This window comes from Delphinapterus leucas, chromosome 6, assembly GCF_059928025.1.
Source record: "Delphinapterus leucas isolate spDelLeu-1000000601 "Yukka" chromosome 6, BTC_Dleu_Yukka2, whole genome shotgun sequence".
Lineage (NCBI taxonomy): Eukaryota > Metazoa > Chordata > Mammalia > Artiodactyla > Monodontidae > Delphinapterus > Delphinapterus leucas.
Window position 1 is genome coordinate 28,302,815 of NC_143134.1, and position 72,089 is coordinate 28,374,903.

Below are 72,089 nucleotides of genomic sequence, written 5' to 3' on the forward strand. Positions count from 1 at the left end.
TTCTTTTGCACCAAGCCCATGTGCCTCCTGATAGGCACGGATAACTGAATTGACTGCACTTGAAGAGAGAGGGTGCGGCTGCCTGTGCTGGGGTCCTCTGAGCTCAAAGGAAGTATCTGTGGCAGGTGAATGGGCTGGACTGAGAACCCCAAACTCATCCCAGAAAAACTGGGTGACTGTCTGGTACAAACTACATTTCTTTCAGCAGCAAGCTTTTTGGATGCTTTTAAGGGATGTAGCTTGAATTAAGAGTACTTCCAACTTTCTAGAAGGTGATGTAGAACTTCTGCTAGGAGTCAGTTTAGTTCAACAAACATCAAGAAGGGGAAGGAGAGAGGGAGGGAAGGAGAAAAGAAAAAGGTCAGGAAAGAGCATGGTCAGTGAAAGGGGCTATTCTCCCACTTACTGTCCTTGGAAACATCAGCAGATACAGAGCTGAGACATCTAGTGGCCACCTGAGGAGTGGCTACAGCTCATGATACCTGGACCTGGAGCAATTAATTAGGTTAGAACACGTGGGCAGGAGGGTGAGCTACAAGTTTTCCTGTTGCGCTTTTTGCCTGAGAGGCAAGTCTGGTCTTGAACGATATGTGCTTTTTTTACCCTAATGGTCTTATTGAGAGAGAAGCTCATTTACAAAAGAAAGATTTGCAAAAGTTAGCATAATCCCATCCAAACACCACCCAGGGATAAGTGAAGCCCAGTTAAATAAGGTAAGCCCAATATCATTCTGTCTTCATCTCTAATCCCTGCCATTGTCCTCCGCTCCCAACATTGACGATGTATCTGCTGGATTGAGCTTCAATGTGTGGGCATTGCTCAAAATGTTTTACATGAATTAATTTCATCTCATCCTCAATTTATAGATGAGGAAACAAATTAATAATTTGTCCAGCAAGTGGTGGAGGTAGGATTCAAACTCTGGCAGTTTGGTTCTAGAGTCTGTGTTTTCTTGATAACCTCATCTGGTCCTGAGCACAGAGCCATCCTGGTGGTGTCCTTCTTGGAGGCAGGAAGTCCATCCTCATTGCTGGCAGTCCTGGCCCATGATGTAGAGGAATCAGGGTCATGCCCCAGATCCATGCCTCCCTTAGAAGAGTTTTCCACTTGGGGTGCCCCTCACCTGTCTCACTCTGCTTCCAAGTTGAGCTTAACATGGCTGCCATAGACAAATCACCCCAAGTCTCAGAGACCTACAGATTTTTTAGAGTTTGCAATCACAATGGTTACACGGTAGGATTTCTTAAAAAAACTTCAGCTAAACAGATTTCTGATTCATAAAGAGCATCTTATTCCTCAACTACTCTAGTTCTGGCTGATTACAGGAAACACCTCTGTTAGGCCTGTTTCTACCAGCTTTAGCATCAGTCCCAGCAGAGACAAAGCTCCAAGTGGTGCCAACTCAAGTAATTCCAAATTTTGTGTGTGTTGTGAGCACTTAAACACAACAAAAACACAGGTTTTCATAGTTATCAGTCATATATAAATAGGAAAAGAAATCAAACATGAAAGCTGTGTTAAATACATTGCAGTTCTTTCACTGAACAAACTAAAAAGCTGTGATCCTATCATGATCAGGTGAGTGGTGAATTCTATTGCACGTGATCTGTATGGAAATACCAGTAGGCCTCATTCAGTTGAGGGAAGAAGGACTCTTAATTCAGAGACAAGATGGGAGTGACTGTGGTGACAAGCAGCAGGATCAAGCTGCGGTCAGTGTCTGGGCCCACAGGTCTCCAGGGAAAGACTCACTGGTCACACTGGTCATGGTGTCCAGGAAGTAGATGGGCACCCTGCTTGATCTCTAAAACTGAAAAGCGCTTGAGTCAATACTCTGGAACCTTGAGTGAGGAAACCTGAGGCAGGGCCTTGAGTGAGGAGCTTGTTGGTTCCCTTGAGGTCAGACCCTGAGAAGCTGCCACAAGAACATACTCTGAGTCTTCCCCTACCTTCCTGAACATGAGCTGAAGCTGTTAACCAGGGTGGCTGTGCATGAGGGAAATGGAAACCCAGATCTGCAGGGAGTAATAGACACAAGCTCTGAGCTGATGTGAATCTACCCCAGAACTGGGTCTTTGTGGAGGGTGGGCAGGTCAGGTGATAAATGGAGTTTTGGCTCATGTCTATTTCCTGGTAGGCCCAGTGGCTCTGGAAACCCATCTTGTGTTTATTTTTCTAGTTCCCTGAATGTACAGTTACGATAGAAACATTCACAATGATAAATGAAGTATAACCTTTAAAACTTGTCAATCTCTATGCTGTACACCTGAAACTTATATAATACTATAAATCAACTATACCTCAATAATTTTTAAAAAAGATAGACATACTCAACAATTGGCTGCGGCCCCACATGGGTTCCCTTATTGACAGAGGGAGGGCCTCTCTGCCAGAAATGATCAAATGGAACCCTTGGGAACTATCCTTCAGGTAAAACCAAAACCAATACAGCAGCTCTGGGAGGATTGCAAAGATAAGGATTGCCACCATCAAATACTTGTGAGATGCAGAGGTGGTGACCCCATCTCCTGTCCCTTTTACTGACCCATGCAGAGGACAGGGAGTTCTTGGAGAATAACAGTAAATTATCATGAACTAATCACATATGATGCTAACTGCAGGTATTCTTCATGATGTGGTCTCTTTACTAGGGAAAATCACCATGGCCCTTGATGCCTGGTATGTACATTTCATTCTGGCTAATGCTCTTTCTTTATTCAAATAAATAAAAGCAGCAGAAGTAACATGCTTTCAGCAGGCAGGAAAGCAGCACTCTTTCAATGTTCCAAGGCCTTTTAATTGGAAAACTGAAAACTACATTTTCCAAACTCCCTTGCAGGCAGGATTCTGGAGGTAAATCAAGTTCTATTTAGATTCATTAAAACAAAGCTTGGCCTAGTACAGACCAAATCTGTTGGGCCATTTATTTTTGTGAACAGAAGGACAGAATACTCATTCATTTACATATTATCTATGCTGCTTTGATGCTATAACATCCCAGCTGAGTAGGTGTGACAGAGACTCTATGGCCCAGAGGACCAAAAGTATGTACTATCTAGCTCTTTCCAGGAAAAGTTTGTTGATCCTTCTTCTAGAGAAGGATTGGCAAGTCAGGGTTGAGGCTGGATGCTCTTCTTGTGGCTTCTGTCTTGGTTTTTTTTTTCTCCTCCAAGAGTTTTCCCAGTGTTTGTCTTCTGATCTCTGATTTCCTGAGCATAAGGAGAATCACTCCTTGATGTGCTGGGGCACAGCCCCAATGGTGCTGAACTTAGCCTGGCGTGGCTCCAGCAATTAACTCAGAGGCAGTAATTCCCTAACTGGGCTGGTTCTTATTGTTCCAAAAGTCATTCCAAGAACCCTAGCCTAAAACCTGTTGCTTCAGTAATTTTAAAACACTTAAGCCCAAGTATTAAACCTTTTCTTGATAAAGTACCAAGAACTTTTTTGGTTTCCTAAGCTTAATCTTGACTGCTACGTATCTCAATTCTAAGCACCAGTTATAGGCATTTGAACAAACACACGGTTCTTCATACAAATCAATCATTTATAATTTACAGCATAAATGTGTATGTATAAATCAGACACAAAGACATCACAATATTTTTTATTTAATAAATTAAAAGACAAAGATTAACTGTATCACACAATCTTAACAGGTTTCGTGGAAATCCCCCTGGTGGTGGCTGGGTTAGAAACATCAAGAGACGCAGCTTTCTTTTCCTTCTGGGATCCCTATTATGCGTACATAGGCATGCTTTATATTATTCTATAAATCTCTTATATTGTTTTCATTTTTTTAAACTTAGCTTTCTGTCTGCTGTTCTGATTGGGGGAAAGGGGGATGGGGAAGGGAAGGACTGGGAGTTTGGGATTAGCAGACACAAACTGTTTATTATGTATAGGAAGGATAAACAACAAGGTCCTACTGTATGGCATAGGGAACTATATTCAATATCCTGTGATAAACCATAATGGAAAAGACTATGAAAAATAATATATATACTGTCTGTATAACTGAATCACTTTTCTGTACAGCAGAAATTAACACAACATTGTAAATCAACTTAAATTGAATAAAATTTTAAAAAGAGAGAGAGAGACCCAGCTTTGCCCGTCTCTGCAGGCCTGGCCTACGGCTGGCTCAGTCCTGCCATGGTCAGAGTTTCCAATTTCCCAGGTATGAATGATCCCTGAAGTGAACTTCCTGACTTTTTGATGTGCATTCCATCCAATCTCCAAGGCCTGTTGCACAAGAGTGGAGGTGGATGATTAGAGAGGATGTTTTGTTATGCAACTCAGCTTCCTCATTAGGTGGCCTCTGATGGTAAGGCTTGGTGTGCTTAATTAGGAGATTTCAGATCTAAAGGAACAATGGCTCCATAGAGAAAAGAGCTGAGAGTGACAAACTGGAAGTCAATTAGGACAAGATATCATGGTTTCCAACACAGGTAGGCCATCAGTCTACCTTTTATTAAGATGGTTTAAGTTTGTTTCCCTTGTTACCCTGGTGTATGGCTAAGATTGGACTGGATCCCAGAACAAAGGCATGGTCTCCTGGTGCTTTGCAGAATCTCTGGTGCAGCCAAGCTCTACTGGTCTCCTTGAGTCAGGGGACAGGTGCCCCCACCCCCAAAATCCCATGCTGCTCAGTCATTAGGTGAGGGACTGAGAGCCTTCAGAACCTTTGTGGCCCACTTATTCGACTATTGTGCAAAAATATATGAGTGAAAGTTCAAGAGTTTAGGTTTCTTTGTTTTTTCTTCCCTTTCTTTCTCTTTCATTCTATATTCCCATCCGACTTCCAACTTTCCTTCACTGTTTTAGGGGGAAAAGGAATAAATTCCTCAAAGGTTATTACTAGAGGAAAAAAAAAAAAAGACTAGCTCTTGGAAATAGGGACGGCAGGTTGACCCCTAATCTGTCAGCACAGAATCTACATTTAAGCCAATATCCAGTGCTTACAGTTTGAAACACATAACAATACATTCTGTGCTAACTTGGTTATGAAATCTGTATTTAGCATATTCCAGGAGAGAGATTCCAGAAGAGACTCTTTCCCAACTGGGAAACATTTGGGCCACTGGCAAGACATGGTTTTCAAGAGAGAGAGAGAAAAAAAGTAAGACTCCAAACGGCTATGGTGGTTGGAAGGTAATTTATACAAAATGGCGGCAAAATGGCAGTTTCCTTCTCTGTGATTTCCTTGGACGTCACACACAATTAGAGCTACAAGCCTTTCCCCGAGGAACAGAGATGGGACCCTGCAAACCCTGAAAGCGTAAGTGGCTGAAGCTGAAATCAGGTAGTAGAAAAGACTTCATCCATTCAGAACCACTGTGGCCACGAGACTGTTCCTAAACCATCCACGATCATTTCTCTCCTGGTGTCTGCAAGGGCTCTCTGGCTGTTTTAACGCTGCATTTTCATAAGATGCTTTCAAACGGAAGGCCAGAAAGACATTGGGGCAGAATAAACATTAAACATGTTAACGTTGTTTGGTGCGCTGTGGATGAAATGTCACATCTTGTACTTGGCTCCTAAAGTGTAATTACCAGGCTGGGTTTCTGGAGTTGCTGTCTCAATCCATGATGCTTCCAGGTAATGTTATGCAAACTCATGATTGCAAACAGGAGCCAAATGCTTTTGAGGATGAAGTTTTTGTTCAGTTCAAAGAATCTGAAAATACATTTGTTTGGTTGGTTCCTCTGTCATACTCTGGCACTCATGGTCACCACCCTGTGTAGAAGATGCAAATTGTTCTGAGCGGAACATGCCCAGTCTGGTTGGCTAGAAAGTTTCCAGCCTTGCATTCTGCTGCTCAGGGAAGAGACAAAGAAAAGGGTGTGTAGAGCTTCCTGGATTCACTCATTCACAAACTGAGTGCCTACTGTGTGCTGAGCAAACTCCAAAGGCTAATGTTTCCTTGGTTTATTTTGAAGGAAAACTGTTGCCGTCACTCTCCATGGTGACCTGCTGGCTGTTCCAGGGGCACAATGCGCAGAGTATATTGCATTCTAGTAGTTTTCTATGAAAATCCAGGCACTGAGCTCGGGTTCCCCAGGGGAGGTAGGGCGCCACAGTGGCACTGGCTGAGGTGGTCAGCGTTTCTACCCCCATTTTATGGAGGGAAGGGTCACTGGATAGGAAGCAATTGGCTTAGTTGTTCCTGGCCCGTTGGTCTGTCTTGTAAAGTAACAAGTCACACCACAAGCAACTGAACAACTGCAAACGTTCCTTCTTGTTTCATCTGTTCTGTTTTGTACACATACACACCACACACATAGCACACACACATCACACACATCCACATGTCATGCACACAGAGCAAGAATTACGACTAAACGAACTGGCTTTTTTTCATACTCCCTCCAAAAGATATGATGGTAAATGTGATTTTTGGAAACAATTTAGAACTAAATTGGCAAATGAACATTCAGTTCTGCACAAAATCCACATGTTAAACAATACATGTGATGTTCCTTTTTAAGGAATTCCTGAAACTGTTTTCTTTCAAGATGTGACCCAAATAAACATGGAATGTTTATCACAGATTCTGAGAGATTTCAATTCATTATGATATTCTAGGAGGATTCAGGTTTACCATTGCTTTAGTTTTATGCATGTCCTTATAGAATTCCTTTCTCCCTTCCCCCACCCCCTCCCCCATTCCTTACTTAGTTCACAGGTATCAGTTTGGCAGTGGATATACCCAAAGCCCTTGCTTGGGGGCTGGGCAGATTGTATCTTGTAAAGTTGGTCACACCACTACCTATTCCATCCCACAATCTCTTCTTGCAATGCAATATTGACCTCTTCCATCAGGAGCTGAGGTATTCCCACACCTTAAACCCAGGGGAACCCCTGTATCTGCCTCGACCAACAGATGCAGCCTAATGGACACTGTAGGACTTCCCAGGCTGGACCCTAAAAGCAGTATGGCTTCCACCTGGCTCTGTTGGGGTACTTGTCCTTGGATCACAGTCATCTTGCCGTGAGGAATCCCAAACCGCACAGAGGTGCCACGTGTGGGTCTTCCAGCCAGGAGCCAACGACCAGCATGAACTGCCAGACCTTCAGGTGGTTCTGCCCCACTGTCACATCCCCCTCAGGGGGCCCAGACACCACAGCGCAGAGACCAGCCGCTCAGCTGCAACTTGTCTAAATTCCTGACCCACAGGACTGGGAGAGGTAATAAAGGATTATTGTTGTAAACTACTAAATTTGGGGGTCTTTGTTAGGCAGCAATAGCTAACCGATATAAGGACCCCTTGGATCCCAGCCCAGGGAAAGTGTTGCATTGGTGGTATGCCTCAGAGATCGTGGGGTTTAGGTCCTCAGCCCTACTTCCAAATTCCTCTTCCACATACATATCTTTTTATACTCCTTCACTATCTTATGATGAAATTAACACATAATACAGTTTATCTAGATGTGCAATGTACATAAATATATGTATACCTCTTTATATATTTATATACTAGCCATAATGAAACCAAGTAGAACACTCTGGGGCCCTCCCAGGTACAAAAGCCTTCCTGTGTCCCCCATTTCTTGTTTGTAGGAGAAAGGTTGCAGCCTCCTAGACCTTCTGTGAGTTCCAAAGCGCAGATTCAGGGACTAATTAGGGGAGTAGGAATGCAGAAACAAAAGAAAGGCAGTCAAGAAACATTAATGCAGTGATGGGGCAGGGTCCTGGTTCCTCCTCAAGGGATATACAGAACGGTCTGATTCATATCTCTGAGTTCTTCTACAAGAACTAGGGTCCCCACCCAGATGGAAAATAGTAACTTCAGGCTGAGCGCAAGCACGTGGACACCAGACTGGTTGGAGCCAGAAGGCTGATGATTGAGATTCCTGGTACACCAGCTGTTACCTCCCCACCAACCAATCAGAGGAAGGTCACACACCCTGCAAACCTCCCCCCAAATTTTGTCTACAAAAACTCTCCCCTGCAAACCACTTGGGAGTTCAGGTCTTTAGAGTATGAGTCATTCCGTTCTCCTTGCTTGGGCCCTGCCATAAACCTTTCTCAGCTCCGAACTCTGACATTTTGGTTTGTTTGGCCTCAGTGTGCATCTGACACATGAACTTGGTGAACTTGGGTTTGACAGCAGTAATATGGAGAAGTAAAGAGAAAATAATTCTTAATAAAATAACATGAATTTCAATAAATGGTTGTTTCTTCTACAAAGCAGGATATGTATCCCTAAAATTCACTGTGTTGTGGAATTTTGTGTTAATAACAGTGCTTATGGGGAAATAAGGTTAGCAAGAGAATACTCAACACCCGTACAATCTTATAATTAATTTATTACACAATAAATGAGAAACCTTATTAAAATTCTGCTGCAGTTTGAAACATCTTAAGTCCTTAGTAAATAAAGAAGTACACATCAATATGCCATTTACCTTGACAAACTCGCAAAATTTGGTAGGTGGGCGTGGTTTTTGGAGAAGGAGTGGACAGAAGGGCCATGTCATTTATAGGATGAAGTGCCACCATACCAGAAAGGGTGGCTGTGGATCATCCTCTTTCTGTGTCTTCTCACTGGCTTGAAGTAGAAATCTTCTTGCACTGAGCATTAGAGTTGTCACCTTCCATCCACTGTAAGGGTTTTTTGGTCACACCTAAGGAAGCTGCTTACTTTAGTATTATTATTTTATTTTACTTTACCTTATTTTATGTTATTGTTGCTTTCAGTGCCATTTGTTGTTGTACAATCTGGATTCCTGTAGGTGTGATTCTCTTGCAGTATCACATGATCTCCAAGTCTTACTAAATATTTTATTATTTCAAGCTTCTCCTCCATATTCAAGGCTGTCCTTTGTCATTTATACTTGGATTCTTGGGGCCAAAATGCTTGCTCATGTTTGAGTGTCTGTAGTTGATACTTCTATTGAGCAATTCTGATTCTCAAGAGACCAGCAACACACACACTTGCCCGGCGTGGCCAGTGGGTGATGGGGCTATTAGCTAATAGAAGGCTATCGCTTTGAGCTGGGAGGAAGGGGGTTTGTCACCTACACCACTTAGTGTACAGCTGCACAAAACTAGTCCACCTCGTGCAAAATGGCTCATTTTTTTTGGTTTTGTTTTTATTAGGTGATTTTATTCTCCAATTTATCTGCTGGGCACTGTGATGGGTGGCTGTAAATTCTTTGCCAGCCCCTTTGAGAGATGGAACCCATTTCCCTTCCCCTGGAATCTGGACTGGGCCTGTGATTTCTCTGAGCCATCCAGTGTAGTGGACTTCATGTTCTGTGACATCAAATGCTGGGCCATTCCAGGCTTAGGACATTGTGCCTTTGAACCCACCCAGTGCTAGGAGATGACCAGGCACCAGGAGGTAGCTATGTGGAGCACAGCAAGGCACGCCAGCTTACACACAGCTGAGCTACCAGCTGACATAGTCAGTGCCTGGTGTATGTACTACTCTGGATGCCCCTGCCCGGTCAGGCCTCCAGGTGTCTGCAATCAACACTCTGCAGGTTGGAAAAGCCACCCTGTCCATTCCAGTCAACTTGCAGAAATGTGTGCCACGATAAAGAGTTTTTGTTGTTTTAAAGGCTACTATTTTTTTTAGGGTGGTTTGTTGCATAGAAATAGATAACTGAAGTAGCAAGTGAATAAATTCATTCCTCCACAACATACATTGTGACAGAAGAGACAGGGCAACCTCACTATGAGACAAGGAGGTAACTAGATTTTTGTACCTACTTACAGTAAACAAGGTTGGATTTGAGAGAAGAAAGCCAATATTCAGATGAAAAATTTTGTCTCTAAAGCTGGTGCTTTGAAATAATCACACACACACAGAACCACTTTGGATGCCCCACCCACAAACGCAGACTGGTGATGCAGATGTTGTTTTTGTGACTCAAATAAGTGGTTTTGTCATTAGAAATGTGATTTTCTAGAATGATGAAACACTCGGTAAAGTTCCAGACAAAATAGAGAAAAATCTCCTCTTAATGTACATGATAGCTACATTCTTGGAAATTTCAATATATTTTCATCCCTTGTCAAAATATCCCTTGTATTTACATGTAAAGAGTTATATGAAAGGTTCAGATCACCATAAAAAGATTTCTCCATCTATATGAAAATCGAAGTGGGCATTCAAAAGTTATATGGGAGAGGAGAAATTTGTTACTTTGTGGGATGGTTAGCATCCTTTTTTTTTCCACCAAATGCCAGAAGCACCCCTCAATTATCATGTCAACCAAGCAAGCCCAGAATCTTATTTTATAAGGGCTGAATTACAATGAAACTTGATTCTTTTTTTTTGTTTTTTTTGTGGTTAATTTTTTAAAATTTTATTTTATGTATTTATTTTTTTTATACAGCAGGTTCTTAATATGTATTCCATACATGTTAGTGTATATATGTCAATTCCAATCTCCCAGTTCATCCCACCAACACTCCCCCAACCCCACCCCGCTTTCCCCGCTTTGTGTTCGTATGTTTGTCCTCTACATCTGTGTCTATAGTTCTGCCTTGCAAACCGGTTCATCTGTACCATTTTTCTAGATTCCACATATATGTGTTAACATACGATATTTGTTTTTCTCTTCAATGAAACTTGATTCTTAATCTCACAGCATTGCACTGATTGGGCAGGAGTGGGATCCTAAAAATTGGAACAGGAACATAGGAACAGATGCAATGGAGCTGAGGACCTCGAGCCCCGAAATGCCACCATGTTTTCTCAGACAGTTGTGTAGGAAAGAGTTAACATAGAAAGGCCTGATTGCAAGGTTGACCCTCGGTTGACTCCTGGGAACTTGGACTTTGGAAGGGATTCCCTCATTCCTTACATGATGAAAGTGTCTCAGTGTGCAAACAATGGGATTTATGTGACACCTGTTTTCCTTCTGGGACTCTGAAATTTTTGTTATGTGCTAGGCAGAGGGTGTTTTTATGACCAGTCCCCAGTAAAAATCCCTGGGTGCTGAGCCTCTGACTCCCTGGTAGACAATATTCCCATGTGTTGTCACAGTTCATTGCTGGAGGAATTAAATGCATGCTGTGAGACTTCATTTGGAGGGGAATCTCGGAAGCCTGTGCCAGGTTTCCTCCAGGCTTTGTCCCATGTGCCTTTTTCCTTGTTTGATTTTGATTCATATCCCTCTGAGGTAATCACAGCAGTGACTACAGCTTTTACGCCTAGTCCTGTGTGTTGAACTGGGGGTGGTCTTGGGGAGCACCAGCACAATAGTAGAAGCAGCCCTTCCCCCACCTGAAGAGGTTAGCCTAGCCCTTCATCTGAAGACTTGCAATGGCCTCCCCGAGATAGTGACCCTGAAGGCACTGCTGATTCTCCTCAGGACCCACCCTCACCATCACTCTCTGCTTCTGGATTTATACCTAAACTAAAGTCCCAGCAGGCCCTACAGGATGAGGTACAAAGTTTGTCCACAGTGAGGTGTGGTATGCACCCAGAGAACGGGGCGACTTTCTAATTTATACTGGCAGAGTCTTCAGGAATATATGTAGGAATGGATCTTAACGATGTGGCATCAAGGTGGAAAGAATATGAACTTTCTTGAATTAGCCTGAATTACTGATATATATTCTCTAAGGAGAGGTTCTGGATTCAGTGCCTTTGCTTGATGGGTTAGAAAAGACTCTACCAGTTTGTTTGGTTGGCTGAAACATGGTTGTTAAAGACTCTGCTGGCAAAGACTGAGGAGCCTCATAGTGAAAGCCTGAGTCACTCTGAACAGATTGTTGCTAGAAATCTGGACTTTAAGGATATTCCTGCTGAGGACAAAGAAGGAAGTGAGGAATATTGGAAACTGGAGGAAGGCAGATGCTTGTTATATTGCTGCAGGAAGTTCAGTGACATTGGTCCCTGCAGTTAGTGAAAAGCAGAACTCATAGGCAATGAACTGGAATACCTAGCTAAGTAGATTTCCAAGCAAAAGATTGGAGGTGTTGCTTGGTTTCTTCTTGCTGCTTACAGTAAAATGTGAGAGAAGAGAGATGAACTGAAGGAAGAATTACTGAAGGAACACGGACCTGATGATTTTGAAAACTCTCAGCCTCTGCAGATGACGAAAGATCCTAAAAGACAGAAATGGATGCCAAAACCATGCCATAAAGAAAAGACTGAGTATGTGACTGTACAACTCTTTGCTGAAATTCCAAAAGCTTAAAATTATAGAAGTATTTATCCACATCAATAACTCTTCCAAGGGATTGTGTGTTCCTCTTGGATCTTCTTGATCAAACCAGAGGGCCTGGGGAGACTTAAGAACATTCTTCCTCAGCAAAAGCCAAAGGTAGAGAAGAAATTATTAGGAAAAGGTCTGTGGATATATCTTAGGTGAAACCCAGTGAAAATACACTCGAGGCTCACAAGTGTCTCAAAAAAATTGCATCAGCAGAAACACTGCCTACTTGGATTAAATGGAACATAGGTTGTACAAAATGGCAGAGAAACTGGGACTGGACAAAAACATCAGAGTTTTTTTCAGTTATTTATTGTTGTGTAGCAAGCAACCTCAAAACTTAATGGCTTAAACGTGTGATTTTGTGGGTCTGAAATTTGGAACAGGTTTGGCCGGGATGGTTCATCTCTACTCCATCTGGCTGGGGCTGGAAGATCCACTTCCAAGATGGCATCTTCCTTCCACATCTGGTGACTTAGTACTGATCTTTGCCACCCAGCAGTCCCTGTGCCCTCTCCATGTGACTTCTCATCCTTCAGGGCCTCTCAGTGGAGCTTGGACTACTTGTAGCATGGTGATCTCAGGATAGCCATATTTGTTTCATGATGGGTGGCTTCCAAGAAACAGGAAGCAGAATCTGTCAGACCAGTTAAGGACCCTTCTGCTATATTCTATTGGGCAAAGCGATCAGAAAATCTGACCATCACATTGAGGAGAACCTGAGGATTGGAGCATATTATTGGGGTCATATTTGGAAATATGTCTATTATATGACTCTTTGGAATATGTCTACAGTCTGCTATGGAGTCCCTTGAGAAAAATTCTTTTTTCTGTAGCAGGGATATAGTTAGGCAATATCTGAAATAACCTGAAGAGTAGCAGTTCAGACACATGAGATTTTATATTACGTGGACCCATGGAGGATCAGCGTCTTGATGGAGAATGTGGACATATCCACTAATGCTTTGTACAACAAGCCCAAAGAGACATTCTTCTTAACTGCAGCAACTAGTCAAGTAATCCCCTGCCAGCCACCTTAGTACCTGATCATCCATCAGTCTGGAGAGTTGCTGTAAATATTCCAAAAGAACTGTGGTGCTGTGTTTCTGCAGGCAGAGGTGGGAAGAAAGTAAGTAATGACAATTGATCCCTCATTTTATTTTACCAATGAGCATATTTATGGACTTATTATCATGCCGTGGTTATTCACATTACCTACAGCAAATCCACACACCTGTAAGTAGAGAAGATTCTGTGAAATCCCTGCACCTCTTATCACAGTAGATATTGTGTTATGTCCCATCCAGTATCTTCATCCTTTTGCACATAAAGACCGATGACTTGTAAAATGTCCTGATAAACCAAAGAGATATTCATTCACTCTGAGAAGACTATTATGTCTCCTTGTGCCAACATGCACATCAGATACCAGCAGCTGTGTGATATGGTTTTGGACTTGGCTCTAACTCAATCCAGGCATTTTACATTTACTCCCTGCCAGGAAATGTGGGCTAGTGTTATTTGCTACCAGAAGCCTCATAGGAAGTTTCCATGTTAAGTGTTATTATCTTATATATTAATTATTAATAGATACATAATATATTTATATATTATATACCATTTTAAATTCCAACTTGAAATTATTTCAAAATATGCAGTAAGTCATTACTCATCTGATGTTGTGATTACTTATACTTTTTATAGCAGGGATTTTGGGAGCCAAATTTTTGAGCCTCTGGGGTATATGAAACAGATCATCTTTTACTATGCTCTATGATCATCAACAGTCTGATGGCCCATGGAATGAACAGGACTGGACTGAGTAAAAGTAGCCTACTGAAACAGGAAGACAGGAAGCTGATAGGGATGTCCCAGACCTCACAGAAGGACCTGTTCCATTGGCTACAGCTGAATAACAAACACTGCAAACTTTGTGGCTTAAAACACCAACAATCATTTATTTTGATCATGAAACTACTTCTTGGGGACTACAACCTGTGAGAGTCATCATCCAGAAAAATGTGGATAACCAATTAAAGGTACTCTGGAGTGTTCAGTAAGCTCATAGCAGTAGGTTAAAAGCATTACCAGAGGCTGGGCCATGAGGAGAACACCAAGCCAGTGTTTATCATATACCTTGGATTTCTGTACTCACGCTCAGCTTAATGTAACTCATTCAATTCTCCTTGGAAGAGCACCTATGTTTATAAAGCTGTGGCTTCCGCTTTGAGGTCTCAGAAATTGATCACCATATTCTATCTGGGTTCTTGGATGGGCTTAGTGGAGATCCCCACCCCTGCCCCAAACAGCACGATGATGTAGTACGTAGGAAGCCAAGGGTCTGCTGAAGATATTTGGAGAAATGTATGTGTGTGTGTGTGCACGTGCATGTGTGTGTGTGCGTGCATGAACTCAGGCTTAGAAATGACTCTAATTTGGTGAGGTCAATAAATGCATGCAATACTAAGCCAGAGAATAATTGGATAAGTTGGGAGAAAGTTAATTCTGATATGAAGAAGCGTGTCAAAAGACAAAAAAAAACGCATGTATGTGGTACCTAGAAAAATGGTACAGATGAACCGGTTTGCAGGGCAGAAGTTGAGACACAGATGTAGAGAACAAATGTATGGACACCAAGGGGGGAAAACTGCGGTGGGGTGGGGATGGTGGTGTGATGAATTGGGCGATTGGGATTGACACATATACACTGATGTGTATAAAATGGATGACTAATAAGAAACTGCAGTATAAAAAAACAAACAAAAAAATCAACTAATACTAAACTTTCTTTGGGTTATTTGTATGGAAATAATGTTAATATAAATGTTTCAGACATTACATGAAATTTCTAAAAATCTTATATGTTCAGGTATAATGTTATAAGTCATAATTCTAGTTATTACATTAAAATGTATATCTCAGAAATAACTAAATTTCCTTGTCAATTGCATTATTATGAACTTTCATCAAATCTTTAACCGTGGTCATTTTTAAGTCTTCTGTCATTTACAGACAGTTCTGGGTGGACTCTGATGCTTTTGCAAATATGTTCCTGTTAAAGGTTTTCATCTTCAAGGAATTCATGCAAAAGACTCTGACAGGTACAGGTTTCTGGTAACTGACTATACTGCTGACTGACTGAATAAGCATTTTCAGAACTCTAATGGAAAACTGATGAATTCATAAAAGTGGTAACAAATGATCAAGATGAAAAAAAATTAATTACGTAGGACTGAGTGAACTGATGAGGATGATTATAATTTTTGTGACTTCTGTTTGAATAAAAAAAAAATCCCACGAGGACTCAGAGGCTAAAAATATACAAATCAATTTTCACTGCAATGTAAAGGAGCTGTTACAGTGGAGGATTACTGGACTGAATGTCAATATTATGACATGGTGTGAGTGTGTTTCATGTTTGGTAATTGCAATCATTGTTGCTTTTGTTGTGGTCACCCATTTACAATGCTTGGTGTCAGTTTATTTATCTCTTGTAAAAATAAAATACAGTGTGTGTGTGAAAAAAATAAATAAATTAAAAAAAACCCTCAAAGAAAGATGAATGTAAGGAAAAATATTTTTTCAAGTACAAGAAAATGAAAGAGGCAGGAAATTGATCAGGCTGATAATGGGGTACATGAAATAAGAAAGCATGTGTCCAGGGTCAAACCCACATTATAGCGGCTGACAGGGTCCCCCTTCTTAGCCTCTACTTCTATAGTCCCAATATGGTTTTATAAAAATAAATCCCTGTTAACAAAGTTAAACAAAAATTACATTGTTGATGATCATTGTCTTCTACCCTCAAGCAATCTAAAGTAGATTGTTCTCTAAATCATGTTGTAACTGAAGAAGAAACACAGCTGGACTTCAGACTTGTAAGAGCAAGTCCTGGCAGCCAGGCAATGAGTGGATGAGACAATAGTTTTCTACACATTCAGAGAGAAATCATGTATTTGGGAATCCAACTTGAAAAACAGGGAAGTCATTTGCTCACTCTGAGTGCGTGAATCACTGCCCAGGACAAGGCCAGACCAGACCAGGGCATCTGTGTAGATCTTTATAGAAAGCCACCCTTAAGGAAAAGTCAATGGTTTTATCCACTAAGGAGGGGAGCTGACAGCAGCAGGGGCTGGTGTGTGCACATACCAGCCAAACAAATCTGGGTTATGAGCTAGACCAAGTACATCTTAGTACAAGAAGATCTTTGCCCAGCATGTATTTAGAGGTAGGTTCAGCTCTGCAGGGGGGAAGGTAAAGGAAGGGGCCCTCTACTGGCACCCTCGGTTCCTCCTTCTGTGATGTTCAGAGCAATTCTGCTTGGCTTCAGATTTGCATCCACCTTCAATTTCCACATTTGCACTGTTCATTCCTTTATACACTCACACGCCCCACAGGAGCTACTTCCAAGCAAAGAACCTTTACCCTTCCTAAGGTAAATTGTGGCAATTATGTTCTCTCCATCTCTTCATCTTGGGTGATGCTTTGGCACCCATCCCATATTGCTTGGAACCCAATAAATTTCTCTGAGAGCCCAAGCTAATAGACAATAATATAAGATTTAAACTTAGTAAAGAATCTGTGGGTCCAGTTGGGGTGTATTCACTGCTGATAGAGGATAGCTATGAATAAAATAAATTCTAGAATCCCCATGAAAATGGGATGTATAAGAAAGATGACTAACAACAAGTTTGGGGGATGGGTGAATAAGTGTATATTTCTGCATTTAATGCCATGAGACTCAGGGAGCCACTGCATGGGATGTGATTGAAGACATTTTGTTTCGTGCACATTTATTTTAACTCTACAATGCTAGAGCAGCAATTGCAGACATAACAAGAGAGAATGGATGGAATTTGGGGACAAAGAGTCTCACTTATCCCCAAATATTTTCTTCTTCTGGATTTCATTGGTACCTACCGGTACCAGAATTCCCTGGGTTTGGCTCTTGAAGGTTTCAGGTATACTACAAGATATGGACCACTTGAAACCATCACCTGTCATCAGTGTGTAAGCATGAAAATAGTTTTTCCTTAGAAGCTGGTGGGGGTGGGGGGTGGTCCAGGGAGAAGCAGAAAGAGTAAGAGGCTGGGAGGAGGAAAGGAAGTGCAGGCAGCCTTGAGAACTTCAAGAAAGACTGAGCACAGTGGGTGGGGCATGGGTGCTCAACCTGTTCTGTGAACTACTACTGAAGGCAAAGCAGTGGGGGAGGAGAGAATTGCTAAACTGAAAGAAAGATGGGGAGGCATCTAGCCTAGAACACACTGCTAATTTTTTAAAACACCTGGTTTGATGCATTGGTGAGCCCATTGCACAGAAGGATGGGAGTGGGAAGGCTGGAAGAAGAGCTGGTCTAGTTCAACCAAGGGGTCATCACATGCTTGTGTTACCTGCCTGCATATTGAGTGTCAAATAGTATCATGGATTGAATGCGAAGTATAAGAAATTGTAAGGATGTATTCTTATTCTTCAAAATCTTGTCCAGGGCCAATACTATTCAATATGAATGCTTTGGTACCCAGAGTAGCCAAGATTCTAGTAATAAATGTATATACATATGTGTGTGTATGTACAAGCGTAAGTGTGTGAAGATGGTGGTATCCACGTGACATACCAGAGCCAACTTGACTTTAGAATACCAAGGGGCATCCTCGCCAGCTGAACACCCCTGTGATTTCAGCTCCAGCTGGACATGGAGCTATGCCAACCAGGCATGTAAGAGTGTCTTTAGTGTGTCCCGCTGGGAGGCCAGTGCCTCTGCAGGGGTCCTGCCTGGGCCACGTCTTCTAAAGGCTGTGAGAATGCTGAGGAAACCTGGAGAGGCTTTGGACCCAGCCTCTGCTCTGTGGCCAAGAGACCTCAGGCAGTGGTGGGACACCCCTGAGACCCAGATTTCTTTCTGTTGAGTGGAGGTAACAATATCCCCTTTGCAGGGTCCTGGTGGGCATCAGATACGACTTAACATGTTTTGCCTGCCGTGGTAGTGGTGGTGCTTCGTGACTGCAAGCCAGGACGATGAGGACGATGAAGATGATTCCACTGCTTTCTCATCCTTCATTTCTAGTTTTTAAGCAACTGAAGGAGCCAAGAATTTATTTGTAAATAAAATGAATAAATTTGTAAATGTTATGAGTAATTTGTAATTATTGGGATTCAAGAGTCATAGGAAAGATGGGCCTTCCTCAACTTGTTTTCCCCTTTTTAAAACACACACACGCATTTTTATCAGTCAGGTAATACAGTCTCAGTGTAAAGATCCAAGCAATAGAAAAGGAAATAAAGTAAAAATCCAGTTCTTAGAAATAGCCCTGTTCCAAAGCCTTCAAAATATTTTCCTCTGCATTGAGGATGAGCACATACACAGATCATTTTTTTTACCAGTATTGAATCATACAATACATAATATTTATGACTCTCTTTTTAAAAATATAACCTGATTATTTTCTATGTTAGTCTGCAACTTCTCCCTTATTGTTTTAAGGAGATGAATAATATTCTGTAGTATGGACCAACCATATTTTGTTTAGCCTTATTCCTCTTGGTGAGCATTTTAATTATTTTCAATTTTGTTATACCACAGTGTTTGTGTTCCAGTATTTTTGTAGATACTGGCTAGATACCAGAAGTGGAATTGCAGATCAATGGAGATGCCCTTTTATAATGCTGGAGTTATCGATTTATTGCCCAGCAAACAGAATGTATGAGAGTGTCTCAAACTCTTGCCAAGAGTATTTATTTTCAATTTGAAAAACTTTGTCAATTGGTGGCCCTTTATTTGCAGTGCTTTATTTATGAGTGAGATTGAATGTTTAAGACAATGCTTTATTTCTTTTGTATTCTTCCTTTCTGTGACAGTGTTCATTTCATTTGCTGAGTTTTCTAGGAGTTACTGTTATTGATTTGTAAGAGTTTTAAAAATACCTAAAGACATCATGCTTTTTTCCCCAATTTATCTCTTATATTCTTAATTTTTATGTTTTTTATTGTGCAAATGGTTTTAAATTTTCTGTGGTTAAATTAGTTCATTTTTCCATGTATGATTTCTGGCTTTTATACCTTTCTTGGGAAATTCTCTTCCATGTTGTATATATATTTCTTTTTCCTTTTTAAATATTGTGTCTTTATGCATTTTGAGGACTGTTAAAACACCCACTTTTATTTAAACACATTTCTCTTATTACATTCGTCTTCTTCTGGACTTTTAAATTCTACTCTGTTGATTTATTTGCTTTTTCTGTGTCAAAATCCACTCTTTTAATTATTATAGCTGTATAATATGCTTTCATATATAGTAGGGCAAGTCCCGCTTCTCAGAGATTTCTGCTTGGCCATCGTTATACTTTTTCCTCACATTACTATTTTAGAATTAGCGTGTCAAATTCCATTTAAAAACTGATTGTGAGCTACCCAGGTATTCATTAACCACTGAATGAATAACCACACTGTGTCATTCACACAGTGGGTTTGTTAGGCAGAAATAAAAAAGGATTGAACTACAGATATATACAATCCCTTGGCTGAACCTCAAAATAATTACACCAAGTGAAAGAAGTTAAACACAGAAGAGCACATACTGTAAGAATCACTTATACAAACTTCTAGAAGAGACAAAAAGGACTCATGGTGGAAAAAATCAGAAGGTGTTTGCCTCACAGTGGGAGTGGAGATTGGTTGGCAGTTATGTGGGAGAACCTTCTGGGGTGATGTTAGTATTTCACACTTGATATCACTTTGTGTTACATGGGTATATCCATCCCAAACCTTAGGAAATGCTCACTTAAGATTTGTACATTTAATTGTATGTAAGTTTAAAAAACTGTAAAAAAAACGTTGACCCTGACTGATGACATGTACATGAAATGTTTAGGGTGAAATGTAATGATGTCTGAAACTTTGATATGCATTTAAAAAAGACAGATTGGGAATTCCCTGGTGGTCCAGTGGCTAGGACTCAGCACTCTCACTGCCAGGGGCCCAGGTTAGATCCCTGGTTGGGGAACTAAGATCCCACAAGCTGTGGTGCGGCCAGAAAAAACAACAACAACAAAAAAAAAACGGATTGATGGGTGGATAGAGGAATGGATAGATGGACAGTTTGTGATAAAGCAAATACGGTAAAATGTTAAGATAAGTCTAGGTGGCAGGTATTTGTGTGTTCACTGTAAATTTTCCTCAACTTTTCTTTGTTTAAATTTTTTTATAGTAAAATACTGGGAGAAAATCCTGTTGAATTTTGATTAGTCTTCCACTGAATTTACAGATTTAGTTGGAGGAGAATTGGTATCTTTATAATATTGATTCTACATTAAGGTATATGTTGTATGTCTCCATATATTCAGGGATTCTTTTTGCCTTTAAGTAAAGTTCTTTGGTTTTTTTTTTTTTTTTGGTAGATTTTGCACAGGTTTTGTTGGTATTATATGATTTTGTTACTACTGTGATTCTTTTTTCCCCATTACACTTTTTAATTGGCTATTACTGTGTAGAAAAAAGCTTGATTTTTATTTGTGGATATTTCATCTGCTGAACTCATTGAACTCTCATGAGGTTTAATGATTTGTAAGGGATTATCTTGGCTTTTCTATATCTACGATCATTTTGTCTTCAAACAATGGACTGTATTTGACCTTATTAACTTCCTCTGTATTTTCCCTTTCATCTCCAATACTGATTTCTCATTTTTTTCTTACCTCATTGACAAAAACGGGTGCCAGCAACAGAGAGGAGACCCACATGGGAAGGGCAGGACAAGAGGTAGAGGGTTGGCAGGAGTGTTGGCGCCATGCTGGATCTGGAAGCCATGGTGAGGATGCCAGGATCTGAGGTGTAGGGAATCCCTGGAGGGTATACACCAGGGAGTGACTCAATCCAGTTTGACTGTTAAAAGCCTCCTTTGGGGCCTCCTGGGGGATGGGTGAGTGAAAGCATACGAATGAGTTTGCAGTCTACTGAAATAGCCCAGGCAAGAGGGGATGGTGGCCTGGACTGGTGATGTTGGAATTCAAAGGAGAGGAGAGGTCAAGGGTGACTCTAAGGTTTTAGCTTGAGCAACTGCGTACTGTTCAGTGTGGGGAGAAATGGGGAGAAGTAGGCATGAGTGGGTAGAATGGGGTTCATGTTTGGGCATGCTTGTGATGCCTGTTTGACGTTGAATTAGAGACATTGAGTTTGAGGTTTAGGAGACTGGGCTGTGTCGAACAATAATCAGTATCGAGACTGCAAAGAACAAAGAGGATCTTTATTTGCGTCTTAAGAACTGCAATGCAGGAGACACAGATTTGGTTAAAACATAAAGAATGTTCCAGGGAAGAGAAAGAGTCAGGGGCGTATAAAGGCTAAAGCCATGAGGCTGTACTCTGATACAAGAAAAAAAGTATTTGTCCTCAATGGGTAGGCATCATGAGTTGTTTTAGGGTAAGGGTCCTATAATTATCTTGAGTTTCTGGCAAATGTTCTGGATGTCTTCATTAGGACAATAAGTGGCTAAAAGTTCAGATTCCATCGAGGCTGAGATGTACATAAGTCACACTTCCTTGATGGCCTCCCAGTTCCTTTTAGAGAGCTCTCTTAGCAATAGTGACTCCATTTGGATTTTCCTTTTACAGTGGGAGGCACAGATTTGGAGGCCGTCAATGTGTAGGTGACATGCATGGGGCCAGTTGAGCCGGGCAGGTCAGCACTGTGGAGTTGAGACAGAGACAGGGTCTGGCCCTAGAGGCCGGAAGGAGCACTCAGTGATGGGGGGAGAGCCTGGAGAGTGTGGGTTCTGGAAGCCAAGCCCGGAGGGCGGTCAGAGGAAAGGAGTGATTCACCCCCCAACACTGGGTCTGACTGCGAGATCAACGTCATACTGACTATGGGAACCGGGTGAAAACCTGGTGGGGAGGGGTCAAAGAAAACAGAAATGGGTATCTGGGACACTGGATTCATCTTTAGATCTTTTTCCATAAGGGGATGCAGGGGAATGGGGCAATAGCTGGGGGTTGAGTAAATAAAGGATGAGCTTCCCTTTTATGATGCTAGGAGTGCTATCGTGTAGGCTGCTTGAGATGCCCCACTGAAGAGGGTAAACTTGACAGTGAAGGGCAGAGAGAGGACTCAGAGGATGGGTCTGTGCCCGGAGGGAGAGGGCACCACCAGGAGAAGCACAGGCGTAACACCCCTCCCAATTTTATGTATGGAATATCCTCTTGTACCATCTCTAAGGATACTGATGAGGCTAATTTTAATGTACTCTCCTTTTTCTCTGTTAATTCCATTCTTGGGTGTTTTCTTGATTGTTTCTTGTGTTGGCACATCTTCATAATCTTCACTTCTCTCAGACGTGTGGTGCTGAGCAACAGTTTTCAACTCCTTGATTTGATGAGTCGTGTTCTCTTCCCAATCAGGGTTCTGATGCTAGGAACTGAGCCAGGTGATTGTGGGAATGACATTGGGTGGAGTAAGGTGAACTGGTGGCTTATCTTCTCGGTTGGGGCCCATCTTCGCCTTCTGGTCTCTGACTCTGTCGCTTCTGGGGCCTGGGGTGGGAATCTTCCCCTCACTCACTGCTCAGCCTAGCCTGGGGAGGAGCAGGTGCTTGGACCAGCTACTCAGGCTGTAGCTCCCAGGTCCACCCCTGAATCGCAATTGGACTCTCCTCCTGCTCTGAGGGCCATTGCATTGCACAGACCCCTCTCACCTCCACACCTTTGGTTGTTATTATCTCTGCTCTTGTTTCTCCATCAATGTGGATCTCTTTTTCTTTCTCTCTGCTAGTAATTATGGTCACTTCTGGCTTCCTGATAGTACTGTTTCTTACTTTCTACTGCTTCCTGGATGTATTTTCGTGAATAATTCTTTCTCATTATCTCAAATGAGCATGTAAGTGTACTCTGCCATCTGGATCAAAGTTTGTCCACAGTTACTCCCTCGAAGACCTTGTCTCCTCGTGCAGTGTCAACTCACTCTCACACTCCACACCAACATCCCCACCATTGCCTCAATCTTGGTGGTCCCTGAAGCAAGTTTAACCTCTTCTTTACCAAGTGCGTCTGCTTTTGAACTTTTCTCTTTTAGAAACTGTCAATCCCATTCTGTGTGTTCCCTTCATCTGAGACTCACATTGTCGTTGCTTTATCCCCAGAGCTGTGGTCCCAGGACTCTGGTCTGGTGCCCTGAGTGTGGTTCCTCTTGCCCCGCACCACTGTCAGCCCCTCTCCCTCTTACCTGAGAGATCCTAGGCCACACCAATGGCCTCTTCCTCCCTCAGGTCACACTCCAGTTGAGCCCAATGCATCCTTGGGTCTGCCTGTGTCCTTTAGAATTCCCCTGTGGTCCCTTCTAGCTCTATGACACCTTCTGCTGCTCCCCACTGCCCAATGGCCATATACCAACACCCTGGTCTAGAAGATACAGCAGGAAGAGACTTAGGGAGTTCCTTGAGTGGAAAAGTCTGGAAGGAAATATTACTTTTCCAACACATTGTCAATAAATACTCACCCCTCCCAAAGATATTAGTGAATATTTCTTTTACCTGCAGTGAGAACTTAAAAAGGGAACTGTTCCTTTAGGTCATGCTGGCCTCATCCAAGTATGGGGGTGGGGTGCTAACAGACCCCAAATCTAAAATTGACCCTTAAGAGAACAGTAAAAATCACTCCTACAGATGTGGGAAAGCTTGTTGGGGCACAGGGTAGTCTATATTTTTGTCCTGATGCTGTGAGGAAGCTGGTGGCCAGGATGACAGTTGGAAGGCTGCGCAGACAGGCACATCTCTGCTCCCACATGACACATTGGGACCTGAGCCCCCCTATAATTAGGAATCCCAGATGCTGCGGTCCTGGCCTTCCCACCGCAGGCAGGGCTCCTGATGGCCTCCCTCGGAGGATATTTTGGACCGGGGTTTTGATTTTATTTTTGCACGAGATTCACATCGGATGGCAACACCAGGATTGATTGATGGCCCACACCAAGCTGCCTTTTTCACCCCTTCGCTGAGGGGCAGGCCCGGGCTGTGGCTTCAGTCAACGGCAGCAGGAGGCCAGCTGAGATGGCTGCGGAATCCCACAGACGGTGCCTGATTTCCGGCAGATGTCCCAGATACCAGGCAGGAGAGCCCACCACAAAAATGGTTGCGTAAAAAAAGGTCTGCTCAGTGTGACCTGCCAGCCACAGGATGGTTGCACCCAGCTTGGAGTGTGGACAGATCCAGGCAGGGCTGAGCCTGCAGCCCAGAGTGTCCCTTTTTCCAGGACAGATGCCCTAGGCTGTCAGCTCAAGCCTCTTCTTCCCCAACTCTTGTCACCTGGGGTCTCTGCAGAATCGGACCCTGAATGAAGGAAGCAAGCTGCACAGACAGCCCCCTTCTCACTTCCAGGGCCAACTTTGATGCTGAGGGTAGGACCTGGGAGACCACATCAGAGTTAATAGCCAACAAATGCACTCACGACCGCCCGGCGTGCGCCCAGCATTCACATCTGTCAGCTGGTTCATGAGGACCCTGGGCCAGCACAGGCCCAGGACTGGGACATGGGGAGGATCACAGAGCAAATGCTTTGTTTCTTTGGAGCTCATATTCTGGACCAGGTGTGGGAACCTGTACAGTGAACAGATAAGCAAGTTGACTACATAGTATGTCAAATGGTGCCAGATGCCCTGGAAAAAACACCCAGGAGAGTGAAGGCGAGAAGGAATGGACAAAGGCTGGTGAGGTGCGTTTGTGCAGATGGAGGGCTGGGGCAGCCAGGCCAGCTGCTGGGTTTCACTCCCCTTCCCCAATCCTCCCCCGCCCCCAACACAGCCCTCATTGTAGAAGGGGCTGGGGCCTTGCAGATGGGGAAACTGAGGCTGAGGGTGCCACTGCTTGGAAACCGCAGGATGGGACTTAAACCAGGTGTCCTTGGTCCCTGAACAGGGAAACACAGGAAGAGAATTGCTCTGGAAACAGAGAAAACCAGAGGACTTCAAAATGTCCAGATTGGGGCTTCCCTGGTGGCGCAGTGGTTGACAGTCCGCCTGCCGATACAGAGGACACGAGTTCGTTCCCCGGGAAGATCCCACATGCCGCGGAGCGGCTGGGCCCGTGAGCCATGGCCGCTGAGCCTGCGCGTGCGGAGCCTGTGCTCTGCAACGGGAGAGGCCACAACAGTGAGAGGCCCGCGTACTGCAAAAAAAAAAAATGTCCAGCTTAACGGGTTTCATTACTGTAAAGCACACAAATTACCCTGGATAAATAGCAAAGAGGACACGACAAGCTCTCGGTGGTCACTTCCGCTTCTCCGGCCCCACCTCCCTCAGGCCAGATCCGCTCTCAGGCTGTCCTGAGCATCCGCTCCTGCCCTCCCATGCAGTCCCGTCCCTGTTCCTCACCGTCTTGCCCGTGTCCTCCCTTTCTCTGACTTACCCGCCCTCCTCTCTACTTTACCACCTCATCTCCCTTCTCTCCTATTTGGCCACACTGTTTCAGAGCAGGTGATGAGTTCTCCCAGTGGGCAGGAACTCATCGGCACACTCGGCTTTCCAGCGGGACCCACTCAGCAGCCGCAACTGTGCACTGGGGTCTGGATCTCCCCAGAGAAGCCCTGCTCGCCCCAGAAAGGTGCAGGAGGGACCGAGTGGGGAATAGTTTGGAGGACAGAATACCTGATGGAGCCACCAATTCAAGGCTGGGAGAGCCACAGTGTAAGAGGATTGGGATCCCATTAAAGAATTAAACAGCAGACAGAAGGACAAAAGGTCCGGCCCCTCTCACCTCCACCTGGGAGAGATTGACTGTCTGGGGAGAGAACTGGGTGAGGAGACGAGTTCTCACTTGGCTGTTCCCCAGCTGTGTGACCTTGAGCATCACCAGGCCTCTCTGTGCTCAGGGCTCTGAGGGTGACAAAATGTGCCCGATATTTACTTTGCCTCCCAGGTAGGGTTGCAATGAGGAGAGAATGGAGTCTGAAGAGACATTGTAAAGCACCCTGTGAATTCCATCACAGCTAGTGTATTCTTGAGTTTCAAGGGGTTATGGATGTATTTAATGCCCAGTTGAGCTATGTTCCTGTCTTATTTATCATTGCTGAATGAATTTTTACCTTTTTGTACCACGGACTCCTCAGAATGACATTTCTAAACATGTACACAGTCCATAGGATGTCACGGGAACCCAATCCTCTATGTATCTGTCGGTAACAATGCCTTGTATCCTGAAAACACCTGAGATTTCTCAGCTGTTAGGACCACGAGAACTGCTATCCAATTGTGGTTTGTTGCCCACATTCACAACTGAGCTCAGCAGTACATTTCAGTTAGAGGTGAATGAAAATACAGGTTCATTTTCCCTATCTATGCCCCTGTACCCCTCTCTGAAATTCTATCCACAGACTCTTGCGGGATCCATGGCCCCAGGTTAAGGATGTTGGAATCAGAAGCAGCATCTCTGGACATTTTATTTGAACACTTGGATTAACTAAATCAAATATTAAGGGGCAAAATGGGAAGAAAATTCCATATTTTTACTGAGACATTTTTTGTTCTGTGTTTTAAATTATCCACAGAGGAAACTACTCTAGCTAAACGGGCCCTATACAATCTGACCACTAAACGTAAAAGGAGAACATCGGCTGCTACTTCCACGTTAGGGTTGACTTCCTAACAGGGATCCTTCAATTCCCATCTTGAGGTATAAAATGGTCCCTCTAAGGAGGTGGGCAAAGAGAATAAAGCATCTCCCTAGGGGCTGTGCTTTCTCTACGTGGGCTCTGGTGTTCTTAGAGGATCAGAACTGGGTCCAGGTAGATCACAGAGGTAGATCTGAGAGGAGAGAAGGGCATCCCTGGATGAAGTGTAAGATGATCTGTCCATATTTTGTGGCAAATTCTAGACACACAGCTTATTTGAGGAAGGATGTTTCCCCAAACAAGGCTAAAAGAACCCTCAAAATGCAGAGTTGCATAGTTCCTATGTTGACAATTCCTGTGTTGATGACGAATGTAAAGATATGTGTTGACTAAGTGATGGATGACATTATCTTAAAGAAGCAATATAGGGACTTCCCTGGTGGTGCAGTGGTTGAGAATCCGCCTGCCAATGAAGGGGACATGGGTTCGTGCCCTGATCCGGGAAGATCCCACATGCCGTGGAGCGACTAAGCCCGTGTGCCACAACTGCTGAGCCTGTGCTCTAGAGCCCGTGAGCCACAACTACTGAGGCCCACGTGCCTAGAGCCCGTGCTCCACGACAAGAGAAGCCACCCCCATGAGAAGCCTGTGCACTGCAGCGTGGTGTAGCCCCCGCTTGCCGCAACTAGAGAAAAGCCCGCACGCAGCAAGGAAGACACAACACAGCCAAAAATAAATAAATAAATAAATAAGTTAAAAAAACAAAGCAATATAGTGTGTGATATGGTGGGAATAACAATTTTAATCATTACTATTATTTTTTAATTTTAATTATTATTAATATGACTTGTGAAAGAAATGTAGAAACCTAAAGCATATTAATACTTCTCATTTTCGTTCAACAGCCCCAGATGGAATGCAATTTGTTTACTCCTTTCTTCATTAAATAATAAAATAATGTTCCTGGAGAAAAAAGGCTACACTGAATTGTTGGAGGTCATCCTAGGTCTTTCATCCCACATCATTTACCCCTGAAGCTTCTTTTGTATCAAGATGTTGGTCTGAGGCATAAATTCATGGCAGGGCTGAGTTGTCACTTACGTTGAGCAGCTCTGGGAAGTGGGGGTTGGAAGACTTTCCAAGGTTGCTGTAAACTGGAGTCCAGGCTGGGACCTTGGGATACACATGACCTGGTTGGAGCATCTGTTGGTATCCACAGTCTCCAGGACAGACGTGGTACTCACACCTTTTTACAAAACAAAGGCTGGGCTCCTGGTTCTGAGAAGACAGGGCACTTCCATCCTTAGGGATCAAGTCTGTACTGTTAGAGTGAACAGTAGATTTCTAGCCTGACTCACTACTCGCCTCTGGCTGAGTTCACCTCCAGGGCTGGCCCTGGAATGTGAGGAAGTTCTCCACAGGTGGGGGACCAAAGGGGAAGGTGCCTTGGACACCTCCTGCCCTCCAGCTTGTCCTCACTTTTTTTTTTTTTTTTTTGCTTTACGTGGGCCTCTCACTGTTGTGGCCTCTCCCGTTGCAGAGCACAGGCTCTGGACACGCAGGCTCAGCGGCCATGGCTCACAGGCCCAGCCGCTCCGCAGCATGTGGGATCTTCCCGGACCGGGGCACGAACCCGTGTCCCCTGCATCGGCAGGCGGACTCTCAACCACTGCGCCACCAGGGAAGCCCTGTCCTCACTTTTATTTTTCCTTTAAAAAGAGACAGTTCTTGATCCTTACGCAGCTCATAAGAACACTGTGAAGACTCATCTGGTGATGTCTCCTAGAGAAAGTGCTCTGTCAGGATAATGTACTATCCATTTGTTGAAAACTGTGCAGCATGGTTAGGAAGCCGGGGTTTTTTTTTTGGCATTTCTGTTCTCCTCACATGGTGTGTTATTCTTCTCTTCTCATCTCTCACCCCCATAAAACCGTGCTTTTGGGACTTTTTGGGTTCCATCTGCCCTGGTGCTCATGCAGGTGGTGGCGGTGTGAGCTGCAGAGGGAGGTGCTCAGTGGCCCTGAGACAAGACCTCCAGCCTCCAGCCATTCAGCCTGCACCCTGCTGTGCCCCTTGGTAGCTCGAAGATGCTGCGCTGCCCTAATCCTTTCAGCTCCCTGTCTCCTCCCTGCCTCCAAGTTTTCTTCTTCTGTGACAAAACCCAGGGGCACAGTGTTCTGATTGATCATGAAAACAGAAGAGGTAAAAGCTTTCTGGGCATCTGTTTGTCCCTCCTTCTGGTGAGACAGTTTCACAGTTGCCATGGGGGGAAAACAAGCATTCTTGGTGATGCCACTTCTGCTTTTTTTTTAAAGCTACAAAATAACTTGATTTCTAATTTCTGGTAGAAGGGTCTTTCCCCCTGAGTGAAGAGCTCAGCCAGGACTCACGGCCCTGCCTGCATCTCCAGGACAAGATGCTCCCTCGTCATCTCTGAGGGCAGTGGTCCCAGCTTTGCCTGGACAGTGCGATCCCCTGGAGATTAAGATCATATGCGTGACTGGTGCTGCCCATCCCATATCTTTTGACAGAACAGGTCTGCATGGGGTCTGGCAGCAGGAATTTCACAGCTCCCAGTGGCTCCGTAGTACAACCACGTTTCCAAACCACCACAAAGCCCATCATTTCTTCAGCGACACCCATGGGACCAGTTGTTCTATTCCCACTCTGTTCTCCTTACTTCACAACATCAAACTTCAATGCCTTGTGTTTTCTGAATGCTTCACATTCTGAGTCTGCCTATGTAAATCTGGATATGGGGAAAAACCACAAACATGAATTACTTTGAAACGATAGTTAGTAACCACTTATAAAAACTTAGCTGCGTTTTCAAACTGAGTTTGATGGACTAAATTAGAGGACATGTATTTCCAAACTTTGGGGACAGTCGTTGTGAAATTCCTTTTTTGGCCTATCTCCGTGGCCAGCTCTTCCCCCTCAGCTGAGGAAACTGGTAGAAGGTGCTGGGCGGGTGCTGGGCCCGTGCCTGGTCAGCAGCTTTGGGCTCTGAGGCAGGCCCAGGAGTGACTTAGATTTACAACAGGCCCAGGTCCTTTCCAGGGCCCAGGCTGTTTATTTTCTTCCTCCTCTGTGTTTGCTGAAGAGAAAGTAAGGATGAAAGGGAGGACCAACTGCCAACTCTTTTTGCCACTCTTGTTTTTTCACTCCAAAAGCCACATGCTCCAGAATCAACCACTTATTCCTGACTCCTGAATCCACCACTGGACTTTTAAAAGACAACTTTACAGAGTAGTTTTACATTCACAGAAAAATTGAGGGGAAGGTACAGAGATTTCCCATACACCTCCTGCCCCCGCCCCATGCTCAGCCTCCCCCATTATCAACATCCCCCAGCAGAGTGGTACATCTGTTACAATTGACGAACCTACATTGATGCATCATTACCATCCCAAGTCCATAGTTTACATCAGGGTTCACTCTTGGTGATGAACAGGGTTCACTCTTAGTGTTGAATATTCTGTGGGTTTGGACAAATGTATAGTGACATGTATCCAACATTATAGTTTTTTTTGTTTGTTTGTTTGTTTGTTTTGCGGTACGCGGGCCTCTCACTCTTGTGGCCTCTCCCGTTGCGGGTCACAGGCTCTGGATGTGCAGGCTCAGCGGCCATGGCTCACGGGCCGAGCCGCTCCGCAGCATGTGGGATCCTCCCGGACTCACACACATCTTCCCTGAGGAACCATCACAGGATGGAGTCTCGTGGACCTGGGCAGGTCTCCTTACCTGTTCCAGAGCAGTGTTCCTATTGCAAAGGGAATTAGATCAATTCAGGCCTGGATAAGGGGGTAGAGGAGTCCTAGTACAGAAGATGCATGGTCAGCGAGCCCGGCTCTGAGTTGAATAATACTGACCACCCCAGCTGGCAGGACTGGCACCTGGAGGTCCCCCACCTGCACCCAGTGCTGAGAATCCTGGGCCGGGGAGTTAGAGGGCTCCTTGAAGCTTTTCTCTATCACTTTTTCAGACACAGAAACTGTTGGCCTCCTGAAAGTCCTTAGCCTTGACCCTCAGGTATCTTCTTCCTTACAGGTGTGCCACTTTCTCCACCTTTCCTTTTCCATTGGGCAGCAAGGCAAATTAAGGTCATGGTGGCACAGACTGTGCTTTCTGATGACTATTCTGCGGTGGTATTTGTCAACTCAGGAGACACCAGGTTTCTATGAAACAATGTTTCTATGAAAGCATTACTGTATGTGAATAAGCAGATAACATATAGCAGTTAGGATAAGCTGCTTAAGAGAAAGCCGCTGTCTAGATACATTCATGTACATACAAATGAAATACTAATGACAGACATTCTTTTAAATTCATCACTCCTAATTTAGTTCGGTCTTTGAAGTAATTTTACTTAGCTGGATATTTGTTTGCAGTAAATACTTTCACAAATGGATGTGATCATTTCTTCAAAGTCCTCTTGCAATACTTTTTCTGCACTTACAGAGGGAACATTTTGACGATTCTCGGTATGATAAGTTCTTAACCTCTCTCGGTTTTGTCCTTGGTTTGAACAAAGTAGAGCATTACGGCTGAACACTCCTTACAGGAGGCAAGAATTTGAACAGAGGTTGCCTGGCCGAGAGGTTGTGGCGTGTGGGCTGCTCTTGGCGTTGGCCTACAGAGAGCAGGTGGAGTGCCTAGAAGGATGTCTGAGGGTCAGAAAGGCTGGTACTTGAATTTCATTCATTAGCTGGGAGATGTTGGTAATTATTCAGCTTCCTTGGGCTTCTGTGTCCTCATGTGTAAAACACATGGAACACTCTACTCCATTCTTTGTGGATTAAAGTAGCCATAGTATTGAATGGGAAATGTATATAAGCCACCTGTCACATAGCAAATGCTCAATAAATGGGAGCAATTAGTATTCTGTCTGCATCTAAGGGAACATAGGACCATCCCTCTGGGAAACATATGGGACAATAAAGCAAATAACAAAATCCCCTTTGGGATTACATCCCAGTATAATTCAGTTTTCTAGTGTTTACCATTATCATTATTTAAATCCTGTAATGCAACAGTAGGACTTACTTAGCTACGAGAGAAAAATGGCTTCACATTGGCAGGGGAAGACAGGCCACTTTGAAACCCAGTTGAGACTTGCCAGTTTTTTGTGTGCACAGAGCAATGAGCTCAGAGGCTGGGGGCAGAGCAGGTGGCAGCAAGCCCATCTGCTGGCCTCAGGCGCATCCCCACCTGCTCCGAGGCCATCACGAGGACATCTACGAGTGAGTCAGGGCGTGGAAGGGCCGGTGTGTCGTGTCATGATGAGGTAGGAGGGAGACCCCGCCCACCTTGGATAAAGTGCCGTTTTGTTCCTTAACTCGAAGCTTGGCCTTTCAGGTCCCTTCTCACGTATTTGCTTCTAGAATTTTGCCAGGCACGTACCAGAGCTGGCGTGTAACAGCACAGCAAATAGCTCCACATCATCTCCATCACATTAACACCCTCAGCCTTTTAAGAATGTCTGAGTCAGCTGTAACATTTTGCCAAAAATAGTTTTGCCCAAGAGTGATTTGTTTCCTTTGTGCCCATAAACCATCAGGCATCACTTTCTATTTTTCTATTTTTAGAATGAACCGAACAAAAACATTTAACTTGCACTCAGGGCAAATGCTTAGCTTTTTAAAAAAAATATTGTCTTTTCTATACTATATATATATATATATGTGTGTGTGTGTGTGTGTGTGTGTATATATATATATATATATATTTTTTATGGTTTGTTACTTGTTAATACTTTACCCATATTTGATAGCTCAAAAGGCCCCCACAATGGATAATTTGCTTTCAAGAGCCTTAGGCATCATCTGAGGCCTGTGAGGGAGGGAGGAAAGGAGGCTGGTGGGGGAGAGGCACATGGTCATACAACCTTGTCCTCCTGTGGTTTTCATGCATGGGACATGCTCAAGCTGTCACCCGTCTAACTGGAAGCTAGAAAACTAGGGGTCCTGAGGGGATGACAATCAAAGTTGCTCCCTGTCCTTTAGGACATTTTGAGCAAATAATTTCTTGTCTCAGATTCTGAACATGTGATGGGAATAGGTAATAGTAGCAGGCATTTTTTTTTTAACATCTGTGAACTAATACAAACTGACAACTATGTCCTTCTTCCATTCCTTTTTTGTTGTTGTTCAGGTCAACTTCCGTCTCTCACTAATTTACAAAATAGAAATGACAAAACTCCTCTGGGGGATGTTATGGGCATTAGACAGACATCAGTCATGATTGTTAATTACCAGGAGGACTGCTCCTGTGCCAGGAATAAACACTTGTATCTACTTAAAAGGCTGGCATGATTCATATGTGCTGAGTTCACCCTTGGATTTGAGTGCCAGGTAGGATTGTTTCCTCCACAGGTATCATCCATTTAGTGGAATGGGTCTCCCTTCTGGAAAGTCTGTTGGTTGCTCACTCCAGGCTGCCCGAGGTTGTCATGGAGGCCATCAGAACAGCTTCCCTTAAACAGGCTAAGGGATCTCTTAAATATGGGAAGTTCAACCGGGGCCCCCAGACTCTAAACCAGGGCTGCAGGGAGCTGAAGAGGATAATCCCCAAGTTCCAGACCCCTACCAAGGCAGCATGTCTCACCTATGCCTAGATAACCAGGCACGCCTCCATCTGACTCATGAGGAGGGGGAAGCCCTGGACACTCCTGGTTGATCTCTGTGTCTAACTGCACCCTGAAGCCAGGTGCTGGCCACCAGATGTGTTCCCTGGGATGCTCGGCTTAAAGCCAAGTGGGGTCTATACTGTTCTTGGGGCTTATACTATACAACACTGGAAGATGAGAATCAGGCAGAACAAATTTAATCAGACTTTCTCAGTCCATCCCAAGCCATTTCAGTGGGTAAGATGTAGATCTAATAAGCACTAGTAGAATCAGCATGGAAGAGGGTTCTAGAGGTATCCTTCACCACACGTGACACAAACACTTTATCAGACTGGCACATTGGGCTATTATTAGATGATGTCTGTCCAATAAAAATAATAAAGGTTCTTTTACTGAGTTTATATTATACATCAGGCACTGTGCTCCCTCTATATCCTTCCATCAATCCTTAGTGGTAGTTAATACAATGACTAATTTTTTGGTAAAGAAACTGAGGGCCATGCGTAGCCAGTGGCAGAGCTGGGATTTGGACCCAGGTGTATCTGGTTCAAAAGTTCATGGCTTTTTCTGTGCTAAATTACACTGCAGCAAGATGAGGTTGACGTTCCCCACCAGGCACTTTTCAACATGTGTTTTCCACTCAAATAAATTTGACAAACACTTGGGTTAACTTCTATAATGTGATTTCTTTTCATGAAGAGCCTCTAATTCTCTCTAGTGAACTGTGAATGTCTAGGAGAGTAGATGCAGTTTACATAAATTATATGACAATAATATTTTTATACTGGAATTTCTATTAGCATCTCATAAAACAGTGGTCCACAGGATAAGGTCATTGTATATATTGGGTGGAAAAAAGGTATGGGTAAATAAGGACAGGGCCAAGATTTGGAAACCGAAAAGCAAAGAAGGACTCCCCAAAGCGCGAGATGGGGTCCAGAGGACAAGCTTCATCCTCCGGGCCCCCATCCCCTCAACACACACATAACTTGCCAAGATGGGCTCTGCATGTACGCGTCAACTTTCATCCAAGAAACCTGGAGGGAAAAGTATTAGTAAATCATGTTTTTGTTTCTCATCTGCAAATCAGATTTCATCCACCAAGAGCAACGATCAAGACTAACAATGTCCTAAAGCATCAATGACCAAGAAACAGTGGGCATTCGGTCCACAGTGTTTTTTCTTACAAACCTGCTTCTTTAGAGAAGTTGTTTATGCAAAAGTTGCAGAAAAAAAAATGGCATTGTGGAAAGTGCCAGACAGTCAGTGAGGCTGCCGTGATAATTGATACCAGTGACCAATAAGAAGTGTTTCCCTATGTCCAATGCCATGGCAATCTAAACTCTGCTTCTTCACGGGAAAAGGGGAAGGGAAATATGAGTGCAGGGAAGAGACAGCCAGCTCTTTTCAATATCCATTCTCCCTTTTTTCCTTTTAGCAATGGAAACCCTCAGACTTTTTAACTGGGCACATGGACCAGAGACTGCATGTCCCAGTCATCTTTGCTGCTAGATACGATCACGTGACCAAATGTGGGCCAGTGAGACTAGAGAAGAAGTGATGCTGCTTAGAAAACCAGGGTATGGTCCACTACTGCCCTGCCTGCCCACCTGCCAGCTTGGAAATCATGACAGTTGGAATAGCTGCTCACAACCCAGAAATGGAAGTCATGTGTTGAAAGTGACAGAGCAGTGGCATCAGCCTGGGCTGTTTGCCTTTGACACCTTATATTAGAGAGAAATACAATTATTTCAGCCACCATATTTTTAGGTCTTTTTTATAGGCATTCAGTCTATATTCTAACTCATGCAGTCCAATGGTCAAGGTTGATTTCAAACGGATCATTAGTATAAGAGAATTTCCCACTCCTTCCTCTGTCTTCATCTCTCTCTCTTTCTCTCTGTGTCTCCCTCACCCCCACCCTGCTCGATGTTAAATCATTGACTGGCTATCTTCCACATGTCTGGGCCTGCGCATGGGGTCCCCTTTCCACACCCCAGTTAATTCACTAACTGCAATCTTGAAGGAAGAGATTAAGGGGTTGCAGATGCCATACAGGGCATGAAGCTGACCACTCCTTTGACAATCGAGGGTGCCACTTTACTCTCATTTAAAAAATAAAAACCTATCTTAATCCTCATTTTTGTCTTAAATGATCACTGAGCAGAAATTGTATGCATCTGGGATGTAACAGGAATAAATAATAAATGGACTTTCTTCATCTGATCCAGAGAACACAAGAAGGCAGAACAAAACGTGTCAAGAGCAAACACAAATGGAGAGTGTGTATGGCCTGGTAGAAGCAGCAGCCCTGGAGGTCTGGACAACCAGGTGCCAGCTCCTTCTCAGGGCCTCAATGTTTGCAGAAGGAAGGAGTGAAGTCCTTGGTCCCTTCCCTCCTCACCACGATTGGATTGGGGGGCAGCTTGGACTTTCCAAAGATGGCTCCAATCACATCTCCCATCCCACAAGCTTGTCTGCAGACAGTATGGCCTTGCTGCCCTCTCCTCAGGAGTTGGAGGTCCAAATTTCTCCCCTGGATTATGCCTAGCTGTAGGGATTGGCTGGTGACTGATGGCTTGTGTGGAAGTGATGATACATGGAAAACTATGTCTTCAAAGAGGCCCGTGCAGGGTTCACACCCTGAGAAGTCCCAGCCACAGGAGAAGCCCCAAGCAGGCTCTCTGAGGTACAAGCCCAGGTGAGCCCAGCCTCTGGGTCATGGAGAGAGGTTGTTAGATGATTCCAGCCCCAGGCTCTGAGTCAGCCCAGCTGAGTCCCAGGCATCCCGGAGAAGAGGCGTCTTCCTCCGTCACAACCCCAGCCCTGTCCCTGACCCCTAGAGTCTGGGATTGTGAGTTGTTATTTTACACCACAGAGTTTGGGGTGGTTTATCACGCTGCACTAATAATGAACAGAATTTAATATCCTTCCCACAAAGTACAGTTTTAGAATGAAATGAAAAGCACATCTTGAAAAACATACCTTAAGTTCTTAGTCATCTGGAAACTTCCTAGTTAAAATATCAGAGTGGAAACATTATCCCACATGTAGATGTTTGGTGGCTGGAGGAAAGGTCAGCAGGTAGTAACATCAAAAGGGCCCCTTGAGCCGAAGGCAGAAATGCAGCGCCCTGAAGCCCAGGGGGAGGTTCTCCTTTGTGCTCATGAGTCCAGCGTTGGTCTTTATGGAAGGTGAGCAGCAACACGACAGGACTGAAGCCCGGCGATGGGGACTCCCAGCGTGTGAGGAGTTTGGGAACCGAGAGTTTACATATTTTCCCTTAAAACACACTCGTTCTCACCCACAGCAATTCCATGTGACTTCTCCTGCTACCTTCCAGGCACCTTAGCTTGTTGGGACCACCAGCCTGGTGGGCAAAGGGGTCAAAGTGGGGTCATAGTGTGAGGGTCATCCACGGATGTTTCCCCAGGAGTTGCTGGGTGCTCCCACTGACGCTGAGGCTGTGAGATCCAGAAGAACTGGCTCCAAGGGCACAGATGGAGCTTGTGGGGAGCAATGGAGCGATCTCAGGCCTGCATAGGCCAGAGGGTTAGGAATGTGCCTGCAGAGCCACCCTTCCACTGCTGCTTCTGCTCAGGGGCCAGGACACCCCAGAACCTACAGGGTAAATTTCACGGGCTCAAGGCTTCCCGGATTCTGCTCTCGCCTTGCTAAGGATTAGTGCAAATCTCAGCTAGCAATATTTTGTACATTTTTTATTTCTAATTTTGCTTTGTTTTCTTTAGGATGAATTCCAATCTTTGCGGGGGGGGGAGCAAATCCTCTATTGGAGAAATTAGAAATTAAGGTATGTGGAAGTCTCTGGAGCAGTGATTCACAATGAAAATGTTTGTTCTGTTTTTTCTTTAGCTAGGAATTACTCTCCATTTGATATATGTTTTTTTTACTCAACAGGTGATGCATTCACGTGGCCCACAATTCCAGTCAAGCCTTGAGTGACCATTTCCCTCCCTTGTCTTTCTCTGTCCCACCCCCTCCTCCAGCCCAGGCCTCCACCTTCACAAGCTTTGTGTGAATCCTTCTAGATTTGTCATATGGAAGTATAAGCAAATACAATAACATTTACTTTATTTTCCTTCTTTCACACAAAGAGTAGTATTTTTCACCTTTGCTTCCCAAGGAGCAAGTATTAAACCATGAATTTCATACTATTATTCAAATACAACTTTTTTTTTTACAGTACAATGTTTACTGTTAAAAAATACTGCTGTAGAAGATGTGGCACATATATATAATGGAATATTATTCAGCCATAAAAAGAAACGAAATTGAGCTATTTGTAATGAGGTGGATAGACCTAGAGTCTGTCATACAGAGTGAAGTAAGTCAAAAAGAGAAAAACAAATACCGTATGCTAACACATATATACGGAATTTAACAAAAAAAAATGTCATGAAGAACCTAGAGGTAAGACAGGAATAAAGACACAGACCTACTGGAGAACGGACTTGAGGATATGGGGAGGGGGAAGGGTGAGCTGTGACAGGGCGAGAGAGAGGCATGGACATATATACACTAACAAACGTAAGGTAGATAGCTAGTGGGAAGCAGCCGCATGGCACAGGGATATCGGCTCGGTGCTTTGTGACCGCCTGGAGGGGTGGGATAGGGAGGGTGGGAGGGAGGGAGACGCAAGAGGGAAGAGATATGGGAACATATGTATATGTATAGCTGATTAACTTTGTTATAGAGCAGAAACTAACACACCACTGTAAAGCACTGTAAAGCAATAAAGATGTTAAAAAAAAATACTGCTGTAACATGAAGCTCTATTAATTGAGATTGGTTAAAGATATTATGATATAATTATATCATGGAATATCATGCAGGCATTAAAATTATTCCATAATTTATCTTTGTTACAAAGCAAGCTCACTATAATATGAAGTGGAAAAAATTTACAAAATGGTAATCATTGTATAAGTCCATCTTAGTAAAAGTAAAAATATCTACAGAAAAAAGTGTGCATGTGTGCACACACACACATCCCTAAATGTATAATAATAGTTATTTCTGGATGGTGGAATTTGTAGCTATCTTTTTTTTATAACATTTTTATTGGAGTATAATTGCTTTACAATGGTGTGTTAGTTTCTGCTTTATAACAAAGTGAATCAGCTATACATATACATATATCCCCATATCTCCTCCCCCTTTCATCTCCCTCCCACCCTCCCTATCCCACCCTTCTAGCTGGTCACAAAGCAACGAGCTGATCTCCCTGTGCTATGCGACTGCTTCCCACTAGCTGTCTACTTTACATTTGGTAGTGTTCATTGCAGCTCTATTTACAATAGCCAGGACATGGAAGCAACCTAAGTGTCCATCAACAGATGAATGGATAAAGAAGATGTGGCACATATATACAATGGAATATTACTCAGCCTTAAAAATAAACGAAATTGAGTTATTCGTAGTGAGGTGGATGGACCTAGAATCTGTCATACAGAGTGAAGTAAGTCAGAAAGAGAAAAAACAAGTACTGTATGCTAACACATATATATGGAATCTAAAAAAAAAAAAAGGCCAAATATCACTTTTTTTTTTTTTTTTTTTTGCGGTACGTGGGCCTCCCACTGCTGCGGCCTCTCCCGTTGCGGAGCACAGGCTCCAGACGCGCAGGCTCAGTGGCCATGGCCCACGGGCCCAGCCGCTCCGCGGCATGTGGGATCCTCCCGGACCGGGTCACGAACCCGTGTCCCCTGCATCGGCAGGCGGACTCTCAACCACTGCGCCACCAGGGAAGCCCCAAATATCACTTTTAATGGTATTATGATTGGGATGGTTAATTATGTCAACTTGGCTGAGCTACAGTGCTCAGTTGTTTGGCCAAACACCAGCTCTAGAGCACTGGGAGGTATTTTCTATTTTTTTTTTTTTTTTTATGATGTGACTAATACTTAATCAGTAGCCTTTGGGTAAAGCAGATCTATGTGGGTGGGCCTCATCCAATCAGCTGAAGGCCTTTAAAGCAAAGACTGAGGTTTCCTAAGGAAGGAGTTCTGCCTCAAGTCTGCCCCATAGAAACCTTGCCTGAGTTTCCAATCTGCCGGTCTTTCCTACAGATTTCAGATTCAAGACTGCAAAACCAGTCCTGACCTGAATTTCCAGGCTGCCAGCCTACTCTGCAGATTTCAGACTTGCCAACCCCACAATTGAGGGCAACAATTTCTTAAAGTAAATCTCTCTCTATATGCACAGCTTATTGATTCTCTTTCTCTGGGGATCCCTGACTAAAGGAATGATTATGTCTTTTTTTTTTTAATTTAAAAACAATATTTCTATTGAAGTATACTATGTATTCTTTATTGTATTCTTTTGCATTATGGTTTATTACAGGATATTGAGTGTATTTCCCTGTGCTATGCAGTAGGGCCTTGTTGGTTATCTATTTTATGTACAGTAGTGTGTATACGTTAATCCCAATCTCCTAATATATACCCTTCACCCCACCTTTCCCCTTTGGTAACTATAAGTTTGTTTTCTATATTGTCTGTGGGTCTGTTTCTGTTTTGCATATAAGTTCATTGGTATCATTTTTTTTTAAGATACCACATGTAAGCGATATCATATGATATTTGTCTTTGTCTAGCTTAGTTCACTTAGCATGATAATCTCTAGGAATAAAGCAGGCATGAGGAACTTAGAGGTGAATTGTCATGCCTGTAACTAACTTTCAACTGGTTCAGTGTGAGAGAGAAAGTGAGAGAAGTAAAGGAACAGGTTGGAACGTTAACCTCTGAATCCAGTGGCATAACACGGTGTTCGCTGCCCCAGTCCTTCAGCTTCTCAATACTCTATGTGCCTACACTTTCCTAATAAGAACCCAGGGACATCACTTCCCCACCTGCATTTCCACATGGGGCTTTGCGTGGAAGGGGAGGGTCACACACATGTGCCCTGTGTCCCCAAGAACGCAGCAGGGATGAGTGGTGTAGGGTAGGATAGAAGTGGGGCTCTTGAAAAGTCCCAGGTCCGCTGTGCTTTTCTCCTCACACACCTCCCAGTCACCTCTTTCCTGACAGTTTGTGAAGGGCCAGAAAAGCAGCCTTTTCCTCTCTCGCTGCAGCACTGACACCCTGAGGAGAGAGCTTCATTGTTGGAAGCACAAGTATACAGGAGGGAGGACGTGTATGAGGCTGAAGGAAATCTTCCTCGAGGTTGTGTGTGGGGCCTCCAAAAGCAGCGCTGCCTTTTTATACACCGGGATGGGAGATATGCACGTAGGGGCTTGTCTGCTGGGTACACAGCGACATCAGTTGTCTGTACCCCTGCGCGGAGGCTGAGAGTCAGAAAGCTGCATCACCGGGTTGAGAGCACAGGCAAGCCACTTGACCTTTCTGAGCCTCCGTTTCCTTATCTGTAAAAGGGTAACCATTCTTCTACTGGGCCCAGGATTATTATGATTTATGTCTGTAAAGTCTTCAGAAGGAAATCTGCTCCACTTCTGAGCACCCAGGGAATGTTATCCTTTTTTTTTAAGAATAAAAACTTTCGTGTCTGGATAATTGTTCTTAAGTGAAATGAGGAACGAGATTGGGCCACACCAATAAACAGGTGTGCATTTTTGGAGATTGTGAAATTCAGTCGGGCATGGTTTGAGTAAAATGGGGAGACTTCAGTTTCACCGAACATGGATTTCCAGCCGACAACAGCAATGGAATGAGCTCCATGAGTTTGCTGGTCTGGCGTGGAGCCACTCTGGCCAGGATGGAAAATCTCCATTGCTTTGCCCTTTTCTACAATGACCATGTTGGACAAAGCAGTTCTCTGTGTGTGAATGTGGCTGAGAGATGGGGAAGCACGGACACTCTGTCTGTAAATGCTCCGGCTGCAGACTGGCTGTGTGATGTTTTGGGTGCTTGCATTGCAACATTTACCAGGGGTCCTTCTCCAGAGATAGTCGCCTCCGTCTCTTTTCCGTGCTTGCACCGTCTGTATTCTTCTGCGCTCACTCCGATAGCAGCAGCGTGTGACTTTTCATAGGAAAGCAAGTGAAAGAAACATTGATACTTACATGGATGATGTGAAAATGTCACTGGTGTGATCAACCAAAACTGGGGTGATGGTTTTCTGAATGGGATTAGAGGAGCACACCTGCAGTGACCTCTTTGAAGCAAACTTCAAAAGATTTAGCCGTCCTGGCTTTACCTACGGAAGCACTATCTATTGGGTCAGAACAAGCCCAGGTGAGGAGGGACCACGGGCCTGGCTGCCCCCTGGCATGTGAGTCCCAGCCCCTTCCCAGGGCCACATGTCTGTGAAAGGCAGTGTCTGCTCAGCGCCAGGGACAGAGGGAGACTGTACTCTTGACTCGGCCATCCCCCAACGGAGAGGGGACGAACCATCTGCAGGGCTCCCTCCCCAGAGCACCAGAGAGGAGGATGGTGAGATCGCTGTCTCAGAGGCTGGGCCCTGCTCTGGGGAGGGGAGGATGGGGGACACACATAGAGAGTGAGGTGAGTGCCTGTGCTGGGGCATCTGTGTGGGGATGGGCATCCAGATGTCTGGCTCTGCAGGCGGGAGAGGGGTGGTGTTAGGACCAAATGCACTTCCTCCTGTTGGTCCTTCTGCCCCCTTGGTGATTTTGTTCTGGGGCTGTGAGAAGGGTGAGAGAGAGCAGAGCCACTGAAAGTGAGGCCAGGAAAGGGCACTGCCTCCTGAACTGTGGTCCAGGGAGACAGCATCTCAGGGTGTGAGAGGCGGTGCTGCAGCCTCTGCCCTCCTGGCCTATTTTACGCTTGAATCAGTCGTTATTAGCTTGAGGCAGAGGTTGTGGAGAAAAGTCTGAAAAATGAGATTGTTAAACCTAAAGCAGATCCCACAGTCTGCAGAACCGTGAGCATAGGACAGCAATTTAAGAAGCCCAGGGGGCAGCAGAGGACTGAAAACTGAGACTAATTGCCCAGGAGCCTGTGGGCCCAGGGGTCAGCCCATCCAAACTGAGGGGCTGGGGTAGGGACATTTTCCCTAGGGAAGATTCTGTGCTTTTAAAAGCTTCACATGATTAGGTCAGACCCAGCTGTATAAGGTACAATAATCACAGGAGCGATACCCCATCACATCGCAGGTCAGCCCATGCGTGCTCAAAGGGAGGAGAGGCAGGAGCCCTGAGTGTCTTAGAATCCTGCCCACACGTTACCGATGGGATTGGATCCTGGAAAAGTATCCCCCAGGTATACACCCTTTGGTCCAGGAGAGCTGGATTCAGTGGCTGGCACCCCTCAAATATCAAAACACCCTTTTCATATTTTTGAGTGTAAAGGATGGAGATATTTTGTGCTCAGAAAAAAATTCAAATTTCTGCACACAGCCTGGTGTGTTGTGATGTTTGCTCTGTTGTATTTTAGGGACCTCTAAGTCCCTGGACAGGTTACCAGTATGCTACACTCATGGTCCTGCTTTTCCTCCAGAAGCCTCCTGCGGGTTTCCCTAGCACAGAGTGCCCTCCGCAGCCCCACTGAGCCAGAGGCCCCTTGTTTCCCCGAGACCCGCTATAGGCAATTGACCAGGGGCTAATTCCAAGGTGACTTAGTGGAGAAAAAAGCCCACCCCAGGGTTTTAAAACATTGTGAGGATTTAACTTGTATCCAAATAGTCTTCAACCTTGCCTTTTCCATCCAAACTCTGAATGGATACTTAAAAACACTGGATTGATTCACTGTAATTTGTTCAAATTGGATAAACCATACCTAAAGCCAAGTGCGTCTTTTAAAAAGGGAACTCTCTTGAGCCACGGTAGGCAGGCTCTGCCTTTGGGTCCTGAGATGCATTTCATCTCCACGCACCGTTTTCCAGGTTCCCACCATTTGCCATGGCAACATAACCAACTTGGTCATCATTTCACATTTTACCTGAAAATGATTCTTTCTATATAAATTTATAAAGAAAACTTTCCATCACTACTAAAGCCATAGAACTGATGTACCTAGTTGTATTTCTTTTACTAATATGCTACAAAATAAATACACAGCTTTTAGGTTACAATATTTGTCTACGTCACACTTTGAATCACTTTGGAAAATCCTACTTTAATATAAGGAATAGATCTGTTTCAGCAAATTTCACCAAAAATTTTGTATATATATATAATTTTATTTTCCTTGTTATATCTAATTTTTATATAGGGTACACGTTTGAATGTGTTCCTGTGAAACTTATTCCCTAGGGAGAACAGGGTCTTACTGACCTGAGGTTCCACCCCAGCTCCAGGACTGTTCACCCATTCCCCAACAGGACTGACAGTCTGCATTTTTTAAGAAACTCATATTATGCAATGGATAAGAAGAGAATGTTCCATTTCAACCTCATCCATGTTTGCAGTGCACATGCTGTGTGGCTCTAGAGGGGAGGAACCTTCCACAGGCTGAGCTCTCATTCGGGTGACATGCGAACATCATTGTTAACCTGCAGGCAGGTCTATAGGATTCTCTGTGCCACTCAAGAATTTCACAGGCACTGACCCTCTCCACCCTCCCTTTCTCATTGTGCTCGCCTTCCCCCAGGCTGGTGTGTGCGTTGCTTGCTTCATTGTCCTTCAAGCCACTCTCGGCCACTGCCACTTTCTGGCCACCCTCTGGCTGCTAACAGGTGTTTGGGGAGTCCTGCGCCTGGAGCCATCCCTGTCTGAGTGAGTGCTGGAAATGGCCCATGGGGATTAGCTGAAAGCCAGAAGGAGAGGAGACCACTCCGGGTCTGAGAGATAACTGCTGACTCTGCAAACACAAATCTCATCTTGGAGTCTCTGTACTTTGTCCTCACTCTTCCAGTTGGAGGGACAAAAATTCCAACCAGGTCAAGATACTGGGGTGTCACACAATCTCTTTTTGGGCTGAGAACTTGGCTGTGTTTGTGGCCCAGCCCCACCTCCCATAGATACATCGGAGTATGATGGAACCCATGACTTATACCCTCTGAATTGTTTGTGTGTGCATTGGACAGACTTGTTGTACTGCTGGTGTAGGCATTTCGTTGTATTTCAGGGTGGAAGGACCAGGCCACGTCTCCCCACCTGGAGTCTGAAGCCTCTCTCACAAGGCACACCAGTTCATGGTGTGATGGCAGGGCTCTGTACAGAGCATGGAGACAGGCTGCCCAGACTGTTCCAGCCACCCAGCCCCTCTGACTAGCCAGGTAAGTCAAGGCAAGTTACATACCTTCTCCATGTCTCAGTTTCCTCATCTGTAGGATGGGGAGGCAGGTTGTCCACATTAATTAAGACAAGATTCCGAGGGCAGAGCCGTGCTTGCTTGGCCCAGAGTTACCAAAATTCTAGTCAAAAATACAGGCTAGTCTGTGGAGCTACAACCTTATACAATTCCCAGTTTTACCCTGAATGTTAAAGGATGTCCTCGGCCATTGTGAGTGTAAGATAGGCTCAAGGATGTATTATATAACATGGGGAATTTAGCTAATATTTTGTAATAACAGTAAATGAAAAGTAACCTTTAAAAACTGTATAAAATTTTTTTTAAAAAAAACCAAATTCTTCATTGTGACATAAGGTGCCCCATGAATGCCTCTCCACTCAGCCTCCTTTCCTGCTTATAGCTCCTGCCACACCAGCCATTTGGCTGGTTCAGGGGCACCTGCTAAACCTCCGCCCAGGTTCCTCACATCCTGTCTGGACCTCCTGCCCCAAGATCTTTGCCAAGAGCAGCTTCTGCAGCCGTCCCATCTTCAGCCCATGGTGTCCTCTCTATGCTGTCACTCTTCTCCCCACTGTGTCACTTCCTTCATCCCTTTTATCATCACCTGAAGTTGTATGACTGATTATTTGTTGTCCTTCCCCCTCATTATAACACAAACCCCAGAAAGTCAGGCATGTTGTCTTATTTGCATCTGTAAACATAGCCCGTAAGGCCAGAGTAGGGATTCTGTAAATACATTTCAGATGAATGAATAGTTCATCCTGGTACCAGCACGATGTTGTAGTCACCTCTGCTGATTTAAAAATCTCTGACACATCAAGGAAGATGGGGCATTTTGGATTTCATGTTTCATACCTGCCTTTGGTAAAAAAGGAGCCCATGATTAAAAATAGGCAACTTCTGCCACCCACACCCTGGACATGATCTTTGAGTAAATTGCAGGGCTGCCCTTCGAAGAAGAGCAGTCCCTAGGGTAATTTTCTACAGACTTTCACCCTAGGTGATCCTGCCTGCTCTGACATAACATTGGGATCTGCCGTCAGTGCCATCCCTTTGGAATGAGGTAAGACTGGGACCAAGATGGCTCCATTTTAGCATCCCATTTACCCACAAAGATGTCATAGGGTTAGCATAATAAAAATTATTGTGTACCTGCTAAAACTTAAGGATATTTACTTATCAGAGCTGTTCTGGGTAGACCTAGTTAAAACGGTGATAGAATCCAAGTTTGTGTGCCCCACTTTTGCTTCCAGGACATTTTTCCATCTTCCTCCCTAACTGCCCCTCCCCCACAGATCTGATCTTTTGACATCAGATCCGACCAAGTTACCTCTTCAGCAGTCATCCCCACACCACCCCTCTTGTATTTCTGTCCGTCGGATTGTCAAAGCCTTATCTCGTGGCTTCCGATCATTCTTTCCAACACCACTCCTATCAGACTGTTTGCCAATTTCAATGGCCATATAGAGGATCCTTTAACACACTCCCCTCCCTTCCCTCCAAGGCTCTTGCTCTGCATCTGCTTCAGCCACATTCTTCCAGGGTCACACGGTAGTTACCGTTACTTATGTCATTACTAGTGACTGCCGTTCCAATTCTGCCACAATCGCCCTTTCAGGCATCCTGCTCTCCTGGTCCCCTCCTCTTGTCTCCCAGCACACTTTCTCCTATCTGTTTGCTGCTATAATTAATACTTCAGCCGCCCTGGGACTCCCATTCACTGCCTCTCCTTACTTCAGTTAAATAACCTATCATCACAGTCACGCCCTTACATACATCCTTAACTCACATATTCCTCTCCTGCTTTGTCATATCCTTTAGGAAAACGTCCAGAACTGGATAAACTCAATTTTCCCAGGACTGGCATTTTGTCTGGTTCTCACTAGTGTGGCCCTGGTGCATCCTGGCTGGTCAATGCTTGCACCACACCGATTGTTAGATGTTTTAAGGTTTACCAGTGAATTTCCATCTCCTATGCACCTGCACCTATGCAGTTGCTGGTGGCTGGAAAAATACCCTCCAATATGCTGACTGGCCTCACTTTAGTTTCATAACACCGAATGAGCCCTACAAGTTTCCAGATGTCACTTTACATTTCCTGGTCCATTTAGTCTCATGTCCTGAGACATGAGACTAAATTTCATTTCAATACTTATTTCCTCAAAACTCACAAACTTCTTCTCCATCCTCTTCTCAGCTGATCACCTTGCTTCCTATTTCACTGGAAAGAAAAAAGGAGCAATGACAACAGATCCCCACCACCACATAAACGGACATACTGACACGTCTGACAATATGTTCTATTTTCCCTCCTGCCACTATGATCTGTCAATTCTCTCATCTAGAAAAGCTTCTTCACTTGTTCACGAGATCCTATGCCCCTAGCACATTGCTCCAGAAATTGTCGCCCCTTCTCTCTTGCATACTAAGCATTTCCCATACTGATGGACCGTTACCATCAGTATAACAATGCACTGTAATGTCATTTAAAAGAAAGATAATAACAACAACAAAAAACAACAAAAATGGATTTATATTCATCTCCAGCTATAGCCCTGAGCTGGATATTGCCTATGCTTTCCCCTATCCTACAGGAGATGGATGCCCAAGGAGTTTCCAAAATCCCTGCCAACCAGGTTCTGGTTAAATTTCACCAGTAAGAGGCACTCTCATAACATTTGGAGAAGAGAGGAATATAGCATTCTCATTTAGAAGCAAATAGTTCCTAGGCATCTTGACCTCCTTATTCCTGCCTCAGGACCTTTGAACATTCTGTTCCTGCTACAAGGGAACTCCTTCTCCCCCAGAGAGACACATTATTCACCTCTTTCTTTATTCAAATGCCACCTTCTCAACTAGGCCCTCCTGACCACCCTACTCAAATTTCAACCTATTTTTCCTTTACTCTCAGCACTTTTTAATTCCCTTTTCCCAACTTTTCCTAATTTTATTCTCTAACATTTATCATCATATGACCTTCTGTGTAAATACATATTTATTTCTTTGTTGTTGTCTGTCCTCACTAGAAAGTACACTTCACAGGTACAGAGGTTTTCACCTGTTCTATGTACTGTTAGAATAATGCCTGACATAGAGTAGATACTCAATGTCTTTGATGATTGATCCAAATGAATGAATACAATATGTTATTCAAAGCTATTAAAATTCTTCTGAGCACATCTTTAGGTGTAATTCATAGGTTCTGGTAGATCAATCTTTTGTTATTGTCACTGTCCGGATATTCTGTTGTTTGGTTTTAATTTCCTTTTTGAGTTATGAATTGGTTAAGAGATGGGTTAAAAATTCCAGATCATAGGGGCTGTTTGTTTGTTTATGGCTATTTTGTTTGTTTTTTATTTTTGTTATTAATTTTTTGTTTTACTGCAGTTTGATCAGAGAATGGTGTTTGTGGTTATGTTTAATTTCTGGGGTATATTGAGGTTTTCTGTATGTCTTATTAAATGGTCAATTTTTATGTATCATTGGCACTTGAAAAAAGTGACCAAGTTATATGGGTCTTCTATCAATTATTTTTGTCCACTCTCTTACGGACTGAAAGTGGTTAAGATCTCTATGAATATGTCTTCTGTGTAGCTTTCCTTATAGAGCCGTGCTTTACCTTGTATGAATGTTGATGCAGTTTCATTGGTGGATGGATATTCGTAACTGTTATTATGAATATGGACTCTTGTGTCTTCATTATGGACTGTGCCTTTGTCATTGGAAAGCATCCCCCTTCGTCTTTTTTAATGCCGTTTTCCTTGAGTCTACCCCACATTAGACTGGGGCCCTGAGTTCTTTATTCTTTGCATTTGCCTGCTGTGCCTCCACTCATTCTTTTACCTTTAAACATTTTGATTCACTTATGCGTGTTTCTAATATAAAGCATATTGATTTTGCTTTGCAATCCACTATTGAGTCTCTTTAAACATTTAATGCTTTTATATGTATTTGATACAGTCTTACTTCTGTTTTATGCTATGCATTCTTTTTTAAATAGCTCTTAAATCCTTGTGTTTAGTTTGATGTTTTGTTAAAATGGTTAACTTTTTTTTTTTTTTTTGCGGTACATGGGCCTCTCACTGTTGTGGCCTGTCCCGTTGCGGAGCACAGGCTCCGGACGCACAGGCTCAGCGGCCATGGCTCACTGGCCCAGCCGCTCCGCGGCATGTGGGATCCTCCCGGACCGGGGCACGAACCCGTGTCCCCTGCATCGGCAGGCGGACTCTCAACCACTGCGCCACCAGGGAAGCCCAAAATGGTTAATTTTTCAATTATAATTAAACACAATGCACTTAATCCTCGATTTCTTTGGATAAAATCCATTGACTCCTTACTGTAAACAAAGACAAATTTCTTTGTGTATTTCCTTCCCTTTCTCCCCCTGCCAACAAGCCACTTAAATCTTATTCATTTTTCTTAATGTTTCCCTTTGTATCTAAAAAAGCATATTTCTCTTAACTCATTCATCAGTTTTATCTATCTCTCTTGACCTCTGGTTCTCAAAACATGCTTATAATAGCTATCAAATTACATCTACCTTCCTCTCTCAATCATGGTTCTATAAACGTGTATCACGTTATAACACTTCTGTTGCATTCTGTTATGTATTCATAATCTTAGATTTGCTTTAGTCTTAGTCCAAAAGTGAAACAAGCAATGCCCACAGCCCGTCTTCTGCCGTGACTTCTCATTCATCTAGTCTTTGTCTCAAGTGTCTCCTGCAGCAGTTTCTCTAATTATTGCATATTTGAAAAATGTTTTTCCTTCTTGCTTCATAAACAACCATCTGGTTGGGTTCAAGTATTTTTGGTCACTTTTTCTCTTCTTGAGGGCTTTTTAAGCTTTGTTTTACTGTCTTCAATTATCAACTGCTGCTATGGAAATGTCAGAGACCAGCCTACCCTCCTCTAATTCAAAAATATGATCATTTTTCAGGATGTCTCAGTGTTGATTATCCTTTGCCCATTTTTCCTAAGAAACAATGTGCCCTTTCAATAAGAAAATGTATGTCTTTTTTGATTTCAGGAAAGTTGTCTTGCATTATATTTAAAAATATTTGCTCTGGGGCTTCCCTGGTGGCTCAGTGGTTGAGAGTCCGCTTGCTTTTGCAGGGGACACGGGTTCGTGCTCCGGTACGGGAAGATCCCACATGCCGAGGAGCGGCTGGGCCCGTGAGCCATGGCCACTGAGCCTGCGCATCCGGAGCCTGTGCTCCGCAACGGGAGAGGCCATAACAGTGAGAGGCCCACGTACCGCAAAAAAAAACCAACCAAACAAACAAACAAACAAAAAATATATATATATATTTGCTCTGTTTTATTATTTACTGACCTGGTGACAGTTATGTATATGTTAGCTCTCTATTGCCTATTATGTATTTATTACTTTTTTTCAAATCCCTTAATTCAAAGTTCATTTCCATTTCAGTGTTTTTAGTTTTTTTTCTGCAGCATTTATATTCCTTTGTACTGCTTCCAAAGTGGCCTTCATTCCTGGAAGAACACTTCTTTCCTGAGCTCTGTTGGCTTGTATCTCAACTCCTTCTGTCATCTTTCCATGTCATAACTGGAAATCTTGTATATTTCCTTCCACATTTGCTTTATAAGGGCAATTTCTTTATTACTTTGTTGATTTAATGGCAATATGTTTATTTACAATTCATCTATCTGTAACAATATTTTTTACAGGAATATTCTTTGTCTGAAATTTGACTTTCCTGTTTTGTTCTTCCTTTTGTTTCATGAGGTTTATTTCATTAGACCCTGTACCTGACTCATTTCATTATATATCTTTTTACTTTTTAACTTTAAAAAGAATTTTTATTTTTACATTTTTGGCTGCGTTGGGTCTTTGTTGCTGCGCACAGGCTTTCTTATATATCTTTCTTATATATCTTTAAAAGAGATGAGCTCTTCCTGGACAACATTGGAAAATAGTTCCTAGGGGAAGGGACATGGGCTGAAGTTAGCAGAACTTTCTTTTATGTTGCAGGGTTATATGTGTCATGGAGTCATTTTAGCCTTTGTTTTCCCCTCCAGCAGAGATATCAGCTCACAGCTCAGAATCTCTATTTTCCAGCCCTCCTCATCAACAAACTGCTCCTGCAAACATGGCTTGCTTCTCTGCCTTTCCAGCTTCTTAAGTACTTGCACATAGAGTGGTATAGCACAACACATCTGCTTTTTTATTCCCATTACTGCAAACAAGGGATTGGTGGATGGCATTTCAATAAATCACTTACTTTGAGAAGTCTTCTCCACCAGATTTTCTGATGTCCTCCCTCTCATGTCTCCAGCACTCTGTTTGACAACCGCTCTGGACAGCCCTTCTTTTTTGTTTTTGTTTTTTTGCGGTACGCGGGCCTCTCACTGCTGTGGCCGCTCCACGGCATGTGGGATCTTCCCGGACCAGGGCACGAACCCTTGTCCCCTGCATTGGCAGGCGGACTCGCAACCACTGCACCACCAGGGAAGCCCAGCCCTTCTTTTTATCTTATAGTTTGGAGCTTTGAATATGTCTAGGCTCATCAGAGAGGTAGTTTGTTTCCCATATTCTTTATTGTTGTTGGATCTCTCAGAAGGAAATAGAGAAACAAAGATTTTGTGCCATCATGTTACAACCAGATCTTGTGAAGTTCTGGCTAAATTTAGAATAACTTATTTCAGTGTATCCGCTCTCCCTTATTAGATTGCCATGCATGTCCATCCTGGTACTTCAAAAGTAACTTGAAGATAGAGACTAAGTATGTTTTCTGACACATTTTGGTTAAAAGCACTATTTCTCCAGAGGAATGGATTTGCAAATACTTCATAAGACATTTAGTGTTTCCTTCTAGACAACACTCCTTCATTGAAATAGCTCCTTCTAGGAGAACTACTGTACCTGCTAAGGTTATATATATATATATATATATATATATATATATATATCTCCAATGGGGAAATGTAATCAAGAAATGATAAACCTGGGTGAATAAAGCCAAATGGAACTTTTTTCTAGAAGACTACCACTTATAATTAGAATAATGTAAAAAATGGTTATAATTAATCCTGAGATACAATTAAACAGACGTTCAGTATTTGTCAATATTTTAAATACTTAGGACTGCTGCACTCTTAAGTTTATTTTAAATTCTTTAAGGACAGCATTGTTGTATCTACAGCACACAAAACCTGGCACATAGTAAGTAGGTGCTCAATAGATAAATGTGACTTGACTTCTAGCCATCATTGTAACACATGTTTGATTTGCAGCCCTCCTTCTGCACCATCTGACAGTGTATTGTTCTCCAGGCTGTGTGATCTCCAGGCTGGTTCTAAAGACACCACAGCCACTTTTGTATTTGCTGCCTGTTAGTCAAGTCTAAGTTTTGTCTCTTCTCTAATTAGATTGGAGGAGGGCTTCCCCCCAGCAACTCTGTTTTTCATTGTTGGGAGACCAGCAAAATTGTTGACTAACAGTGCTTTAGTGTTTCCATTCACTCTCTTCTGCCTTCTTGCATCACAGATAGTGGAAGAAAATCCTTTGAGAAAACATGGCAAGGACATTCATCCCAATAGTCACTGAGACTATTTGTCCTCAATTAGAATCAAAGTTGACCTTCATTAGTCTTATTGGTCTTATTTATTGATGCTGATTATGTCTCTATCTAAGGACTAGTAATCTGTATCAAATATCTGATGGATTTTCTCTCCTAAAACAGCCCCTAACATTAAAAAAAAAAAAAAAGCAAAACAAAAAGAATATAGCAAAGAGTTTTCTCTCTTAGATTTCCAGGTCAGCAGAAATATTTTAGGCAGATCAGAACATTTCACAGAGGTGTCTTCAAGTACGTTTCTCCCAACGCTATGCGGACTTTAGGGTCTTTGCATAAAAGGAATCCTGGTGGCTGGAGACAACTGTGCCTGCAGCCCAGGCTGGACCTGAGGCTTTCAGCTTTGTGAACTTGTAGGAGGTGTGGTGCATTACTTTTGACTGATTTCAATCATATCTGACCTTTTTCTTCCTGTACCCACTCACACCCATGTGTTTTGGAGAACAAACACATCTTTATAATTAACATTGGTTCGACTACTTTTTGAGAAACTATGAAATCTCAAGGCATCAAGACCTGCACTGCCCAATAGGGTAGCCAGGAGCCCATAGGGCTGATAATGTTTGAAATGTGGCTACTCCGAGTTGGGATGGTTTTGTATGGTACAAAAAGAAAGTGAAATATCGCACTAGTAATTTTTCACATTGGCTGCATGTTGAAATATTATCTCTTTATACTGAGATAAAATATATTATTAAAATCCATTTTACTTTGTTTTAATTTTTCTATGTGGCTACTAGAAAATTCAGAATGTCTTATGCGACTCACACCTATGACTCGCATTATATTTCTATGGGATGATACCGATCTAGGCACTAGCCCAGGCTCATTTCTGAATTCTGGGCAAGGTACAGTGCCTGGGAAGATGGTAAAAGGAAAGAAAGAACTAGGCTCCCGTCCAAAGAGAGGCATATTTAGTCCTTCTTCCTATGAGACTTTGGCCGAGTAACTTAGCCTTCTTGCACCTCAGTTTGCAGGGCTGTGAAAATGGGCACGAGGATATCTCTCTCAAACATTGTGAGCATTAAGTCAGGTAATAAACAAAGCATCTGGCATATAGTAAATCCTCACAAATGGTTTGTTCTCTCCTTTTGGCCAAATGAAAACACTTTAAAAACACATTTATTTGTTGTTTAAACAGTTCTGCCAGCATCATTCATGAAGCATTTGCTTATATGGAGCACAGAATAAGATGCGCTTGGTGGTGTCCTGGGTGGGGACCACTCCACCTCAGGGAAGAGATGCTATACACCTCAGGCAGGCAGGCAGGCAGGCAGGCAGGCAGAGGAGTGGAGCTGATGGTGAGTGTCTGGTGGCAGCTCCATGAAAACCCCAACAAGAGGAATAACTCAGCAGCCTGAGCTGTTCAGCAGCGTCAGTATCACGCAGCCTGGAGATCTCTGCCAGCCACCCATGTTCACAGACACTGGATTCAGAACTGCTGGGGAGGGAAGGAGGGGAGGGAAGGGACGCTGCCGGAGGCTTTCCAGGAAGCAGCCCCTGGGTGATCGCGGATTGGCAATTCAAAGTTTTGAAGAGCCCAGGTACTTTCCACACAGATTAGACTATCTCCTATCTGAGATGATGATGCCTTATTACTGGGCTTTCTCATGTTCTTACTTGTTCGGGTGAATGACCCCAGTAATCCCTACACTTTCAGGGTTGCTGCTGTCAAATACCAAGGCAGTGATTTCCAAAATTGGAACAGGTTGATTGGGGAGGACACTGGGAAGTTTGGGAATGGTGCCAGTTCAGAGTCAGGATTCACGGAAGACAGCAGGAGCCCCCAGACCCTGAGAAAGGTACAGGCCCCCTGATTTTTCAGCTCACTGTGCATTTTTCGAAGGGGCTGTGTCCTTTAATGGTTCACACATGGCACCCAAAACCTCCCACTTGAACCTCCCACTTCTGAAGTGTATGAGCATTGCAGTATTCATAAAAACCCCTACTCTTGGAAAGCTTTCTAATTAGTTATGCTACAAATGGAGAGTGTGTAACCAGTGTAGCTTTTGTCCCTAGTGAGCTCTTGGGTCAAATCATCAAAGGAGGAAAATGTGCATAGAAATATACAATTTTTTTTTAATCATCTTTATTGGAGTATAATTGCTTTACAATGGTGTGTTAGTTTCTGCTTTATAACAAAGTGAATCCGTTATACATATGTTCCCATATCTCTTCCCTCTTGCGTCTCCCTCCCTCCCACCCTCCCTATCCCACCCCTCTAGGTGGTCACAAAGCAGCGAGCTGATCTCCCTGTGCTATGCGGCTGCTTCCCACTAGCTATCTATTTTACGTTTGGTACAAATATTTTTAAAGCCTTTTTACTGCTGTATGTATTCCTGAATATAAGTATTTGATTATTCCTATGTATTTGTATTTATTATCATGATGTACGTGTATTCATATGTCAGTGGCCCCAGATGAGACCTGGTATTCACACCCTTGTGTTGTCCCCTCCCAGTGAACCTGTCCATGTGACTTGTTTTGGCCAATGGGACATCAGCAAGCATGATGAAGAGGCTTGATATGAGCTTGCATGCTGGGCTCTTCTTGGAACACTGTCTCTTAGAGCCCTGAGTCCCATGTAGAGATTCAGCTACCCTGCTGGGAAAACCACATTGGAGGTAACAATTGCATAGCCAGCTGAAGAAACCACCTTGGATGTTCAGCCCAGATAGCTGAGTCATGAGGAATCATCAATCATCATTGTTTTAACTTATTAAGCTTTAGTGCTGTTGGTTGCACAGAAATGGACAAATGAGACAGTACTATTTGTAAAAACTAGTATAAGATGAAAAAAGATAAAATTATTTATTAAAATACATATAATAAGAAAGGATCAAAAGAATGATTGAGGAAGTTGCATGGAAAGGTTAGGAGTAGAAAAAATAATAAAGCCCTAAGTAAGATCAGCTCACAGAAAAGCTTGCAGTTGCATCCTGAATGGTAGCAGGTGTCCCAAGCTTCCTGCACCAAAACCAAAAGAGGCGATGTGACCAGTTACAAGGCTGGCAGTGTCCAGAGGGAAAAACACAACAGCCCGTTGTACTATTTGTCTATGAGTGAATACTGAGTGTTGCTGCTGGGCCTGGAGAGTAATAAGCCAGGCAACCTATTCCCTGCGGCTTCATTGAATGGTGTTGATGCAAATATCCCTTTTATCTTCCTTTTATTGTGAAATATAAAGCACAAACAGAAAATTATGCAGAGCCAAGATAATTTATCACAAAGTAAATACCTGCATAACAAGTACCCAGGTCAAGAAGGATAACATTGACTCTCCCAAAGGACCTTCCATTTGCCTCTGTCCCTAAAGGTAACGATTATCCTGACTTTGATGGAAATCACGTCTTTGCTTCCTTTAGCAACTGAATACTATGGTTTGGTTTTGCTGGTTTGGATTTTTATCTTAATGAAAGTACGCAGGAGGTATTATTTTGTATCTGGCGTGCTATATTTAGCTGTGGATCCTTCCTTTTCATTCCTGTCTAGCACAACACCTTATGAATATATTTTTACTCTTAATAGACATTTGGGTTATTTTCAGTTTGGGACTGTAACAAATACTACTGCAATAAGTATTATTGTATAAATCTCTTGGTGCACATGTCTATGTAATTCTGTTGGGAACATACATGTGTACGTCTGCTGGGTCCTGTATTATTAGTGTCCTTGCCTTTAATAAATGATGCCAAGCTGCCTTCCAAAGTGGTGATACTAATGGAAACCCCTTACCACAGTGTGTGAGAGCTCTGGACCTTCACATCACACCAAAGCCTTGGTGCTGTCCGGCTTTTCCATTTTGGCCATTCTGGTGTGTGTAGGGCCATTATATTGTGATTTTAATTTTCCTTGACTATTAATAGACGTAAGTACCTATTCATAGATTTATCCATTTAAAGTCTCTTGCTCAATTTTCTATTTCTCTGTCATTTTCTTAATTAATTTGTAGAAATCCCTTATATACACAGGGAAAGAGCCCTTTGTAAGGTCAATTCACTTCAGACGTCTCCTTCCTCTTTATGGTTTACCTTTTCCCTTCCTACTGGTGTCTTTGATACTAGAGGGTCTTAGGATTATTGTAGAGCAGTCGATCAAATCTTTCCCTTTATGGACAATGCTTTTTGCATCTTGCTTGATTACTCTATCTCATGCTGAAGAAAATATCTTCTATATTTTTTTCTGAAAGCTTTATTGTGTTGCCTTTCAAATTTAAAGTTACAAATGTATGTGCGGTATGAGGTAGCACTGATTTCCTTCTGTTTCTATGTTCATCTCCAACCAACCCAGCGCCCACTAGTAAAAAGAATTCTCTTTCACCCAGGCCAGTTTTTCCTTGGCTTTGTAGTCTCTTCATACTTTGACTTTAATTACTACTCTTTGAGTCTGTTAAATGTGCTGCTACCCTACCTCCCAACCATCCTTTCTGAAACTGGAACCCTCCCCCACCAAAAAAAAAAGTAGCTCCAACTGAGCTTGCCTCTCACTTTGATCCAGCTCAGTAATTCTTAACTTTACGTGTATTGATAGTTCTCTGATGCTGTCAAACTGAAGTTTACATATGGTATTCGGCTCTTATCTTGACCTCAACAGGAGTTTTATTTCAAATGACCTAACTCATCATTGCTAGATACAGAAGTTTGGTGATTCCGTTTTAAATAACATTTGCAATATCTTTGGACATGGCAGGAGAAGGGGAGAGGACAAGGCAGGTAAATGTGAAGGCTTCAAAAATCTAGTGATGCCTTGCATGGGTTTAGGGAATGTGTTAGCTTTGGGGAGTGGTTTACATGCCCCTCCAGGAGACTCTATGGGGTAGAGACCATGCCTAGTGGAGGGAGGGCCTCAGGTCCACAGAGGGGCATTTCATGAGGTGGCAGGCACTCCAAAGCTTGCTTAAGCTTAGGTGACTTTAGCTGCAAGTAACATGCAAATAAATTCAAAATGGCTTAAATGACAAAGGAAGTGTATTTTCTCACCTATTGCAAATTCTGTAGTCAGGGTGATTCCAGAGTTGATAAATTCATTACCTGTAACATCATTAAGAATATGGATTCTCTCCATCTCCCTCAGCATCTTCCTCCCTACAAGCTGGCTGCTCTGTCCTCTACCCACACCAAGTGAGAGCAATGGACAGAGAAATGGGAGGCACTGTTTCTTCCTGTCTTCCTCTTAGTGTTTCTTCTCAACATCAAGGATAACCTTCCCCAGAAACCTCCAGAAGACTCCTCCTCATGTTTCTTCAGTCACAGTGGTCTAGAATGTCTGTACCTGAGCCAACTGCCAGAAGCAGGGTGGGACCACCACGATTGGTGGACTCATCCTTTGGGACTGGGATGTATCCACCAGCATCCCCCAGAGAGATGCCATGGGCTTCTGGGAAGTGGGGGGCTGGGAGGGCACAGTAAGCATGCGTTTGCATAATGCATGGGGAGGAGAAGAGAGGAAAGAGAGGCTCATGGACACACAGGGCTATTAATATGGTCCAGGCCAGGGGTAGGGCCATTAATGTAGAGAAGGGAGGGAAAGGTGGGAGGAGAGATGGAGGAAGAAAGGCAAAAAAAGGAAAGGGGTGAGGACAGCCACCAAGCAAGAAGCGGGGCAGCACAGTTGCTCAACTTCTAAGAAAAGCGTTCTTAACCTTATCTCCCCTCCCCTCTCTACTTTCATCACCTGGAACGTTCCATCAGGCCAATCTACAGGGTCCTGGGCCTGAACTGCCAACCTCCTTGTGCAGGTAGGTCAATCCTTCTCCCAGTGTGCAGACCCAGAGGCTTTGGAGGGTCATAGGATTGGTTCATACTGAACAAAAGTATTGGCTGTCCCATGAGGTGGGGCTGCCAATAGTGCAGGCCCAGGACCACTCAGATTGATGTGAACCCTGGAATAAACCAAGCTTGAGGGGCCCCTTGTCATTCTTGGCCTTTTCAGATGCAACCATCCATTGGAGTTGTTGGAAAACCCAACAGCATGCGTATGTTTGGACTCAGGCAACCGCTCATGCCCGAGCTGAGGTCTGGTCCTTTCTGGTTGTGGTTTTGGGGGCTGACTGAACTTCCTGAAGGGTTGACTGGCTCATCCTTTGGTTCTCTAGCTGGTTTGGGCCCTCCCCAAGCATGATGGAGTCTCCATCTGGGCAGCATGGGGTTTAGGCAGTAATTCTGATTCAGAGGTGCCCTAGCACAAATGGAGGCATAGGCTGTGGCTTTGCTTTATGCAGAGTTGGGGCAGATCTGGGTTGAACTATTTCTTTGAGACTCTAGTTAACTGGACCAAGAAAGGTCACCATGTATATGGTCTCCAACCCAGGAATCAGCTTTGCCTCCATTCTATGCTATTCAATTGAGTCAACTTGCTCAAGGAATGAGCACTAACCCTGGCCCTGGTGACCTAGAGGTTAACAAGTCATACTTGCCCCACGGACAGCACAGTCTGTCACATCTCAGGACTTTCTTCAGAGACTGGTATTCGAGGGTACAGATCAGGGCCCAGCAAATGTTTTCTGTAAAGGGCCAGGGAGTAAATAATTTAGTCTTTGAAGGCCGCACGGTCTGCATTCCAACTATTCAACCCTGTTGTGTAGCATGAAAACGGCCATTGACATATTATAAATGAGTGGGTGGTGTTGTGCGCCCACAAAACTTAATTAATGTAACAGGCAGTGCTGGATTTGGCTCACAGGCTGTAGTTTACCGACCCCTGATCTAACTTAATCAATAATGCTATTTTCTATGGAAGAAAGAATTATGTAACATTGTGTTTAATTGTCCTTTCACCTTAACCTACTATTTGATCTAAACACTTGTTAATGACATTATTAAGTGCCATTTTTAGTAAACGAGAGGCCTTACATTTTAACCTCTTCAGCGTTGGCCAATGAAGGGGAAAGGCAGCGTTGAAAATTCTTTCTTATCATATAGGGCATCTGGACTTTTGAGTCTGATTTGCTGCCTAAGTAACTGCTGGAAATTTCTAATCGAGTTACGCAGTGGGTGAGTCAGACTCTCATCGTTCTTTCTGTTCCTATTTGTACGATCTCTGAAGAGTGTGAACTTTCCTGTTTGTCACCCACTGTATTCATATATACCTGGCCTTGCAGCTTTCACTGTCTCTGAGAGCCGGAGCTCAGTTCTTAATGTACCAAGGATGCGAATCACGTGTCACCAAAGTAGAGTAAAAAGCCTGCCTGTACCATCTGTGATGAAGAATTATGTTCAGGCCAGAAGCACAATACTGCTCGTGTAGCATCAATATTTAATCACAGCTGGGTGTTTTTGCTCAACAAGAAACACTGTCTGCCCCTCCGGGCTTATGGTCAATCCACATGTGAACGGATCCGAAGTCCCTGCAGTAAGCCCGGGTGAGGAGGTACAGGGAAATATACTTGGGGATCAGCAACTTGGTAAAGAAAGGGAAGAGAAGGAGCATTTGTGAGAACTTCCAGTGTGCTTAGAACCCAGAACTGAGTAGTGAGTTTGGGAGCAGAAAACCCACGTTCAGCTCTCTGAGCCACTTGACCTTGGGCAAGGCCCTAAATTTTCTCTGAGCTTTTATTTTCTGTAAAATGTGACTATGGTGATTGATGGCAAAAATGGCACCTATTCCCCCTGGCTCCCTTGTATCTATATCCTGTCCAGTGTGCCTTTTCAGCCCTGCCATTGAGAGGTAGAATCTAATTCCCCACGCCCTGAACTGGGTTGCCTTGGGAACTTGCTTCAGCTTACAGAATGCAGGGGCCATGACAGGGAGCTGCTTGGAGGCTGGTGCACTTCGCTGGCTCTTGCTTTTTTGTCATTGCCTGGGAACAAGGCTGGGTTGGACTGCTGGGAGAAAACAGTAAGTTGAGAACCGAGGTGTCCCAACCTAGGCGACAGCTCCCTGGACCCCACGAGTGCACTCGCTGCCTATTGACCCACAGTTTTCCAGGGCATGACCTGAGGGAGCGCAGCCCAAATACCATAACTGCCCAGCTGCTCCCAACTTTAGCTGCTGACCATCTGAATCATGAGTTAAAGAAATGCTTCTTGTTTGAGGCTAGTAAAATTTGGGGTGGTTTGCTCTGCGATAGTAGCTAACTGCTGTTCTTGCCCGATCTCACAGAACGCTGTGAGGAGCGAATGAAGCCATGCTCAACAGAATGCTCTGTGAATCATGAATAGCGCACAGATACAAGCTGTGTTTCCCAAGTTTCAATCAGTATTGAGACCAAGCAGAAGATGCAAATCGATAAAAACAGTGCATTCACTCTCAACCCCCGCCCCCACTCTCCACCTTGACACAGGGTCAACCTTGACCTCGTTTTTTTCTTCTAAATATCCCAGTCACCCTTTAGTCCCCCTGGGTTCACACACTACACTCATGCGCTTAACTGATGTGTGTTGGTCACCTACTATTTTCCAGGCACTGTTTTAGGCATGGAGGATGCTGGGATGGGGCGGGAAAGTGAAGCAAATACCGTTGTCCTTCAGTTTCCTTGAGGGATTAGGTCCAGGACCGCCACAGATACCACAATCCATGGATGAGCAAGTCCATTATATAACACAGCATAGTATCCACAGGCTCTGCATCCATGGATATGGAGGGACGACTGTAAATTCATGAATAAGACAAAGAAAAGTATCAGAAATGAAAAGATAAGTACAGGGAGAAGTGATAGACCGATTAGGTGGCTACTTCACATTGGGTGAGTTGGAAAGGAGGTGACAATGAGACGAGAGCTAATGAAGGGAAGACGCCACTTGAAGATCCAGGGGAAGAATGAATAAATGTTTCAGGGAAGAGGAGTGGACATGCAAAGACCTCAAGGCCATAGAAGCTGAAGGAGGGAGGCAGGGCCTGAGCTGGGAGAGCAGAGAGGTCAGGTAGGGTCAGAGAGTGGATTCTATTCTGCAGTGTGACAGGGAGCCACTGGGGTGCCTGAAGGGAGGAAGTGCTAGGACAGGGTCTATGTTATTAAAGACCCCTGAGCTGCTTGCTGTGAGGGGAACTGCCTATGGGAGAGCAAGAGATGATGCCTGGGCACCATTTAGGAGTCCTCTGAGGCCGTCCACATGAGACGTGTGGGTGATTTTGCTGAACTGGCATCTGACCACCACTCCACTCATGGTGTCTGTCACTTAAGAGTTAATGCCGGGCTTCCCTGGTGGCTCAGTGGTTGAGAATCTGCCTGCTAATGCAGGGGACACGGGTTAGAGCGCTGGTCTGGGAGGATCCCACATGTCACGGAGCAACTACGCCCGTGAGCCACAAATACTGAGCCTGCGCGTCTGGAGCCTGTGCTCCGCAAAAAGAGAGGCCACGATAGTGAGAGGCACGCTCACCGTGATGAAGAGTGGCCCCCGCTTGCCACAACTAGAGAAAGCCCACACACAGAAATGAAGACCCAATGCAGCCAAAATTAAATTAATTAATTAATAAAATAAACTGCTACTCGCCCCCCCCCCAAAAAAGTTAATGCCCGCCTCAGAGCGAGCTTCTCTTTCAGTTCATCATTCTACAGCCCACACAATCGATTTGTTGTGTTCTCCGTGCATGGGCTGAACTGTGCACTGACGAGCCATCTGGACAAGTGCATGTGATGGCATCCCATGACCTGTGGGCAGCCACCGGACAATTCACCCGGGACTCTGATCTGCATGGTGATGCACAGGGCTGCAGGGTCAAGGCCAGCTAGCTCTGATTTTTGCCAAGTTTCCATGTGTTTTCAGATCAGATGTCAGTTACGTAACTTGGTTTAAATTACTTTCTTTTTTTGAAGATCAGCTTTGTGTTTCAGAAGCTGGGAACCACTGATGCTCCTGGTCTTAGGTGTTCTACAAATTGGTGGGCGGTTCAGGGTCACAAAATGAGTTGTCACTTCCATGTATCAGGTGGTCATTTGATAACGTTTATTTATAGCAATGTCATTCATAGCCCCCTCCCCCCCATATGGGGGGTTAGTTTTCAGACCCTTCGGTTTGGCTTGTGTGGGTGGGATGGGAAAAACATATTCTCTTCCTCCAGTCAACAACACCAGAATGGGCCAATTTCAATGAAATGGAACTCTTGAGTGGACAAGAAGTCACCCAAGCTTACAGGAAGTCATCTGTTCTCTGCCACCCCCTTTCCTTCGGGCCCCAGCAGCTCTCATCTTAACTGCAGCTCGGGACAGACAAGGTCTAATGGGTGCTTGGTGTTTCACAGTGAATTGGTTGTGGTAGACATGACTTCTGACAAAAATTTAGATTAAACACTATGGAACTATCTTTATCAAGCCTTAACATTCATGCAAAATATATTCATGAACTTAAGGATAAGCTATCTGATCCAGTGGCCTTGCCTTTTTAATTTATTTAATTATGGAGTTGAACTCATTGTCAAAAGCAGGTGCAATTATGTGAAAGTTGTCATGGAGTGACTCATGTTGTTCAGGGGTTGGGAAATAAATAAATCTGTGCTGTGGGGTCCTGCTGTCTCCTTACAATGAGCAGATGTCCTATTCTTACAAAGTGATCAGTAACATGCTCTCTCTTCTTGAAATATTATTTAACTCAGAAGCTACCTCTTGGTATAGTATTTTGCACATAGGGCTTCATTGTTTTGTGACAAGTAGATGTTTGGTCCGTGTAGCAGTTTGCTAGGGCTGCCATGACAAAGCACCACAGACTGAGTGGTTTAAACAACAGGAATATATTCTCTCACAGTTCTGGAAGCTGGAAGTCTGATATTGAAGTGTTGGCAGTGTTAGTTCCTTCTAAGGATTAATCTGTTCCAGGAGTCTCTCCCTGGCTTGTAGATGGCTGTCTTCTCCCTGTATCTTCACATGCTAGTTTCTGGGTCCACATTTCCTCTTCTTATAAGGACACCAGTCATATTGGATTAGGGCCCATCCTAATGACCTCATTTTCATTTAATGACCTCTTTAAATACTTATCTCCAAATACTGTTACCTTGTGAAGTCCCGGGAGTTAGGAGTTCAGCTGATGAATTTTGAGGTGGGGACACATTTCAACCCTTAACACTCTACTTAATGCAGTACAGCACTGTTTTGATAACCATAGAGAATAACTTTCAGGATATGCTATTTAAATAGATAATAAGACTATGGCCCGTACATGATTTGGTTTCTGAGGGGTCCTGTGATTGGTTTATTCTAGGGGTAGGAAGAGAAGGACCCCTGTAGACCTCAGAGACAGGAATGCTCTGGAGCAGAAGTAGGGCAACCCTGTAGGTCAGTGCTTATCAAACCCTAGCAGCACTAAGAATCATCAGAAAACTTGTGAAATCACGGATTCCTGGGTTGACCCCCAGAGTTTCTGAGTCAATAGGTCTGGAAGGGCCCTAGAGTTTTCATTTCTCGAAAGTTCTCAGATGCTGCTGGTGGTGTTGATGCTGCTGGTGCTTTAGCCTGAGCAGCACTGGGATACAAACCTACCCCCCGGAGCCCCAGCAACACGCAGCAGAGCAGACATGGTGAGGCGGGTCTTAGCCCGGGGAAAGTACATGGGCTTTCTTCTCCTTGGGCCATTGACTTTATAGTTAAAACCCACATTGTTAGGCAGAGAAGACAAAAGAGATGGGTTCTAGGAGATGCGTGCTGTTAAGTGATTTTCAGGCATTAGCCTAAAACGGACCATAAATTACTTATAAGGAGGAACTTAATTCAGTCCTGGCTGATAGTAAGCTTCACTTTCACTTCTCTAGTGCCCTTGACCTGAGCTGGGAGATTTGTGGGTTCCATACTCCACAGTGGAAGGGACACAGGGTGAACCCCACTCAGTGCTTTCCTTCAGATGTCCACTCAGCTCCACATCAGCTTAAGGTAAGATTTGTGGGAAAATCTCACCTCTACTGAATTCAGGGTTCCCAGGATTTATCTCCAGGAGCAGCTAATACTACTCACAGAACTATTCAGAGTTTTCTATCATCTTCTAGCCCTTGAAGGGGTTAGTCAGGAGGAGAAGTGGTTAATGCCCTTTCTGTCTAATTTGACTAGAATGTTGTTCAGCTCTAAAACAAGATGTGCTGTTCTTGCCAGTGATGGAGCTGGCGGTGTCCATGTAAATGTCATCAGCATCCATGGTGAGAGATGCACCCTTCTTTGCAGGGTCTGTGCTAATGCACTGAGCTGGACTTTGAAGAAAGCCAAGCAGAACTCACTGCATGTATACTGTCCTTCCTGACGGGCTGGCTTCCTGGGGTGTTAGGGAGTGTTAGACATGCAGGGCACCCTGGAGGGACCCAGGGCAACAGGGCTTTATGTAGAGCTAAGGAAACAAAGAGCTAGCGCCAAGGCCCCACAAGTCAGAGGTGACCCAGACCTCCTGCCTCTCCCCAGCATGGAAAGGCCCCTGCTGGTGCTGTGTGTTCCTTCACTGTGACTTGGGGGTTGTGGTCAGGATGGGGACACCGAAGCTGTGTCTGCTTAGAGCAGAATCATTCCCCCACCCTTGTTCCCCGAGCATTATCACCAAGGCAAGGAGCTGACCCACGGAGTGAGGGTGCAGGGCCCCCAGGTGGCTCCTCTTCTCATGACCTCCCTGAAGTGCCCCTCGGAGACCCTGCTGCACGAAGACCCAGTTCACAGAAGTGCCCCCAGCCACTTGCCCTAGGACGACCCTGACTCCACGGGGAGGAACACCTGAGCTAGACAGTTCTGTCCATCCGGCCCCATTTCCTAGGGGCAGGGACGGGAGGCACATGGGGTCCAGTGTGTGAGGGAAGTTATTTTCTCAGAAATAAACACTGTGGCCCAGACTCAGGGCCTGGGGGTCCTTCTGTGGCCTGTCTGTGAGGGAGCTCTGGTCAGGCTGTCTGCAGAGCCATGTTCCTGTTCATGTGGTTCTCCTTCATGACACCAGGCTGCCCAGGGTTTGGCAAGCACTGGGATCACTGCGGAGCTTGTGAAAGCCCCTACCCCAGAGTTCCTGAGCTGGCTGGTCTAGAGGGAGGCCTGAGATTGTGTGTTTCTAGCTAGCTCCCCGGGGATGCAGGTGCTGTGGTTGAGACCACACCCAGAGAACCACTGGATGACACAAATCCCTCCAGTTGCTGCCCTTCCCTTGCCTCCCAGTTAGGACAGGGGTGGTGCCAGCGGCCTCTACCATCCTATCTGGGGGTTCCAGTTTTCCTCGGGTTCCCGCACTCCCAAGCACAGATCCTTCTATATGCCCTGCTTGAACTGGTGGCCAAGCAAGCTCTGGGTGTGCTGGTCCCAGTTTCACCCTCCTGCCCAGTGCCCCAGAAGCTGCCACAGGGCAGCAAAAGAGCCCCAGGCTGGTGTCGGTGGACTTTCACGTCCTCAACTCTAAAATAAACGGATTGGGCTTGAGGGTCTGTGATTGTCCTTCCAGCCTCTGAGCTATAGCAAACACTACTTCATGTCCTCCTTCATACCCCCTCAGCCCATGTCTAGTTATCCACGGCTACCAACAAATTACTCCAAAACGTAGTGGTTGAAACAGCAATTTGTTATTATTATTTCTCTCAGTTCTTTGGGTCAGAAATGTAGACATAGTAGAGCTGGACTGGCTCATTTCTGCCCCTTAATGTCTCAGCTGGGAGAATGCAGACTGGGCAACTCCCTCCCTCCCTCCCCCACCCTCTCTCTGTCTTTCCTTCCTCACACAGCCTTTCTAAGTGATGAGCTTGGGCTTCCTTGAAGCATGGGAGACCCAGGTTACTCAAACATATCCATCACTACTCAAGGCTCCAGGAGTGGGTATTCCAAGAGGCCTGGGTGGGAGTTGTAAACCTTCTCAAGATGTAGCTTCTGAAGTCCCAGAAAATCCATCACATTCTAAGGGTCAAGGAATTCAGGAAGGTAAGTACCCAGATTCCATGTATCAGTGGAGAAGTAGCAAAAAATTTATGGTCAAGTTTAATCTACCATAGTCCACCTGAATTAACTGCAACCAAGGCAGACGGTGCCCTCTTATCCTACAACACCCCACTTGGACCCTGCTCTGCCTCAGTGTCTGAGGGCCTTCCCTGGTGCCCCAGGAGCTTGCTCAGGGCCTGTGCAGGGCAACCAACGCACTGGCTATTCAACTTCCCAAGGAGTTAACCTCAGCCAACAAGCAAAGCAATGCGTAGATGGTCCCCAGTGTCTCCATTCCATGGTAGGTCAATTTGGTGGCACCGTCTAGGCCGTGACTTGGAGGGCCCTGGGGGGACTGAGCCCAGTTGCCAAGCAATGTCTGTTCATTGGTGCAAAACGGATGGCCTCCTTTCTGCCCCTATCACGTTCCCTCTCCCTCGGGAACCTCCCAGACCACCTCCCAGATAAACCGCCCGCTCTCCAGACCCTGTCTCAGCATCTGCTCACAGGGGCAGCTGAACTAAGACAGAGTCTGGTGGTGTCTTGAGAAGGCACACAGCAAACACTCAACTCACGTCAACAGTTATTGTATCTTTGTCTTCTAGAAATGCCTGACATCATAATAGGGTTAGTTTTCTAATCCAGAGGTAGACAATTCCATAGAAATGTAATGACCTGATTTCTGGACTGATTTCATGGTTAAATTAGGCTTGTACCTGTCTAATTCTCAGCCCTCCAAGATCAGAGAAACCTTGCTCTCCTTGTGTGAACCACCCCTGTCATGAGTCACCTCACCAGGCCTGTGTGGAACGTGGTTGATGCAGCAGAACCATGACAACCTCACATCCCGGGCGTGCTCAGGGGAAAGGCCCTGGACATGGGACAATGAGGCGGGTTCCCCAGTTGGTGGTCTCTGTGTCTTTGTGGAGACCTAGCAGAGCGGCATAGAGATGCTTTGAGTCTTGGAGTTACAGGGCTAGCTTTTCCTGAGCTCTTTCCTTCAGGAGGATTTTCTCATTGCGTTCTTATACCTCCTGGCTTTCAGGTACAATTATGGTCCCCATTTAGTAGAAGAGGAAGCAAGGTCCAGAGATGCTTATTGAATGCATGCTTCCTATGGCAGCTCATCCTCCCGGCCCTGTCCTCCCAGCCTTGGTTCCCCAGTGACATCTAACATGCAAATGTGCACACGTGCACACACACACACACACACACACACCACACACACTCTCATACCCTCAACACATATTCACATACACACCCTCATACTCACACTCTCAAATACATTTGCACCACCACCCCTCGTATGCCCCTCTCTCCCTGTCTCTCTTACATACACACACACACACACATATACTGCTAGACACTGGGAAGGAAGTTTTCTGGCTTACAAAGGTCATGATTCTGAATCTTTTCAGCTTTCATTCCCAAGACATGTTGTTCTGTTTTGGAGATGCCAGGTTCGAGTTTAGTGAAACGTTGGGACAAAAACTTATTATATAGTTGCTGAAAGAGCCAGGCCATGCTGGCATTCTACATGGGAAGAAGCATCATGCCAGTGGCGTACCAAGGACAGGGAGTGGAGTGGGGGCTTGTTGCCCTGGTGCAGACAATGTGGGCGGTCACTGACTGCAGAGAATCTAAAAACGATGTATTAAAATTTTTTATTGTCACCCCACACTGGGAATTCTAAACAGTGTCAGTAATGACATACTCTTTCCCCAAAAATTCTCTGTTGGGGCAGGTCTTGAAGCACTGCTGCAGTTCCTGGAGCCTCAGTGATGTGACGTCAGCTGCATATGAGCAGGTGGTCATTTTCAACCTTTTAATAAGTGCTGTAGTGAGTCAGAGGACCCCTGGTGATTCTTGGTCCTGGACACTCAGATACAGCTACACACTGGCTGTGAAAGCACGTTCTTAAGGGCTCTGACCATTCAAGCTCACTTCAGGCACAGTTGGGGTCCCCAGCTCTGGGGGGCTACGTGTTCCTGCATCAAAACAGTAGATCGGGGGCTTCCCTGGTGGCACAGTGGTTGAGAGTCAGCCGGCCGATGCAGGGGACGCGGGTTCGTGCCCCAGTCTGGAAAGATCCCACATGCCGTGGAGCGGCTGGGCCTGTGAGCCACGGCCACTGAGCCTGCGCGTCTGGAGCCTGTGCTCCGCAACGGGAGAGGCCACAACAGTGAGAGGCCCTCGTACCGCAAAAAAACAAAACAAAACAAAAGACAGTAGATCGGAAATTCACCAGGGTGGCTCAGTGACGGAAAAAAATGAAGAAACAGAACCGCTTTCCTCAAAGTGACCAGTTGGCATGTTTGTTTGTGTTTAAAATTCCAAACAATGATATAAGTTGGAACTGTGACTGCAGTATTTTTGTTTGTTAAGTTCAGATTTTGGTTCATATGTGAACTATATTTCATTTCATGATTATCATGGACAATAGTTGCATCTTACTGAGGAGGTGAGTGTTAGCAATGATCTGTTCTGGGTGTAAATGTGCCAGGCCTGCTCCACTGGACCCTGACTGGGGCAGACATCTATGCCCTTTTTGGTTTTTATGCATATGGTTGTCCTAAACCTGAAATATACGTGATATATTACACAAACTGTTGCTTTTTCTATTGCTAAGTTGCAACTGTCACTGTGTTATTAAACTCTCACACCACATGTCTTTATTCCAAAGCCCAGATCCTGGTTTACATCCATAGATGTACTGCCGATTGGCACTTCTGGAATTTTCTGCCCTGGTGGTTCCTGAACGATACAAGAATTACTGCTCATGGACCTCCAGCCTTGGCCTATCAAGGACTCTGGCTGTTCCCTCCAGTGCTGGACCCTGTGAGCTCCACACAGACCCCCACATAGACCCCCAAACTCCTGCGGGCCTCTAGCTGAGGCCTCCCCAGGACCGCCTCAGTCAGGAGGAGCTTCCAGCCCTGCCCTGGGGCTGCGCCAGTGTGCTCGCTCGGGGAGCACTGAAGCCCGTCTCCATTTCCCCCACTGGGGCAAGACTGAAGGGTCCCTGTGACACCCTTCCTTGGGGCTGCTTCCAGAGTTCAAATTCTCCCTCCATCAGGCCCTGCTCTCTCGTTCCCCACAGGAACTGATCCTGAGAGTGTTGCCCAATGTACTGCCTCTGCACAAATCAGGGTCTGTTTTGGGGAACTCTATTAAATTACGTGGGCTTTCCTGGTGGCGCAGTGGTTGAGAGTCCACCTGACGATGCAGGGGATGTGGGTTCGTGCCCCGGTCCGGGAGGATCCCACATGCTGTGGAGTGGCTGGGCCCATGAGCCATGGCCTCTGGGCCTGTGCGTCCGGAGCCTGTGCTCCGCAGCGGGAGAGGCCACAGCTGTGAGAGGCCCCCATACCGCAAAAAAAAAAAAAATAAATTACCACTCGCCTCTCCAGATCCCCATCTTGCATCATTCGGCCCTCTGGCCTGTGCCCTCTTCCCCATGTGCACTTGTGGGCCCCCATCTCAGCCCCAGTAGCAAGCACTGCCATACAGCAAACACTCCTGCTGCACAGCCTTCCAGGTTTACCTTCCTGGCCCCCTTTTCCTACAGGGATCTCAGAGGCCCTTTGGCAGCTGCTGGGTGGGGCTCCAGAGTGAAGGCTTAAGCTTGGCTACCCTGACCCATAAAGAATTTAACCAAGCCACCCATGACAATGAGCTTGGTATTATTCCTCTGCTTCAACTCCTTTCTGCCCCTTCCCTCCAAGGGAGCAAAAGGATGGAGGACTGGTGGGAGGAGGAGAGAACTGATCATTGTTCTATCCAGAGAAACAATAAGAACCTGCTGTATAAAAAATAAATTAACTAACTTAAATTTAAAAAAACAAACAAACAGAGAGACAACTAAATCAGATCTTCTTGTCCACCAGCAGACAAGTGATAGAGACTCTATTAGTCAGGGTTCTCCAGAGAAACAGAACCAATAAGAGATGGAGAGAGAGATAGAGAGAGAGAGAGAGAGAGAGAGATAAAGGGATTTCTTATGAAGAATTGGCCCATATGGTAATGGAGGCTCAGAGGTCCTACTCTCTGCTGTCTGCAAGCTGGAGACCCAGGGGAGCTGATAGTGTACTGCAGTCTGAGTCTGAAGGTCTGAAAGCCAGGAGCACTGATGGTCCCATTCCAAGGGCAGGAGAAGACCATGTCATGGCTCCAAGACAGTCAGGCACAGGGAGCAAATTCCCACTTCCTCTGCTTTTTTGTTCTATTCAGGCCTTCAACTGATTGGACGAGCCCCTCCACATTGGGGAGGGCAATCTGCTTCCCTCAATCCACCAATCCAGATGCTAATCTCATCCAGACACACCCTCACAGACACACCCAGGATCATGTTTAAGCTGATACCTGGTTGTCCCATTGCCCAGCTAACTTGACACATAAAATTAACCTTCTATGCATAGCTATGATCTCTGGGTTCCTGGGGCCTCACCATTGTTCTGGGGGGCTCAGAACTATCTGGGCCTTACGGAGTTATTGAGAAAAGTTGAGGATGGTCCTCAGGCAAACCTGAGGGTCACTCCTGTGGGACAGCCAACATGAGGGCAGTTGAGGGGTGCCCTGCTGGTCAGCAGCCAGGAGGCTGCTAATGTCACTCCTCTTCGTGGAATATGTGTTCCAGGCTCACTGGATGAGATGGAGGTTGGCAAGCGTAGACTCCTCTCCCTCAAGGCTGGCAGCCCTGCCTTGGCTACTTGCAGCCCTGTCCTTTCATGTCCCGCAGGGCCCAGCAGCCTCCTCTCTCTCATGCTGTGACCACAACCCTGGGCAGCCCTCCATCTTCCCACCTCACCCCAGCCTTGGATAGGCCAGCTATTCACCTGATACCTATTCAATCTATTATTCACGGAGAGCACAATGCCCTGCTCGCTAGTCTTTGGGTTTTCAGATCCTTTTAAATGATTGTTTTTTTAATGTCCAAATGCTCTTTTCTGGCAGATTGAAAGCTTGCCTTTTAATACTATTGTCTCAAAGTGGGCTTCCTGTCAGAGGCCAAAGGTTGTGCATGGGGCTCTTTCTTTTTGATAAATTCCTTCCATAACAACCATCCTTCTGGAGAACACGTCTGTCGGGTAGAAGAAGGGACCTGAGGGCACAGGAAAGAAAAGCACAGCTATTAACACTGCAGGTTCTTTTCCTGCAGGAGGTCCGGGCTGGGGCAAGCTTCTGCCACATGGTAAGGGAGGGGGCTCTCAAATGTGTGTCAGCCCTCTGCCTCCTCTTTCCCCTTGTTGAGTTTGTCTTTTTATTATACACAAATCCTGTGCACAGTTAGAAGAAGTTATGTCTGGGCAATCAACTCAGTTCCTGAGTCGAGAGAAACAATTTTGTGCATCTTGGATAGGTTTTACCATCTCTGATGGGCCCTGGATGGACATCACATAAGAGATTTCTGTTACTTCCTTCCCTGATGATGTATTTAGGGACAAACTCGAATGATTTTCCTAGATTCTTCTGATCTGGTGGATGGTTTTAGCCCTTCTTCAGTTCTGACATAGCTGGTACCCCTTCTGCTGTTTTCACTTGGGGGCTTTCAGTTTAGAAGGAAACTGGTTTAGAAGGAAAGAAGTTTCTCAAGCCTTCTGCAGCACCACCACCTTGCCTCACCTGTCTGTATTGGCTTGGAAATCAGAAAAAATCAAAACACTTCTTTTTTTTAAAATCTGAAAATATTCTACCCTCTGTTGGTCATTCGATACTCTGTCTTGGAGTCAGTGGAGAGCAACTGACAGTGTTGCAACGACAGGGACACAGGTAGCTGTGGATCACATGGGGAGACTTGGACAAGACAGACCCTGGCCGGACAATTCTCAAGCAGCCTGCAAGCCCTGGGCCACCTGCCCTGGGGTGAGGCTGCCCAGCAAGGTCCGGACTGAGGAAAGCATCACAGCAGGGTAGTTGGGGGATGTTGCTATTGGCCCGGGGTGAGCCTGCACCATCTAACACCCCCCAGAGGGGAGCTGGCCTCCTGCATGAGAAGGGGGCACCTGCTCACACAGTGGATCTCCTGGGACAGGCAGGACCTGGCTGTGGGCCTGAGACTCAAGGCAGCTGCCCTTGGGGGTGGTAGGGAGTGAATTGCATCTCGGAACTCAAGCAAATTTCCAGCTGGAGGCCA